Consider the following 72,089-nt stretch of genomic DNA (forward strand, 5'->3'; position numbering starts at 1 on the left):
GTCAGGCTTAACTTGAAGGCAATGTGTAAAGTATTTGTGCTACATTCCGAACAGGAAAAACTGTGAAAATACCACACAAAAGGGATCCCACTCCAGGATAAAAAACTAGAACTCAATGTAGTAAAAAATACAAGATCATCATGACAAAAATCCAATAAGTAGAACATGAGATATGATATTTAAAAAGAATTCTGGTTGCAGTGTGTTGCTCAGATGTGAAACAAAGAAGCCTCGCGCATTTGAGGCGGTGCACCGGTTCCGAGATGTGGTGAGGCTGCAGTGCGAGGTCCTGTTGCATCTTCGTTGAGGGTCCCATCGACGGGGCTTGCACTGCAAAGGCCGGTGTCATGGATGCATTGCATAGTTCATTATTTTTTTACGGATGCTGACTCAGCCAGCAGCATGTGCGGAGAGAGGGTGGGTTGGGCCATGGGAGGGCAGAAAGATGGATGGGGAGGGAGTGGAGTGTGCACTAAGTGCATGTGTGTATGGCTGGCTGCCTCAGGCTGGCCAAACACATATGCACACTTGTGTGACACAGCCAGGTTGGAGAAACTGCACAGGCTCCAGTCCACACTGTCTGAGTGGCAGACCAAGCCACTCAGACCAATCCTGGTACTACTTTCATGCTAGGTTTAGCATGAGAGCTGCACCAGGATTGCTGGGGGGCCTGTGCTGGTGTCCCATGGAATGCTGGGACACCAGAAGAGAAGAGGAGTGAGGCGGTGGCATCAGGAACACATACGTTTTTGAAACAACTTATATATTTCCCCAGTGGCAGTCACCCACAGCCTTCCTTGAGATTTGTGTTGGCGGCTGCTGCGGTTCCAATGAGTTATGAGGCTGCAATGCAGAGCTGTATCATCGTTGTCGAGGCTGCCATTGAAGAGGGATGTGAGGAGCTTGCGCATGGAAAGAGTCAAGTAGTGGCAGTTCCAAATGTGATGCTCCTGTCTCAATATGTGGGGAGCAGCAGCGATGTAAATCTGTTTCGTCGGTTCTAACCCACGCAGTAGCTGTGAAATGTTGGTTCTGCTCCATGCAGCAGCAGCAATGAGTCAGTTCTGCTCTTGCAGCAGAAGAACCGTCAGTTCCACCAGAGCAAACACCTTAGGTACATTTCCAAGGGTTGAGGACTGAGGTGGCACCACTTAGAGAGCAGACTCACAAATATCAGAGTCCAAGTGCAGAAGCAGGGTGGCTGGAAGTCCTTTATGTACCTGAGACTTCAGACCAGGAGGCAAGCCAACCACCCCTTGTAGTCACTCTGGGTTCTGAGCTGGAATGACGCAGGCCCAGTCCCTCTAGCTCTCAGACAAGAATGCAGCAGCTCAGCACAGCAAAGCAGGAGTCTAGCAGGGTAGCAGTCCAGCATAGTGGCAGTCTTTCAGCAGTGCAGCAGTCCTTCCTGGCAGAGTAGCCTCGTTTCCAGAGGTATACTGAAGTGGTGGTGTCTGGCGTCCAGTTCTTATAGCCAGTGAAACCTTTGATGTGGGAAGACATCAAAGTCTTCAAAGACATGCCACATATGTCCTGCCATACTGCCCTGGCTACAGCCTCACTACACGGGTGTATGCAACCCTTTGTGTTTGGACAGGACACAGCCTATTCAGGTGTAAGGTGTAAGTGTGACAGTGTCCAGCTCCTTACTCCCATCCTGTCTAGGATGGCCCATCAAGACCCACCAAGTCATACCTCAGCTCCCATTGTGTGTGGCTGTCTAGGCAGAATACACAAAGCCCAGCCGTCATCCACCCCAGATAAGTGATCACTAAATGGCTATGGCAAGAAACTTCCATCTTTCTAAAAGTGTCAGAATTGCAATGTAAAATCCAATTTCACCATAAGTTAGGATTTTTAATTGTGATTCCAGAGACACAAGTCTTGGGGGGTTATCTCTTCCTATTTGAAAATTGCACTTATAAGGTGTTGTAATGTAACTGCAATGTTATTCTATGGGAGGGATAAGCCTTGCAGTAGTGAAAAATGAATATAAGAGTTTTTCACTACTAGGACAAGTAAAACGTGAACATACATGTCCAACATTTTAAATACCCTGCAACCTGCCCTTGGGACTTCCAAGGGCCTACCTTAGGTGTGACCTACATGCATTTAAAAGGTTTGTTTGGGCATGGCAAAATGCTTATTTTGCCTGGTAGAAATGGAAGTTCAAAACTGCACACACAGGCTCTGCAGTGGCAGGCCTGAGACATCTATAGGGATATCTAAGTGGGTGGAACAATCAGTGCTTCAGGCCTTATAGTATCATTTAATCTACAAGCTCTGGGCACATGTAGTGTACACTACTAGGGATGTATAAATAGATTAAATATGCCAGTGGGGTATATGCCAATGTTACCACACTTTAGGGGTAGAGCACAAGCACTTGAACACTGGTTATCATGGGAAAGTGTGTATAATCCAAAAGCCATCAAAAATGAAGTCAGCAAAAATAAGAGGTCTAAAGGCAAAAGGTTAGGGAAAACCACGCCAAAGATTCCAGGTCTACAATTTGGCATTTTGGAGAATACGCCCCCTGGATGATATCTAATGTTATGTTTATTTCACCTGTGATTGATCCATTTCCTCTGTGGTGACCTACAGGGTGTGCTAAGTAAGTTAGAAAAATATGAAGTTGAAAAGTTGGGATATCTACGGTCTGAGAAATGGTAAATTTCCCAATGTGAGATGTGAACCATTAATCAGAGGCGGCCCAGTGAAAGAGGGCTGGTGTTTCAGGAGGCTGTACGTAATGGTCATACGGCTGGGGATTATATTAGCTGTGTGGGTGTTGTGTTCATTTCTTTGGTGTGAAGATGGCAGGCCTTTTATTTCACCAAGTGTCACCACAGTGGTGGAATTGATCCAGCTTGCCAGACGATAGAGGTGAGTTCTTATCAGAATGATTTGGCTTTGTTGAGGAGGGTGGTGGTGGTGGGGGTCTCTCAATATTGGCACTCCAGTGTCCAAAGGTTAGTCTTGTCCCTGAGAACAGGTTTTCATACAAATCAATAGAAATTAGAGAAATGTCTGCATCGTATGCACTAGTGACTACTATACAATACTTACATTAGTAGAATGTAGCTAGGAGCATCATCAGAGTGTTACTAGTGCTAATTTTGAGTACAAATCCCTTGTGTGAGCCAACGCGGGTGATTTGTAAGTTGATACCACTGAAGCAATATAGATTGTAGTGAATTCATTTTTATGGACAGTGAGCATGGGTTGTGTCAGTTTGTAGTGTGATTTATCTCTTGTATATGAACAGATATGTTGTAGGGGACCTCAGTGTGGTAGCGAATGAACAGTATTGGTTTTTGTATTTATTTAGCACACACCTAGCCAAAAGGGAGCGGGAGCTTTACATATGAAATAAAAATGGCACATTGCAGCTGTTTAACGTGAGAGGTGCATAACAGCAGAATTATAACAAAGGTGGAGATAGCCTGTAAAATAACTCAGGTCAAAGTAAACTGTGTATATCGTATCAAAGCAGGGATACAACTTCACTCAATGTAGAGTAAGGACTGAAAAGAGTGATCATTATGTTGTGATATAAAGTGTCATGATTTATTGAGAGGTTGGCTGCTTTCCTAGGGGATATGAGCCGTGTTGCAAATTGGATAAAGCGTATATAGACAGAAGTGAATTACAGACTTTGCTGCATAACTCTTTAGGTTGGTGTAGTGAGTTTTCTTTGGTTGTGATTCATACACATCTCTAGTACTCTACCGTTGATTAGTTACTGTTTTTAAATTGAAGGATAGGCATACAGAGACCAATATATCAGTCATGAGTAGAAACCATTTCAGCTGAAAGTGCCACTGCATAATTTTGAGTAGTGTACTTTGAGAGCTTTTAAAAAAAACTCTAAACCTGAATCTTATGAAGACATGTGAACATTAGTCTTTGATGAGTTGTCACCAAGTTAACCTTAAGTGAGATTTATTCTTCTCTTTGCTTTTTGCTGGTCTTTTTGCAATTACCATATGTCAACCTGTATCATTACCAGTCATCTCTACCCTCGTCCCATTCATTACAAATTGAGTCATATTTACCTAGTGCATAAACCTTGCCCACAATCTACAAAGCTGGTCTGAGTCTCTAGGAGGCCTGATATTTATTCTGTGTACACTTCCCAGCAAGGGGAGGAGTTTTCTCTACTTTTGTCTCATATGGAGGTTCAGGCTAAGTTTTTGTCTAATGGAGTTCTAACAGTGTCAGAGCCTCAGCTATGACTTCAGCTGGAGTGGTGGCAGCCAGACGTCATATCCATTTGTGGGGACAAAAAGATGAATTCATCTCAAAAGAACCATCTCATCAGAATGCCTTGTTCAGATTCCAAATTGTTTGGAAGGGAACTGAAGGAACAACTACGTAAAACTTTCAGAAATTAAAGCATAATCAGCCCTTTAAGTACAGACAGAGAGGCTTTGATAAATGGAGAAGGGGGGTTGATGAGAGTACAAACAAAAAGACAGATGTTTCTTTCAACAGATTTAAATTTCAGCCTACATCCTGAGGAAATCAAAATCAGCGTTGCTGACTATGCTTGATATCTTGACCTGGTTGGGGACCTCGTTCACTTCTTTCTGAATCATTGACTCTCCAAGATCATGGACAGATGGGTTCTACAAACTTTTTCTCAGGGATACTAGATTATGTGTTCCCTGATACCCCCTATTTCCTGGATTTTGCTTACTCCCTCCCCACTAGGTCCAGCAAAACTTCAAGTGTTCATGGACATTCTCCATTCTCCATTCTCCATTCTATCCCTCAGGAGAGTAATAGTCCATGTTCCTCCAAACCAGTTGAGATGGGGCTGGTACTCAACTGTTTTCTTGGTACAGAAGTTTTCAGGGCACTTCTGAATGTTTATAGATTTAAAAGACTTTTCAGTTATATTCCCACTGAACATTTCAAAATGAACCTGCTTCAGCATGTTATTCCTTTGGTAATGGAAGGAGATTTTTTTACCAAAATCGATTTACAGGAAGTTTATCTACACATCCCAAATGCTCTGTACAGTCAGAATTATCTCAGATTCTGAGTGAGCAGAATCATTTGCAATTTTGAGTCCTTCCTTTTGGGCTAAAGACTGTTCCCAGAGGATTAACAAAGGTCCTGACACCGGTAATTGCTCTTCTCCATGACAGTTGTAAAAAGGTCTACTCATCTTGACTACTTTCTAGTTCAAGCATGCTCCTTCTCTCCCTTTTCACTTCCTGACCCAATCTTCCTGACTGATGCCAGCAGTCAGGGTTGAGGAGTCGTACTGGGGGGGGGGGGGTTTGTGGTTTCAGGGTACCTGGTTATCTCAAGAGTTGACATGGACTTTTAAATGGAGATAGGTTATGGCAATTCAGGGGGCCTTGCATGTGTTTTCTCCCCAAATCAAGAGTTCTGCTTGACTGATTAGGTCAGACAACCTAGTGGCAAAGGCTTATATCAACAGGCAATTTGGAACACAATCTCGCAGCCTGAATCACATTGTTTGGACATAATGATTTGAGCAGAGTAAAATCTTCTCTCCCTCAAAGCAGTGCATATTCTGGGGTGCCTCTACATTCAAGCAGACAAACAGAGCCATATTTTTTCCGGCTCTCGGAGTAAGTTCTCAGTCCCTCTCTTTTCTAGGCTCTGTGTCACAGAAGGGGGACTCTTGTGATAGATCTGTTTGTGCATCGGGCGTATTCACAAGTCCAAATATTCTCCAGACACCCAAACAGTGGTGATAGATGACTTCCTTCACCCCTGGACAAAATCCCTTCTGTATGCCTTTTCCCGCTCCCTTTGATTTGGAAGCTTTTACTGAAAATTCAGAGGGAGTGGAGAGATGTCATCATGGTGGTTCCATTTTGCCTCAAAAGGACCTGGTTTGTTTTGCTCCATTCCTTGGCAATAGACATGGAGTGGGCCCTTCCCATGTCTGCTCTCCTTCTGCTATCTCTGGCTCTGACTCATGCTTCCCTGGTACATCTTCAGCTGTTGTCTTGGAGGTTGAGAAAGAAGATTATTTTAAAGCAGGGCATTTCTTTACCTGTCTCTCTGACTTTACAGGCCTCCATTGGAGATTCAACAAATAAATCATATTATTACCATATTGCCATTGGATTTCTTTTCATAGGAGGTGTTTTCTGAAATTGTTTTCTCCCTTACAGTGTTCTCCTGCAGAGATCCTATATTTTCTTCAAGAGGGTTTTTGTAAGAACTTGTTGGTTTTCCATGTTAAACTCTAATGGGAGGCGTGAAAAGCCTTTAGAGCCACTTGGGGAAGTATTTCCTTTGTGGAGGATTTGGTCTCTAGGTTTTTTAAGGGGTTTCTCATACTGAGTCCAAAAATGAAGAATGTTTTCCTCCTTGGGATCTTCCTCTAGTTTTGTCTTTTTTGAAAGTCCTCCTATGGAGCCAGTGGAGGAAAGTTCTTAGAAATGTCTCACCTATATGGCTTTTTCATGATTACAATTACACCCACGAGAAGGATGGGAGAGTTTGGTTCTCTCCAAAGCCGATACCCATATTTGAAGAGGTTTGAGGCTAGGGCAGTTTTGTCCTTAGGTCCAGATCTCCTCCGTAAAATTAATTTATTTTTCCATAGGAATCAGGATATTGTCCTTCCTTCTGTTTTAGATTCCCTTGCTGATGCTCCTTTTTAAAAACCCTTTAATGTCATAGGAGCCCTTACTATAGATCTGAGGTGAACTTCTCTTTTCAAAAACTCAGACTCCTTATTTGTTAATTTTGGTCATGCTCATAGGGGTTGTAAGTTCTATAAGTAGCTCCCGCCTGATGGATTAAATCGGTGATCTAACTTGGCTTATAAAAATAATGGCAAAGATTTTCCCAGGCAAGGTGTCAGCTCACTCAGCTTGAGGCATGGCCCCCTCCTGGGAAAAAAGGACTGGTTGGCTGAGGTTTTGACAAGGAATATTTGCTCTGCTGCAAAGTGGGCTACTCCTTCTACATTTATTTTTCATTACTGACCTAACGTAGCTCAAGGCAGGGAGCTCTTTTTTGGTTTGGGAGTTCTGCGTTTTGCCTCCCAGAGTTCTGTATAATGGTGGCAAGTTACTGAATTGAATACTTCTCTATGTCTTTAATAATCTGTTGTTTATGCACTAGGGTACTTGGTTCCTTGCAATAAAATCTGTGTGTACACTTCTGTTGCGTTTTTCTTCCTTTCTGCTTCTAGTGTTAAGAAGACCTAAGTTTGGGCATTTCCTAAATTTGTAAGGAATAGGACGAGGAAAGAGATCAGGGGGTAATGCTCAGAATACTTACCAGTAATCTTCATTACTCTGGTTCTCTCTTCCTCGCTCCAGCACTTACAACCCTCCCTCCTGCCCCTTTATCTCGGCATTCTTATCATTTCTTTTTGATAAATGAAGATAACCAGTAATTAATCGAGCATTAGCTTTTATAACAAACTGCCAATTAAACTTTCCTCATTATGCTAAAGACATGAAGAGGAGCTTAACAGAGACTTCAGCAGGTTCTTTCCCTCTCTCACTCTCCATGTATGTATAACCAGGCTAGATTAGAGATAATCCACAGTATGAGAGGGCTAGGGCTAGTCCTTGCAATATATGTGTGTAGGCAAGAGTAGCATCAGGATAATAATATGGAAAAATGCATTTGTATAAAATGACAATCCCATACCTCTGGGGTCTCTGGAGCACTTTGTTTCTTTGTCCCACTTGCCAAAATGTTTGAGCTTGTGTGAGATGTTCTTCTTCTTAACTCTTTCTTTTCTTCCTCAAAGTTTTTTTCCTCAATCACCTGCAAACAGCAGAGAGGCAGTGATGGAAAAACTGTTATATTGCTAAGAATTGTTTCTCATCTGGATGATGGTACGAAGCATGTTCATGGGGATTTGCACTGTGTAGGTGAGTTCCAGGCTTTGTACAGCTACAAAGTCCATTTCTAATCTATCACCGTTCAGACTTGACATTCATGTTGCCACAATAGGATGTATGTCTGTGTGTATGTATGTATGTGATATTTCGAAAGTGTAAAACTAGCTACAAGGAAGTGGAGAGATGTATGTGGTAAACGTCCAACATAAAGTCAATGAGGGATAGGAGATCTTGATTTGTGGATGGTTGATGGACTAGGATCTAGTGTTCTAGTGTTAAAGAGATGCATCTAAACTCTCTCCTAAACTGCAGCAGTATTGCAGAGGTCCCGATGTTCCTCCAAAGACTAAAAGAACAGACAGAGAAAGCCTTGTGCCTTTCTCAAAAATGTTAAACTTCTTAGTCTGCAGGTTAATGGTATCCTGGCTGTGGATGTTCTGAGAACAATCAGAGATCGTCGCTGGTTAATTCCTATTCAGAAAAAAAAGTCATTCAGAAGTGACACCCAGTGTGATTTAAGCAGAGGAGAAGGGGGTACACTTAGGTAGAGAGGTAATGCCTGCCAAACTAGTGCCTGTTTAGCAGTAAAATATGTGTTTAAACCTAACATTTTGGAAATGCTGGACAAGCTCCTCTATATATGATAAATTGGTGTAATGTTCATTTAATAAGGTCCAGGGTTGTGACAGCAGAACTGGTACATGCCAGGTTGAATAGGGCGGTGGGTGGCAGATGCCGGCATGTTACATAATAAAATGTGAAGGCCTACTTATAGTAATACAACTTCAAAAAACGCCACAGGCTTGGGAAAAGTCAAAAAGATGCTTTTCATGTGTGTGGGCTGCCATTGTAGCAGGGAGAAGAAAAACAGACCAGAAGCTAAATGAATCTTGTGTTTTATTCAAAATTGCTTTGCTTTGCTGGGGGATCTAATAATATTGGTCCCCCCGGCTCCAGCGGATTGCCAGATCACTGAGAGCAAGTTTTCCTGATCTCAAGAGAAAGTTTGAAATGTGTTCATCCAGAGTTCCGGTAACTGCTGTCTGACACATTAAGCTGGTGACATGTTGCTAGAGCACCAGTGTGTATTAGGGCTAGAAATGTGGTCAAATTAATGGAACCCTCAGTGCAATTAGTAACTGCCGAACTATATGCAGAGGCACCTACAAGGAGGTGACTATTGCTGTTCTTATGAACAGTAATCTACGATGCAGGGAGACGTTGTTCAGGTCCATTTAGCGACTGAGATCAGAGATGTGAAATGCCAAGACTTAGGCCCATATTTATACTTTTTTAGCGCCGCATTTGCGCCGCTTCTTGACGCAAAAACGGCGCAAATTTACAAAATACAATTGTATTTTGTAAGTTTACGCCGCTTTTGCGCCAAAAAAGTACGCAAATGCGGCGCTAGAAAAGTATAAATATACCGTATTTATACTTTTTTGCGCCGCATTTGCGTGTTTTTTTGACGCAAAAACGGCGCAAACTTGCAAATTGCCATTGTACTTTGTAGGTTTGCGCCGTTTTGCGTCAAAAAGCGGCGCAAATGCGGCGCTAAAAAAAGTATAAATACGGGCCTACTGTCTTTGCTGATGACCAATTGCAGGTTGTAATAACTGCCGATTGACAGAAGCGATTTCAAACCTGTTTTTGGTTACTCGAGTGGGTCTCCCCTGGAACAGATTTATAAAGGCGACTATTTACACTGTGCGATGACTACGTAATTCCTTGCCTGCTACAGAATGGCAGGATAGTTTTACAGACATTGTGTATGAATACCATTGCAGGATTATGATTTGTGTGCAGTGCAACAAATGCATCGTTTTTCACTTTTCAGAAGAATACTCAAACCACGCAGCCCATGGATACATGAGAACCTCAGTGTTTTTCCGAACTTTCATCTCACTATCCTTCAGAATGATTAATTTCTCTATGTACCTTTTGTTCTTTTTTCCATTTCCAGCCTAGCAGCAGTGGAACATTTTAATCGGCGCTCTGTAATTACTTTTCATTAACTTTATCATCTATGACAAAGCAACAGTGATGCAAATTGTCCATAACTGGAGGGCATGATGAGGACGTTAACAGACTGCAGAAGTGCCCTATCTTAACATCGCAGGGTTATAAGTATGTTTGTAATACCAGGCCAGGTGCGGCACAGTGTAACTTTACTCTCTAAGGTAACCCACAGCTTGGCTAGACCTTGCTTTCTGGGAAGATAATACATCAAGGCAACGCTGGGATAATGTTATTTGTTTGCTCACTTTATGATGTAATTATAGTTTGATTTAATGCTTTGTATTGATGCAAAGAGTTAGTACGAAATGAAAAAGAGGCATACCTCTGTGGGTTCAGGTGCACTGTTGTGCTCTGTCTCACGAGCTAAAGTGTTCAGGCTTGTATGCGATGTTGTTCTCCTTAAACTTACGTATTCTTCCTCCCCAAGTTGTCTTTCTTCAATTACCTGCAGACAGCAGAAAGGCATGATGAAGGAAGAGTTGTTATACTGCTGTCAAAAGGCTCTTTGTGAATGTAAACCTATGTTTGAACCTAGATACCCAATGGTGGTGTACTCTAGGTAAGTGTAAGTCTTCTTCTGCTTCTTCTTCTTCTTCTTGTTATTATGATTATGATGATGATGATGATTATTATTATTATTAGTTGCCATCACTCTGTTATCATTGAGAGAATAGAACAGAACATCTGCATTAAAGCTTTGCAATTGTGCAACAGTGTTGGGTAGCGTCTGCATTGTACTGTCACCCACAATGTCTATTCAATCAGCGTCCAAACTAGACAGCCTCACTGCCCCAATAGGACTTTGCCTGGCATGGTGCCACTTTCGGACTGGGCTCAGTGCAGTATGAATGATTGCTCTATGAGAGCTCGTGCCACATCAGAATCAAGTGTAAGCCAGTCAGATCTGAGGGATACAACCAGAGTGACTGAAACTCAGCAAGAACTGACTAAGCCCAGGTATTTGGGAATGCTTGAGTATACTGATCTTTATGTTTTAATGATGCTTTTGAAACCTTTCCTGCAAGCTCACCGTGATCACAAAGGACACTATATCATCATATGTCCACAGATGTCTGAAGTATGATGGAAACCTAAAGGGTTCCGAAGATTCCCATAAGGGACATATGTGGATTTCACATCTTACTGGCTAAATTGCTCAAAGTTATAGTTTACCTTAGGTAACATATGTTTACATTTGGGACTTGTAGCTTTATTTATCCCGTGAGGAAGATACGTTTAGAACTCAAAAAGAAAAGTCCTAATGTCAAAGTGCAACACAGAAAGCTGATGAGCAGGGTTGTTCTTCATGAGTGAAGATTTATTTGGCTGAATGACACCTCAAGCCCTTGTACTCCAGCAATGTCTAATACAAAGTTCTAAGCACGGATAAATGTGCCTCCCCTCGGTGATGCAAATATACCCAGCCGTTTGGGTCTCAAGCAAGGAAATCAGTTGTACATTAATTGAATGTGTAGTAACTCCTTCCCGATACAATAGATGTTATTAGTGAAACAGTGCATTCTTCTTATGGAGTCAGTTAGTTTTCATAATTTCGGCCTAGGTACTCACAATAATAACTAGAAGCAAGGAGGAATAGTAAAAGAGAGGTCACTTGTGGCACGCATACATGACAACAACCTCAATTTAGAATTGAGTCTCCTGCAAAAATGGCTGCTTTCTAGCTTTTTTCCCCTCCCTGCCCTGCGATCGACATCTGCCACCAACCATACAGAGAAAACCTATGGGCATCCCTTCACAGACAACAACTAAACAGCTATGCAAGCACTCCATGGAGAAGCTTATATAGGTATGCAAATGTTCTCTCTTAAGATAGCAAAACGAATTGGCGTTGCCACTGCTTGTGTATTAGGGGGCATATTTATACTCCGTTTGCGCCGAATTAGCGTCGTTTTTTTCGACGCAAATTCGGCGCAAAACTAACGCCATATTTATACTTTGGCGTTAGACGCGTCTAGCGCCAAAGTATGAGGAAAGAGCGTCATTTTTTTGCGTGAACGCCTTCCTTGCGTTAATGAGATGCAAGGTAGGCGTTCCCGTCTAAAAAAATGACTGCGCCGCAAAGGCGTCGTATTTATACTCCCGGGCAAAAATGACGCCCGGGAGTGGGCGGGGCAAAAAACCCCGCATTTGCGCCGGATTTTAGCGCCTGGGTCAGGGCAGGCGTTAAGGGACCTGTGGGCTCAAAATGAGCCCACAGCTGCCCTCCCATGCCCCCAGGGACCCCCCCTGCCACCCTTGCCCACCCCAGGAGGACACCCAAGGATGGAGGGACCCACCCCAGGGACATTCAGGTAAGTTCAGGTAAGTATAATTTTTTTTTTTTTTTTATATTTTTTTTGGGCATAGGGGGGCCTGATTTGTGCCCCCCTACATGCCTCAATGCCCAATGACCACTCCCAGGGGACATAAGTCCCCTGGGCATGGCCATTGGGCAAGGGGGCATGACTCCTGTCTTTACTAAGACAGGAGTCATGTAAATGGCGTCTGGGCGTCGTTAAAAATGGCGCAAATCGGGTGGAGGCGATTTTTTGCGTCAACCTGACTTGCACCATCTTTAAGACGCCCTAGCGCCATTTTTCCCAACGCCGGCGCTGCCTGGTGTACGTGGTTTTTTTCCACGCACACCAGGCAGCGCCGGTCTGCTTGCGCCGGCTAACGCCATTCAATAAATACGGCGCCCGCATGGCGCTTCAGAATGGCGTTAGCCGGCGCAAAACTTTTTGACGCTAAACTGCGTTAGCGCAGTTTAGCGTCAAAAAGTATAAATACGGGCCTCGATATCTAGCACCCTATTGTAATTCGTGGCTTCAGTCATTAAATTGATCTCTCGAATCTAGAGGCCAGATGTACTAAGAGATTCTAAGGTCCTAAACCTTGCAGTTCGCAATATCATATGGTTTCCAAGTGCAAAATCACTTTTTCTAATATAGTAAACCCAATTTATAATTTGGAAAACCTTTTACATATTACAAAAGGGGATTGTTCATACCGAAATACAATTTGGAAGGGACATGTAAGGAGCATTCCTTTCAAACTGGAAGTTGGTATGTCATATGTATTAATGGTTGGTTTCAATATTTCTAGTCTCAAACTGTTGATCAGTTACAGTTCCCATGTTAGGGTAGTAACAGATTTGAGAAGGGGAAGGACTCCCCTTTGGATCCCTTTCCATTTGTCAATTGAAGCAGTAGCCTCGGGTGGGGCGTAGTAAGGGGTGGAGCAGGCAATGTGTCAGAGGAACTCTTATGGAAGTTTTCCAAGGAGTACCAGTTCCATTAAAGAACTTAGGGCCATATGTACGAAAGCTTTTTCCCATAGACACAGAATGGGTAAAATACTTTCGTACATCTGGCCCTTAGTGCCTTATGTAGAGTTTGGTAGATGGGTTTCTCCGTCACTATGTCCCAATATGCCGTCGATTAATTACGATTACCATGGGCTATAATAGGATCGTTATTCAGCGGACGGGATATCCGTCACATTTGTGATGAGTAACTCCACCTGCCAAACTCAAAATCGGGCCCATAGGCTACTTTAACATAAAAAATTCCGGTTTTGGAGTGCTGTCACAGGTATTGTGGTTTGCTATCCCTAGCAGGTCACCATCTCAGTGATTGATGCAAATCGCAGATAGTAGCAAATTGTGTCCTGTCTAATGAATATTGATTAGGCAGCATGCTGATATCTGATTGGCTACCAACACTTCAACCAGGAATTGTTGGCAACCATTTTGCCACTCAGACTCAGCTGAGTCCCAAACAAAAAGTTAAAAATAAAGACAAGAGAGCAGGGTATGAATATCCTGACCCCTAGGCCTGGTGCTGGGGTCCCCCAGGGACCCACTGTGGCCCCAAAATATTTTTTTTTTATTGTTGCAGCAAAATCTTTAGTAAAAATAAAACTAAAACAAATGCTGTCTTGTGCGCTTGTTTGAAGTTTAGCGCCCACATGGGTCAGGTCCTGGGGCATATAAAAATGACCATTATGAGTGGGGGGGCACACGGCTCCCCTCCCTATGGCCAATCTGGGCTCCAGGGACCACCACTTCCCTGGGACAGGCCGAAAGATTTGGGTGGTTACCTCCTACACCCCTTATGAGCCCCAGGGACCACCACCTCCCTGAGGCTTTATTACAAAATAACATGGGGGTCCACACAGACCCCTTTCCTTTGGCCAATAGGACCCCATGGACCACCACCTCCCTGGGGCCATGTTAAACAATTAAAGAGGGAGCAAGGCTATGTAGCCCCCCTCCTGGCCCATATTTGGGCCTGGGGACATCCTGCCTCATGGCCATGTTGCAAAAAGATAGAGGGGGGCAGCCTCCCTCCCAGGCTGCTTTCAGCCTTGGGGACCACAATCTCCCCGGGGCTAGGCCCAAAAAACTAAGGAAGCGGGCTGCATGGCCTCTCTCCCGGAGCTATGATAGCCTTGGGGACCACCACCCACCATGGCTGGCTCCCTTTGCCTCCAGGTGCCCACCCTTGGGACACAGTAGTTTGCTGTCACTTGGTGGGAGCTATGAAAGATTCAGCAAAGGGAGAGCAAACTGTAAGACCGCTCCCAACTGGTAAGAGCAGGAAAACTGCTCCAGCCCACTTGGAGCGGACTTTACATCTGTTTTCCTGCCTGTTGCCAAGCGGGCAGGAAAACAGCTGAAACAATTGCTCCAGAATGCAGGGAGCAGCAATTAATTCTGATCCCTGCTTGCGGGAGCAATGGGAATGCAGGGGAAGCTGTAAATTGTGGACTTTTTTGGATAAATAAGCAGGTGAGAATCCAATCTGCCAACAATGCTAATACATCATTGCTCGATTTGAAGTGCAATCTCTTTTGTGGTGACTGTGAGGAGCAGGATCTCTCCTGCTGTCTGCTAGTGAAAGCAGTGTCTATCCTTCATACTTTTAATAATGACCAGTATGAAAATACGTAAAATGACCTTGAAGCTCTGTCTGTTTGGCCCCGTTCCATATAGTATAGTGGTATACATCAGTCCTCCTGCATTTTTCTAGCTTGATGGACAACTTACAAAAAGACCATACTAGTGTTTGTGATGCAAAGGAATATGAGGACATCTCCACCAAAGAAGCACTTACATCATGTAGTTAGCTCTCCTGGTGAGAACATAGTCCAGCCTTTAACTACTATGAGTATGCAAATGTGCAAAACGAAGCTCCCTCTGTTTGGCCTTGCCTTGTATAGATTGTTGGTATGCATCTGTCCTCCTGCCTTTCTCAAGCTTGATGGACAGCTTACCAAAAGGCCCTGTAAGCATTCGTGATGCAGAGGAATATGAGCACATCTCCATCAAACAAAGAATCACTAACTTCATGTAATTAAGAGGAAGTCCCTTTGTCTGGTGGAGATTCAACGCTTTGTACACTTGCTGCCTTCTCTATATGAGGATTCATGTCAGCACAGATTTCAGTATGAAGATCCTCGAGGAACAGTGACATTCACAAAATCACACCGGACATGGTCACTGAAGACATTACCTCGTGGTTATTTACGAGGTGGTAGAGTGGAATGTCTGCTATACATACAGGTAGCACCTACTAAATAGCCAGTAGAAAGTACACCATTTAGGTAGATATTTTGAGAAAAACTGTGGAATCTTCGTGGATAAATAAGCAGGTGAGGATCCATTCTGTTACTGATTTCAAAGAAATTAAACGCCAACAGGGAGCACTTACACATATAAATATGGCAGGTGACCCAGTTGAAGCTCTGCTTCTGTAAAGGACAAATCCTCCCAATTTATTGTACTTATTTAAGGCAAAGTAAAAGTGTTTTCTCTGCAATTCCAAGTTGAAAAACACCTGCTGCACTCAGCCTAAGGACATGCGTGTGGCGGGGTTGGATGCCTGCGGGTGATGTCTTCAAGCCAAGCTCTGGAACCAACCTCAGTCTTGTACGGCCGAAGGCCGTGCGCGGTACAAGTTTGGATAACTATGGAGGGTTGACTGCAGGCCCTCGCCATGCAATAGCATTTACCCCACACATTACATCAGTAATGACATCTTCTATGATATAATTTATAATATAACTCAAACATCAGCAATAAAAGTATTGATGAGAAACTGTGCATGGAGGGGGCGCAAGATATAGTTACCTTAGAGCACTAGTTATAGTGTCTTGAGATAAGCATAACTATAACTGTGGTTTTGTAAGTGTAAAATCTGAACCCAACTATATCGGCACTCTAACCTTAGGTTTTTTACTGAATTGCTAAGGATTTTTAAATTCTATTTCCTAACTGTTGCACCCCTTCAACCTTTGTTTTTTCAGTGAAAACACATATATACACACATATATATACACACAAACACACACATATATATATATATATATATATACATACATGTGTTTGTGTGTATTAATGTATATATATCTATCTCTCTCTCTCTCTCTCTATATATATATATATATATATATATATATATATATCAACAACATTCATGAAATACTTCACGAACGACCGCACTCCGGGATCTCTTATTTCACAAAATTCATTTATTCAGGCTCCGTTAACTGCCCGGGGCAGGTGATTGTTGAGCTGTAAACAAAGTTAACGGAGCCTGAATAAATGAATTTAGTGAAATAAGAGATCCCGGAGTGCGGTCGTTCGTGAAGTATTTCATGAATGTTGTTGATAAATTACGGAGTGTCCTGCCGTCACCAGCACCACCGCTGAATTAAGTGCAAAAATGCAAAACAGGGACAATCTTTGAAATATATATATATATATATATGTATATATATATATATATATATATATATATATATATATATACACATTCACTTAAAAAACAAAGGATACAGGAATGTTATAGTGAGGCTCACATTTTAAATGTAGAAAACCATAGAAATTCAGCTGTTACAATTAGAGTTATCTCAAGTAACTACAACTCGTGCCCTATAAAAATAACTCAAACGCCATCCTGTCATGAGTGCTGCAATTTGTGGGATAATGAGCAGTGCATGGCAAGGGCGTGCGTTATAGTTACCTTAGGGTACGAGTTATAATTTCTTGAGGTGACTCTAACTACAAAAGCTGCATTTCTATGGTTTTGTATGTTGAAAATGTGAGCCTAACTATAACGTTCTTGTAACCTTTGTTTTTTTTAATGTAAATTTCTATATTTTTTAAAAACTGTATTTCACAATAACATGTCTTTAACCTATGATTTTTCAGTGAATTTCTATGTATTTATTTTAAAGTAGAGTAATTTTAATCACTTTATGTTATTTCAAGCACAGCTACACACGGCCATGCATGGCGGGTGTTGGCTGCAGGCCCTGCAGCCATCCCCCTCTAGCAGCCAACCCCCTATAACCACCCTACCATGTGTTGCACATGGCCTTTGGCTACGTGCAGTGGAGTTGGGTCGTAGCAGCAGCTGACAAGAAAGAACCCACTTGTCAGAGTCACTACGTGAGATATTGCGCTCGAAAAAGGCAACGAGGCAAACACCTCTATCAAGGATTACAGATAACGTTTCAAGGTGGAAATGCAGAGAAAACACACTTGCTTTTCCATGGCCATGAGCAGGAAGTTAGGATAATTAGGCCCACATTTATACTTTTTTTGTGCCGCATTTGCATCACTTTTTGGCGCAAAAGCGGCACAAAGTTACAAAATACAATTATTTTTTGTAAGTTTGCGCCGCTTTTGTGTCAAAAAATGAATATGGGCCTTAGTACTTTACAGAAGTGGATCTTCAACGTGGGCACCTGCTTTGTTTGTATCTGTAAGTGCTTGCCGCTAAGGTTTAATATGTGCAAAATGAGCATAGTGCCAGAATAAATCCTGCCATGAATACTGCCATGTGTATTTATTAAAAGGGAGGCCATTGTTTTGTGCAAAATGTCTATTCAAGTGGAGTACTTTCTATTGGCTAATTTGTAAGTTCCACCTTATTGGGTAAATGTATAGTACATGTCTTACACTTCAGCTGTGTAAAGATCGCGTCAATAACTTTGCCAATGTGATTGTTCCTTAAGAGTCCTCATCATACAATTTCATGGTAGAACTTTAAATAGCAGCTCCCTTCTTGCAGGAGTAATGTTTTCATCTGTTTTCCTGTGCGTATATTTGTGTTCAGGGAAAAAGATGAAAATGATGCTTTTGGCAATCGGCAGCTGTTTGACAGCTCCCACTTGCAGAAAGCAGAGTTATGTTTGCTTTTGCTTGGTGGGAGCTGTCAGCTCCCACCAAGCAAAAGCAAACAGCTTCTTCTCGAGACTGGGCTCCTTGGGAGGTAGCAGAAGCTGTGCCTAGGGGGTGGATGGCCCCAGGGCCATCTATTGCTCCAAGAGGGGGGCCCTCACCCCCTTGTTTAATTTAGCCCCAAGGAGGTGGCGATCCTGGGGGCCAGGGGTCAGCAGCTGACCCCATGTATTAATATTTTGCAGCCTGGGGAGAAGGCAGTCCCGAAGGCTGTGGGTGGCTGCAATGCCACCCACTATAAATTGCCCAATGGAGGTGTCGTCCCCAGGGATGCTGCATGCCCTGCCATGTATCATACTGATTGCCCCAAGGAGGTGGCTGTCGTCAAGGGATGTACGGGGCCACGCAGGCCCCCCATATTTGTTTAAGTATGTTGCCCCAGGGAGGGAGCAGTCCTTAGGGGCAGGAGGGCCTTGGAGGCCCGCCGGCATACACTTTTTTCAATGCATAGAGAACTGGCAGTCTTTGGGGCTGTGAGGGGACCTCACAGGGCCCCGCATTAATTTATGAACATTTGCAATGGGGAGGTGGTGGTCCCTAAGGTGCAGGAGGAGCCACGTGGCCTCTTGCAAACATAAAAAGCTGTGCCCCTGTGGGGTGGCGGTCCTCAGGGCCTTCATACGCCCTAGGAGGGTGGCCCTGTGCACCCCCTTCCTATTTTTTTGTTGTGACTTCAGGATCTGGCCCAACTGGGAGCAAAATAAAAAGCACATGCCAGGGAAAAAAAATAACAGCAAAACTCATAAATAGTTGCGTTTTTGCTGCATTTACTTTTTTAAATGCATGTTAGCCGAGGGTGGGTGACTCGAGGGTCCTGCACCAAGGCTAGTGACGTAGGGTACAGGTACCCTACCTCCTTTTCATTTTTTTATGTTTATTTCTTAGATTTAGCTGAAGCCATCTCAAAATGGCTGGCAACAATTCCTGATTGCAGTGCTGACAGCCAATCAGATATCTGCGCAAGATAGTCAGTATTCGCAAATTTGTTGTGACCCTAGATATACAAATTTTGATTTCCTTTAATTTCTTCAAAACTACTGAATGGATTTACACCAAATAACAAAAAGCTCTCTTTCTGGACCAAGAGCTATCGTCCTGCCAAATTTGGTGTAATTCTGTCCAGCAGTTAATTAGTTTGGCCATGCGCAGCACTGGGGTTGGCTGTAGTTCCTGGCCTGTGGCCAGGCCTTGTGGCCAACCCCCGATAACAACCCAACTCCGTACCATGCTCAGCCTGGCCATGCGCAGTGGAAGTTGTTGCCAGGCCTGTGGCCAATCCCCTATAACCAACCGACCCCACCTCAAACATGGGCTTTGACCGTGTGTGGCAGGGGTAGGCTCTCAGCAGCAGTTGACAAGAAACAACCCACTTATCAGAGTCACATGAGATACTGTGCTCACAAAAAGTTTGCAGCTTCTCAGGGGTGGTCAAGTACAGTCGTAGGGTAATTCCTGATCTGACCACCCTAACACAGCTCCTGAAAGAACTTACAAAGTCAGCCACTCCTCAGAACTGGGGAAATACTCAGAGGTAAGCCTTCCAAGCCATCAAAATGGCACTGTCAGCTGACACCACATTCCTGTCCTTTGGTCTGAACAAAGAAACCAGCATCCCCGTGGAAGCCAGCCAGAAAGGACTTGGGGCAGTCCTAATGCAATGATCGGAAGATGGAGACTGGGCGCCAGTGGCCTTCGCTAGCCGTTCCCTCACCAATACCGAGCAGCGCTGCTCCCAAATTGAGAAAGAGGCAATTGCTATTCACTAGGGGTGCCGGTACTTTCATTTGTATGTGTATGGTAGGCCGTTTGTAGTAACCACAGATCACAAACCACTCATCTCGCTCTTTTGTGGGACTGCATCAAAGCCCACTCCTCTAATTGAGAAATGGATGCTGCAGCTCCAAGACTACAATTGTCGGATAGAGTATTGGCCAGGCCACACCAATCTGGTGAAGTATCTGTCCAGATACCCTGAGCTGCAACTTTCAGAGAAGAAGAAGATGCCAGAGAAACTGAAGAGTATGTCTGGTAAGTGGTGGATTGTTCCTGTCCTCTGTCATCATCACTAGAACAAAACAGACAAGCCATTGAAAGAGATGACTGCCTCCAGCAGGCTCTAGAGGCTTTTTGCAACAACCAATGGCACCAGTTTAAAGCCAAGTGGGCCCAGAAAACACCTAAAGTATAACGCATCATGGAAAGCCTTCATCTTGTACGAGAGGAGTTGGTCACTGACCCCGAAGTGTGTATAGTCTGTGGACACTACATAGTGATACCATTAAGTATTACTGCTCAAGTGGTGCAACTAGCACATGCCGTCCATCAAGGGATGGTAAAGATGAAAATTCGATTATGCACCAAAGTGTGGTTCCTGCTCAGGGGTGAGCAGGTGGAATCCCTTGTGAGGTTATGGCCAGGGTGTCAAGCAACCAGTTCCACACCACCTCCTGTACCTGCTAGTCCAGTCTTCGGAAGCCTGCCAGCTGGGGGCTACTCAATGGTGATTATCGATAACTACTCAAAATACTGAGAGTTAGAGATCTTCACATCTCAAGGTGCTCACTATGTGATACTTAAGTTAGAGAAAATCCTGGCCGCCCATGGACTACTACGTGAACGGATAATGGTCCACCATTCCACGGTCAAGAGGTAGCAGAGTACCTCAAATCCATGAACATTGTCCATCGCAAAACCACCCCTTGGTGGCCACAAGCCAATGAAGAGGCGGAACGATTTCTGTAGACTTTGAACAAGGTGATCAGAATTACCCACGCCACCAAACAACCCCATGATTGGGCAATTTATTAATTTCTCTGTGAATACCCCCAAATGCCTGACACCACAATGGAAAAGCCCCTGGACACCTGCTTAGGGGCCGGATCATGCAGGACTCTGTGGCGGGCGGAACAAAGTGGTTGCATTCTGCAGGAGGAACTGCCTGCAGCTCCCCCAGTTTCATAATATAATTGCATTACCCTGCGGTCATGTGTGCATGGTAATAAAGGTGAGTCCTGGACAAGCGTGAAGTTTAGTTTTGCCCACCTCCAGGTACCATGTAAAGAATCTCAAGTGTCCGTGCCATTATTGGGCCCAGGCCCATGAAGCCAGCTGTTGCATGCTGTCATCAAGGCCCAGAAAGCCAGATCCCCAAAGCACATCGCACACCCATAGACCCAGCCTAGGCTACAACACTACAGTTCTCTTAAACATATGATCTGGCAATGCAAGTTATCACAGCTGACATCCCTCAAACATTGAGGTGTAGTTTCACTGCATACGTTTTTACTACAGCTAACATTTCCTCTTAAAAATCAAATGGACATTTAACGGAATTGCTACTTAAGAACCAGCAGTTCAAAATCTGACTGGGTTTTTAGCCTCAACTGAAATTCTATTCATTCTTAACGCAGATTATAATATAGAAAATATATTTTGCTGGTATACTTTTCACAGTGTTCTAACCCAAAAGCAAAGAATGAAAACACTGTACCTCTATATTGCGAGAAGCTGTGTCAACCAACTTGCATTCATTTATGGACATTATCTCCATGCTTTCTTCCAAACGCTGCCATGCAAAACTATCTGAGAGTTTCACAGATCTTCTGGGAGCTGGCATGTATGGTTTCATTTGGAGGCTACTTCCTCTGACTCTTCTTACACTTTTGGTACCTTCCTCAAGGTTGCTTTCTTCAGCCAGCTACAGAAGAAGGAAAAAGAATGATGATGACATAAAGCCATTTATATATGTGGGATAAAGTACACACTACCATTGGCCATATCAAGTCAATGAGAAGTTCTAGGACCAAGAAGCCTTCCTTGAAAAGACCAATGTACTTCAAGATGATTCACAATATCTTTTTAAAGTATTGCGAGAGAGCCTTCCTCTTTCAGTTCCTTGGTTTCATGTGTGCACTAATAAAAAAGAGTCTCTCGTTGAAAATATGTGGCACCTGTGGTGTGAGAATAAAAACACCAACATGCAGCTTGTTTGTTGCAAATCATCTCTAGCAGTTTAACACAAGTCACTAAAAATACTAGGTTTCAGCTTTAGAATGTTTGTTAAACGCAGAAAGATTCCAGTCTTCTTGAAAAGCTGTCCAGCAGCACAGGAAATATACATATAGCATAAATAAATGTCTACTTATGTATGTGTGTCGTCCTAATTTGTGTACATAAGTGAGATTACAGAATGCTGTATGAGTGCAGCAGATGCAATGTTCTTCAGAATCCTGAATGAATTAGGGCAAGGTAGGCCTATGTGGAAGCTAAAAATGTGTCTCTACTCAAGAAGAAAGAATGAACTAAGCAAATTTGAGAAAGGCAGGTTCAGTACAATTGACAGGGACTGCTGTGATCTGATAAATGGGTCCAGCAGAAGAATTGATGGATTGAAGATCTGAAACTTTCCTGAGTTTGATGAGTTGGAACCTGGTCTCAGAGCACATGGGAGAACTCACTTGAAGTTGTTCATGTGAAAGTCCTGTGAGCTGTGTCAAGCCTAGCAATAGTGCCAGGGAACAAAGACCATCTTCTCTGGAGAACTATACAAGAGAAAGAGAGAGATAGCGTGCACAAACTGTTCCATGAGTATAGATTGGACTTTATGGAACTCAAGGGATGGATTGCCTGGCACTCAGTCACATTGCCAAACTGTGCCTCTTATGGATGACAGTACAAAACAGTAGGTAACTGGGTGAGAACTGGTGCTGTGTTTCAAGTAAAAAAATGGAAGTACACCAGCTTTATTTATTTGGCTGGAAGAGGGGGTTACAGATCGTGTATAACACAGGATAATATGTAAATTTGTAAAATAATTTAGAGGAGGGTTGGATAATGCTTAGGGTTGTGTGTGAGGATGGAAGAATGCACACAACCATTTTAGAATGTGTGTGTGGGAGACAGATACATTGCAAAGGTAGTGGCTTTGGGTGCCTGGACACCTGATGTAGAATGGGGCATTGGGCTGAAGTAGGGAAGATTCTTTGTTCTTGGTTCCGAGTGTTGGCTGGTGAGCTTTAAAACTAGGAGGTCAAAAATACCTGTATTGGGTAGGATGGAGCCTGTGAGTCCAGCTTCTTCTCAGTGGAATGTTGGGTTCTCCTTCCCAGAACTTAAGATAAATTAAAAAAGCCCAAAAATTACAGCAACATTTTTATATAAAGTGGCTAAAAATCAAGAGCCCCTAAATTAAATGTTCTAATACTTTTTGTGGTGTACAAGGCTGTGGTACTGGGGGCAATACCGCCAAAGAAAACTTTGAAAATAATGCTGATAAAACATTAGCAGTACCAGCAAAACTGCCTGGAGAGCTATATGTACTGAAGGTAGTTTCACAAGGTGTCTCATTTTTCAACATTTGTGCTGCATGTTCCTTTACTTAATGTTTCCATTATGCCTCTTCACTGTAGATGCTCAGTCCTATACTATGGCTGTGTTTCTACTTAGAAGGGGCAAGGTGGAACAATCAAAGGTGAGATACATTTCACAAGAGCAATCCGAAAGACACAAGAGCTTGACAAATCTTGCAGGCTCATAAAACAATGCTAATGTTCAATTACATAAATCTAACTAAATCAGAAAAGCTACACCTGATGCACATGGTTAAGCCTTCCACATGAGTATTTAAAAAGCTTTTTCCCAATAGAAAATTATGTACTGACACATAACGTAGGTCATGAAATAACAGCAACACCAGTAAGTGTACTTTGCTACCAAGCAACATAAATCCAGATTTCAGCACAAATGATCCCCCAAGTAATGAATTTAGGTGTTTTAAAAATTGAATAATTTTGTCTGAAACACCTTCTTCCCAAGTTCAGGAAATAGACATTTCATCATGACACATCCAATTTTCAGTATACATAAGCTTAATTTCACTCAACAGATGCTTGGCATTTCCACAAAAAGAACAGATTTTTCTTTCATTTTAGTAAATTCAGGTTTCCTCCCTAAAGAGCATCTTGTCATTACACCAAGCTCTCACATACACTGCCATGCATGGTCAGAATATTTCATGCTTTTGAATTATCTTTATCAAATACCAGGGATGCCCATACCACTACAGGGCTTTTCACCACCATAATGCATCACTGTACTGCGGCCACCTTTATCCAGTATATAGGGCTTGATTTAAAACTAGGAGGACGGGTTACTCTGACACAACGGTGACGGATATCCTGTTGCCACAATGTAAATGCCATATGATAGAATGGTATTTATATTTTGATGGATGGGATATCTGTTACGATTGTGATGGAGTAACCTGTTCGCCGAAGTCTAAGTCATGCCCATAGTCACAATTTTACAAAGGACACACAAAGAATGTCAAGGATGGACATCATTATGCCCTCTGTAGCCACCGTCATCAATAAAGGTCACAGTATATCAAAGATGGGTACCATAACTCCCCTGACAACCACCCCATCATACCCCATGTTCTCCACAAAAACAATTCTATAGAAATCTCAACCTTTACTTACTCACATCACTGAAACACACACACAGTTTTCCTATTTTAAGCTTTCCCCGTTACCATCTATATCTTAGTTTTTCTGGCTTCCATCCATTCAAATGTTTTCCTTGTGTCCTTTTCTGTGATATTTTAATGTAACTATTTGCCTTTAGTTTCATTTTCTTAAGTCCTTTGACCTCACATTTTCTCACAACCCAAAGACCCCAACAGAAAAATCCATTTCACAGTTCACAAGGTAGCTTACACTGATACTCACCCTCTCACAGCCCACTGCATCTCATTAATAGTGACTCAGCAGCTGCGAGTCAGCATTCACTACTACTTGAACTCCTGCCCCTTGGAGGGTGCAACATCTGGCAGCAGCGATCTGCCAATGTCTGACTGCTGAGCTGTGGCAGGTAACCTGTTGCCACTCATGTCCTTGAATGGTAGCGGAAACCTTTTCTGATATATTGTATGTCCATTTAAGGTAGCCAATTTCAATCCCTGTTTCATTTAAAATCTTGAAAGCTTCACACTTTTTAAAATAGGATTTCATTTTTAGCTCTCTGTTGCTCTGGATAAGGGTATGGGGGACAGCTGAAGCTAGTTTCTCAAGGAAGGTGATTTGAGATTGTTTTTCCTGGATAACACCCTAGCCATTCCCTGGTTGAGGTATATGAAATCAGCTTTTAGTATTCTTGGGATATCCAAGTTTTTATTCCAATCCAGATAGTATTAATGATAGCACCAAAAGTCTGGTTAGAGAACTTTTTTTAAAATGGCGAGATGAGAGTCATGTGAGGGAATTTTATAACTTACTGCTAGCCTCAAATTACCAACTCAAACACTTTGGGTGCCCAGGACGAGGTGGTCTCATCCTCGTCCTTGGTGCTAAGGTACCACTGACGTTACCACCTCGTCCTGGTATGGGCCCTCGAGGGAAGCGCTAGCGCACCCCCGTGGGCCTCACATCCTGCTCCCATGAGCAGGGCTGGAAGGGGAATCGCCTCCCCCTCCCAGCCACATCCCCCCCTGGAGGGGGCGAGAAAGGCATCAAAGTAAAGGAAAAGCCTTTCCTTTCCTTTGATGTCTCTCTCAGCATTTCTGCTGCCCGATTGTGAAGCGATCGGGCAGCAGAAATACCCACAAAACACCAGGGAGTTTTTTTTTGTAAAATTTATGTAATAATGGCAGTGACCCCTTGGGTAAGGTCTGCTCCCCAGGGGGGGGAAATTATTTTTAGGCCATTTCTGCCCCGGGGGCAGACAAGCCTATTCTAATTAGGCAAATCTGCCCCCAGGGGGTCAGAAACCTTTAGGCACCAGGGATCATTTTTTTTTTTTTTTTTTTTTTTTTTAGATTTGGGGAGCGACACCTTGGGCAAGAGTCACTCCCATTTATCCCCCCCCCCCCTTGGGTGCAGATCAGCCTATTTTTATTAGGTCAATCTGCCCACAAGGGGGGCAGAAACCACTAGACACCAGGGACTTTTATTTTTAGGCCGGTTTTACATCAGGGGAGTGACCCGGTGGGCAAGGGTTGCTCCCCTGGGGGGCAATTTTATTTTAGGCCATTTTTGCCCCCCTTGGGGGCAGATCGGCCTATTTTTATTAGTCCAAATCACGAGACACCAGGGATTTTTTTTTTTTTTGTCAATTTCATGCAAGGGGAGCGATCCCTTAGGCAAGGGTCGTTCCCCGGGGGGGCGATCCCTTAGGCAAGGGTCGTTCCCCGGGGGGGCAAATATATATGAGGTTTGCTGAGGATTCTGGGTAAGAAAACATTGGGGGAGCCACACAAGTCACACTTCCCTGGACTCCCTCAGGGTGTCTACATTCCAGAAATGTTTGGGTTTGGTAGGTTTCCCTATATGGCTACTGAGCCCAGGACCAAAAACGCAGGTGCCCCCCTGCAAAAACAGGTAGTTTTGTATTTGATCATGTTGATGCGTTCACATGGTCTTTTGGGGCGTTTCCTTTTGTGGGCACCATGCATAATGACACAAGTGAGGTACCGTTTTTATCGGGAGACTTGGAGGAATGCTGGGTTGAAAGGAATGTGTGGCTCCTCTTAGATTCCAGAACTTTCTATCGCCGAAATGTGAGGAAAAAGTGTTTTCTTTGCCTAATTTTGAGGTTTGCAAAGGATTCTGGGTAACAGAACCTAGTGAGAGCCCCACAAGACACCCCGTCTTGGATTCCCCTAGGGATCTAGTTTTAAAAAATGCAGAGGTTTGGCAGGTTTCCTCTAGGAAAGTCTTCCTTTTTGCCCAAGTCACTCTCAAACGTTTTGGACAGATACTGGTGGTTACTGACTCTTGGCTGTGCCCTGGGCACTGCTTACCAGTCCCAGGGCCAGTGCTCTGTGTAAAGTGGATATAATCAAATTAGGTTAATTATAATTGGCAAAATTAACCTACCTATAAGTCCCTGGTATTGGTAGGGCATGTAGGATTAGGGACCCCAGCATAGGCGCTACCCCCATGGGTGCACTGCTGGGGTGCCCAGTGTCATTTTAAAGGCAGGCCTGCCTTGCTGACTGCTTTTAAATTACATTTACATGCAAATTCGACTTTGGAATTAAAAGTAGTTCCAAAGTCTTAAACTACCTTATTTCTACATATAAGTCACCCCTAAGGTGTGCCCTATGTGCCCTTAGGGCTGGGTTCCATGTAACTATGAGCAGGGACCTTATACAAATAGTTTTATAAGCCCTGGTGAGATAAAACAGCCACATTTGTTTTTCCCTCATAGTAGTGAATGGCCTCCATAGACTAGAATGGGGATACTTTATTTTAATTTTAAAAGTCCCCTTAAGTAAAAGATACTGCAAGTTTGGTACCAAATTAATTGTCATAATACACCCCACAACAGTTGTTGGATTTAATATATTTTGTTCAGGTAAAGAGTTTTAAACTTTACATGAAAAGTTGCCATTGTCAGCTCTGCACAGTTTTTTCTGCTTTGTTCTGATTGGCCAGCCTCTGGCAGCCTGGCCAGGCTGCCTTGATGAGATGTGAAGTGGCCTGGCTCCACACAAAGAGATGTGCCTGGGGGAGGAGATCTCCCCTCAGCAGATGGGGAAACAGGAAGGGGGAGGGCTGCCAAACTGGTCTTCAAAGGCAGGGAAGGACATTTGGAGCAACCAAACAACACCCTCACATCCTGCAAACCCAGACAATTAGGTGCCCCCTTGATTAGATTAGGAGAGGACAGGAGAGGGGTTTGTTTAGGATTTTTAGCCACACCAGTGGGTGGGCTCAGCCAGATGTAACCTCCAGAAATAATTTTCAGACATGATGGATTTTTGAGGAATGTTGCTCCCTGGGATTGATTTTTGCCACACTTCCCAGCAATTGGTCATCACAGGCGGAAGGACCCTGCACCTGATTGGAGAACCAGGACCCCCCTGTTTTTCACCCAGGAGCAAGGATAAAACTGGCATGCCTGCATCCACACCTCAGATCCCTACAAGGAGAAGGACTGCCCTGCTGGACCCCTGGCCTGCACCTGGACACTGCACTCTTGAGGACTGCACCAGCTGCCCACTTGGGCTTCATCACAAGAAGGACTTTGCCTGGCTTCAACTGGTTCAAGAAGGGACTCCCTGTTTGCTACAGGTGAAAACTTGGTAACCAGAGTCCCCTGCACCAACTCCTGGAGAAACCAACCAGCTGTCCAGTGGCCAAAAAGGAGTTTGCGCCAGGTGCTTACTGGGAGTTTTAGTCCACACCGTCAAGGAGCATCTCAGAGCTTCTTGAACCTTGGGGAGAGCTGTGGACCTCAAAAGAACCTTAAAGGAACATCTGGAAGAAGATCCAGATATTTGGAGAAGTTTGGAGAATGTTTGGAATAAAGCTCCATAGAGGGACCGACGCGCCGCGGCAACACTAGCCGGCTTGCCTCAACCGCGACCCGGCCTGACTTGCAGGTTCGTCCCGGTGAAGAAAATCTAAAAAAAAATGACTACGTCTGAATGTAGGAAGTTGACTGGGACCTCCCAGGCAGTGTATCCGAAGAGGGCCCAGGGACGTCGGCTCAAGATTCAGGTTTCGCCCGTTCGAGGATTTTCAATTCAAAAAAATGACTACGGCCGAAGGTAAAAATCTCCACCGAGGGCTACCACGACGCATATCCGAGGAAGAGTTCTAGGAGGTCGGATTGGACTGGCAACTTGGTCCCGCTGAAGAAAATCTCCAGAAAAACGACTAAGTCCGAAGGTAAACTTTTGACCGAGGCCTCTCGCGAGCTGTAGCCGAGCAGGGCTCCATCGTGGTCAGCCTCAAGCTTTGCCTTTGCCCCGATCGAGATGCGACCAGATGAGCAGATTGGCACTATTCGTTTCTAGGCACTAAAAAGCATTAATTATTTAAAAATGCATATCTCTGGTCCCCTGTATCCGATTTTATTCGTTTTGGTGTCATTTTAAAGCTAATATTATTTCCTATTTTTATACATTGGTTTTTTATTTTTAAACTGTTTTCTGTATTTTATTTAATTATTGTTTGGTGATATTTGAATGTTTTACACTTTGTCTCCTAAGTTAAGTTAAGTTAAGCCTTGTGGCTTGTTGCCAAGCTACCAAGGGTTGAGCTCGGTTAAGTTTACTGAGACCTAGCTGGACCTAAGTGGAGGTTAGTGGCCTATTGTTAAGTGTAGGTAGTTACCTGCCCTTACCAATAACACATTTTCCAACATTTCCCTGGGTGCCAGCTGAGCTAGAGACCAAAATCCACAGCTAGGCACATTGCAAAAAATAGTTCTGTTTTCTGTGGTAAAATGTGTTGTGTCCACGTTGTGTTTTGGGGCATTTCCTGTCACCGGGACTAGGCCTACCCACACAAGTAAGGTATCATTTTTATCGGGAGTGGAACACTAGGTGGAAGGAAATTTGTGGCTCCTCTCAGATTCCAGAACTTTCTGTCACCAAAATGTAAGGAAAAAGTGCTTTTTTGGCCAAATGTTGAGGTTTGCAGAGGATTCTGGGTAACAGAGCCTGTTGAGAGCCCAACAAGTCACCCCATCCTGGATTCCCCTAGGCATCTAGTTTTCAAAAATGCACAGGTTTGGTAGGTTTCCCTAGGTGCCGGCTGAGCTAGAGGCCAAAATCCACAGCTAGGCACTTTGCAATGTGTCCTTGTTGAGTTAACTGTCATGGGCAGTAGGCATACCTAGCAATTTCTATCGGCCCCTTGTCTTTCTCTACATTTTTTCCTTCCAAATGTAAGATAGTCTGTAAAAAAGACACTATTTGAGAAATGCACTGTAATTCACATACTAGTGTGGGCACCCCGGAACTCAGAGATGTGCAAATAAACAGTGCTTCTCAGCACCTTATCTTGTGGCCACTTTTGGAAATTCAAAGGTTTCCCTGATACCTATTTTGCACTCTTTATATGTCATCAAAGGAATTGTTGTACACCAGGTATATAATAAAACCCATTGCAAGGTGCAACTCCTTTATTGGCTCTGGGTCCTAGGGTTCTTGATGAATGTTAGAAATGGGGTTTCTGGTTGGCTAGGGTATGCACCTCAGCCAGGCAGAACCCACCCACTCTAGTCAGGGCAAGGGAGTTACACGTCCAAGACAACCCCTGCTCACCCCCTTGGTAGCTTGGCATGAGCAGTCAGGCTTAACCCGGAGGCAATGTGTAAAGCGTTTGCACAACACACACACACATGTGACACAATATCCCCACCACAAAGGAAACACAACACCAGATTATATGAAAATATACTGTATTGTACACAACACAATTATCAGACCAAAAATCACATATCAGCACTATCCTGCTACCTTAGCAGTTGTCAGAACGTTACACATTAGTTACTCTGCAAATTAGCAGTAGTCACACATAACACACAGGTTGCTCAGTATTCTGCAACATAAGCAGTAGTCAGGAAACACGTTATCACATTAGAACACTTGTGATAAGAATATCATAAAACGCCCATAGTAGGAACATTAGAAAAAATATGGCAAGTTAGGGAAACATATTAGCAAGTCATGCCCATAAAAGGAACATTTGCATATGCCTATGAAACACCATCAAAAACAGGTAGGCAACATATAAATCAGACGAAGTCTCTAGTAGGAACTTATGTTCTATATATTGTTCCTTTAACGTACCTGGCTTGATGAAGGCACATCCAGTGCCTAGAAGATGAACAATGGGGCCCCCAGCACTCCTATGCGCAAAATGGGGGCCTCTGACATCCTTTTTAGGAGAAGAGGGCGGCACGCACCTCCTCTAGACCATTGATGGGCCCCTCCGGGGACCGTGATTACTGGGGGCCATCCAGGGAGTGCTTTTCAAAATGCTAAGGCCATACTTATAGCCCGGGTTGCGGCGGTGATTCCAGCATGAAACAGGTGCCTCGAAGTGCCTGAGGGCACAGAAGAGCGCTCTCTCAGCGCAAAGGGGATATCAAGGCAGCACTCCTTGTGCAGGGAAAAGTTACAGGGGTCAGGGGCCACGGCACCCTGCCCCTGGGAACAATGAAGCAGGAAGGAGCACAAGGCTGGTGGGTCCAGCGACTGGCCAGCACAAGGGGTGCAGACGATGGCAGTTCCTCCTAGTGACCATGCAGGTCACAGGTTAGCACAGCAGCAGCAGTCCAAGGCGGTTTCCTGGTGAGTCCATTCAGCAGCGTCTTGTGTCCAGGTTCAATTTCCAAGAGTGTTCAAATTGTGGGGACAATTCTGTACTTATAGTCAGTTCTTACAGTGTTTTATAATGGTAGGGAGAGGAGGTTCCAGCCAGTTACAACTGGTTCTGGGAGTGCCCCCTCTCTCCTTTCAGCACAGGCTCCAAACATCAGTGGGGGGTTAACGACCCTATTGTGTGAGGCCAGGGCACAGCCTTTACAAATGTAGGTGTGCCCCGCCTCTCCCTTCTCTCAGCCCAGGAAGACTATTCAGTATGCTGATGCACCTCTGTCACACCTCCACCCTCCCTGTGTACAGGCTGTCTGAAAAGTATGCACAAAGCCCCAACTGTCACTCTGCCCAGACGTGGATTGGAGTCAAGCTGCAAAACACCAGAGTCATAAGCACAGATAAATGCGCACTTTCTAGAAGTGGCATTTCTGTGATAGTAATAAAAAATACACCCACACCAGTAAGCAGCATTTATTATCACCATCACAACCATACCAAACATGCCTACGCTACCCCTCATAAATCAGACAATACCCCTTACACATAAGGCAGGGCATTTCTAATGCAATCCTATGAGAAGGCAGCAAACACAGCAGTGAGACACCAAGTTAGGCTGTTTGCCACTACTAGGACAGGCCATACAATATGGCACATGTCCTGCCTTTCTACATACATGGCACCCTGCCTATAGGGCTAGCTAGGGCGTACCTTAGGGGTGACTTACATGTAGTAAAAGGGGAGTTCTGGGCCTGGCAAGTAAATTTAGATGCCAGGTCCCTGTGGCAGAAAACTGCACACACAGGCCGTGCGCTAGCAGGCCTGAGACAGGTTTGAAAGTCTACTTCAGTGGGTGGCGCAAGCAGCGCTGCAGGCCCACTAGTAGTATTTAATTTACAGACCCTGGGTATAGAGATACCACTGTACAAGGGACTTATAGGTAAATTAAATATGCCAATTAGGTATAGGCCAATCATACCAACTTTAGATGGGAGAGCACCTGCACTTTAGCACTGGTCAGCAATGATAAAGTGCTCAGAGTCCTAGAGCCAACAGCGAGAGGTCAGAAAAACCAGGAGGAAGGAGGCAAAAAGACTGGGGATGACCCTGCGTAAGGCAAAAAGTCCAACAATGAACCTACAAGCCCAATATATCCCCACAACCAGATGAGTCCAGCAGACATAACAGTATATTACTTTTGAAAATCTAAATCTGACATTGCAGGAAAAAGTTACAGAGTAAAAGATGGAGACAAATTGCTTTTTTCACCTCAATTTCAATATTTATTTTTATTTCAGCTATTATCATTTTCTGTAGGAACACCTTGTAGGATCTACACAAATGACCCTTTGGTGAATTCAAAGTTTTGTCTACTTTTCAGAAATGTTTAGCTTTCAGGGCTCCAGCATTGGTTTCACATCCATTTCTATCACTAACTGGAAGAAGGCTAAAAGCACAAAGAATAATAAAAATGGGGTACGTCCCAGTAAAATGACAAAATTGCATTGTAAAATGTGGTTTTCTGGTTCAAGTCTGCCTGTTCCTGTAAGCTGGGAAGATGTTGATTTTAGCATTGCAAACACTTTGTTGATGCCATTTTCAGGGGGAAAACCGCAAGCCTTTATCTGCAGCCCTTTTTTCCCATTTAAAAAAAACTAAACTAAATTTTCGCTGTATTTTGGTTAATTTCTTAGTCTCCTCCAGGGGAACCCATAAACTCTGGGTACCTCTAGAATCCCTTGGATGTAGTGAAAAAGGACGCAAATTTGGCGTGGGTAGCTTATGTGGACAAAAAGTTATGAGGGTCTAAGCACAAACTGCCCCAAATAGCCAAAAAAGGCCCGGCACCTGAGGAGGAAAAGGCCTGGCAATGAAGGGGTTAAATCATGAATAGGTTTAGAGGTTTACCTGTCCTCTATTCAAAATACCAAACACAGATTTTATCATACTAGTTTGTGTTTTAACAGTATTCACTTTTTAGGGGCTTTTCTAGTGCAGGGCTCCTGGTTTTTTAATCTTCCAAACTGCCCTTGCGGTCATGTGTCAAAGCAAATCACAACTCACCTTATTTTGTTCAGCACTCTGTAATCCTTGCAAGGAAGCTCTTCTTGGTTCCAATAATGCATGCTGCAAATAAAAGGCAATGTAAGGCAGCTTGTGTTCACTTGCCAAAATTAGACACCGTACACTCTTGCCATTCATTTATTAATTTCATTCAAAGGCTCAGTAAATTGCTATCATCAGATTATTCATTATGAAGACATCGCCTTTTGTATTGGTGAGGAATTACTAGTTTATTTTTTCTTGTTTTGTATTTTTGTATATTTTTATGTAATGTTGTGTTTTATGGCTGGTTTACAGCCGAATAAAGTTCATAAACTGTTTTACTGCTTTTGCAATTTCATAAAAAAGTATTTTCAATGTGGTACTCTCAGAGCTTAATTTGAGTTGGAAGTTGTGGTTGACACTCACTTGGACACCTTTTTGGGGGCTTGCAGCTATTTTAACTCATCTGAATTTGAACCAGAACCACAGACAGAAAACGCACAAAGGGGAAAGAAGTAGGAAGAGAAAGGTGGACAAAATGTGATAGAGGGAGAAAGCAAAGGTGAAAAAGAACCCACAAGAGTGAGATAAAGGAGCAGGAAGTGCCTGGTGGTGGATTAAAGGAAGGAGCATGAGTTGAAATCATGAGTATACACCCTTGGTATTTGGCACACGGACATTCAATAGTGCCAGCCCTGGGCTTCTGAGTGAAACTTTAGGTCTGAACACTTAGAGTCTGATTTATACTTTTTTAGCGCCACATTTGCATACTTTTTGATGCAAAAGCAGCGCAAACTTACAAAATTCAATTATATTTTGTGTTTGCGCCGCTTTTGCGTCAAAGAATTATGCAAATGCAGTGCTAAAAAAGTATAAATCAGGCCCTTAGTCTTTTAGGAGCTAAGCACTGGATACACGTATTTAAAAAGCAAACCCCTTGTTCGTGTAGAAGTCTACAGCTTTGCAATCAGGACCATGCAATATTAACTAGCCTACGTTCTAATGGCTATATTATCCTTAATTGTCCACCACACAGCCTTTAACTCTTAAAGCAGAGGTCTTCAAACTGGGGAGCGGGCCCTCTAGGGGGCCTTAAGTGATCTTTGGGGGTGGAGTGGGGAGGCAGGCACTAGCCAAGAGATGCATCACGCTGATAATAGTACTTTGTATTTAGCAATAAAGACAGAGCAGCAGTAAGCCACTCTGTGTTGCAACATCACTAACATTTTTTGTTCGGCGGGCGTTGGTGTAAAAGGGGAGGGGACTTCAAATACTCTTTAACGCCCCCCTCCCAGCCCTTCATTTCAGATAAAGTACCACACTGTGGATACTTCTAAACTCTGGGAATCCCTGACAGCAGAGAACAGTATGCTGGCAATCATGTATTTGAATGCATTTTAAAAGATATAACTGAACATAACTGAAAATATGATCAGACATATTTAAATATTGCTCATTTCAAAGAATAATTTCAAAAAATATATTTTCATTCTAGGGGACCAGATGTTTTTTTCCTCTTTACAATGAGGAGGTGGGGGTGGGTTACAGCATCAAAAGTGCTGAAGATCACTGTGTTAAAGTTATTCTCAATTTCCACTCTTCCATCCAATAAAGATTGGGATCTTAGTAACAACTTCCTCCTTATGTATTTACAGACTGACTTTGAGACGTTGTCTCCTGAAAGACACCTCCCTTCATCTCCCTGTTTCTAACTTATCTGAATAATAATAGCTATGAAGACTACCATAAATGCTGCTTTTCTTTCTGTTCAAAAGTTTAATAGTTAGCCACATGGAGACGTTGTTGTGCCCATACAGTTTATTTTATGTGTTTGATGCACCAAATGTCAGAAACGTGAAGTGTTCCACGATTCAAGAAAAACAACTCTGCAAAAATCAGGCTTAAGATACTTTGTGCAAACACCGCATGGTTGTGATACACACTGTTCTTAGTGCAGGCCAAGTGAGCATTGTACAAAGCATGGACTTGAAAACCGTGTGACAAGACAAGTCCAATAAACACTAGAATACACATTTTAGGAGGCATATTACGAGATTGTCATGGCACTGAACAAACTTTTAAACCCACCTACCATTGTCCATATATGAACATGGCGTTCTTCAGGCCATGCTGTGCAAAGTGGACCATGGAGTATATTGTGGGTGGCATGCCGTGCAACGCACATACCAGGGTACAGAATGGACTGCCTTCATCAAATCACACTGCACAACGGTACACACACTGCATGGGCGCAGTGATTGTAACAATTGTGTGGAGCTCTGCAAGCATCATTGTTAATAATAATAATTAGTTTTCAGCATGCTATTCAGATTATTTCATTGCAATCATTATTAAGTTAGGCTTGAATTTTTGTGTAAATAGAAGTGTTTAATCATTTCTATGCTTATATGTAACCAGTTTCACAAGGTACAAATAAATATATGTGCGGATCGAAACGTAACCGGGGTTGCAGAAAGTTTCTTACTTTTAAAAAACCCGCTGGAACTTTGAAGCTGAGTATTGAGTATGCAGACCTGGACAGACCAGGCGTAAGTGTGAAGGGGGGTCCCTTCTGGCCTGATTGATGGATTTAAAAAAACAGACTGGAGCAGCTGTCATAGAGCTCCACAAGTCCAAGTGTTTGCTGCTCCACTGTCCTATCACGAGGCAGGATAGAACAATAATGACTCTTCCTTCCTCACCTCTGTTCTATTCTGTTCTATTCTGTCTTATTATTAGGGCTTTTGGTGACTGTGATGAAAATGTGTCGCTGGCCTTTAAGGTTCCTATAGTTATCTTGCCTGCACTGTGCAGGGCATGAGCAGCGTTTATGGGAGTGTGAATCGGTAAAGGGAGCCAAAAAGAAAAGTGTATTCTAATCCTGTAGCATCTTGCCTGTTTTCTGGCATGCATACTTTGCACTCTCAGAAGTACAGACCTTAGTAACAAAAGGAAATTTAATGCCTGCAGTCTGGGAATTTTGCATTTCGGCTGCACGAAGCTGCACGGAACAACTTCTGCTGTGTCTGCTGCTGGCCTTACTGGGTAAACACCCTAACACCCCCTAATGACCATCTTCCATCGCTGGTTCCTGTAAGGCATTTGCAATTGTCAACCTTTACCTGGAACCACTTGGTGTTCAACTCACAGATAAGGGCATCACAATTCAGGGATATGCTTATGATACACAACTCTACTTCAAAACCTCCTTTGTGTAAGACATTCAATGCCTCAAACACAGATTGCACATCATGCACACCAAGGTGTCCAGCGCCTACCTGACACTCAACTCAACCAAGACAAAGGGCCTGATTTAGAACTTAGTGGATTGGTTACTCCGTCACAACAGTGACCGATATCCTGTCTGCCAAAATCTAACTTGTATTCTCCATTATAGTCTATGGGATTCAGATTTCAGCAGATGATATATAGCTCGCTGTTGTGAAAGAGTAACCGTCCACTGATTTCTAAATCAGGCCCACAGTTCCTCTTATATGTTCAGGTCCACAGTTCCTCCTATATGCCAAGAACAAGTTACAAATCAGGTTCAGCTACATGAACCTTGATGGCTTCAAACCCTTAATTTTACCAAACGCCAAGTCACTTGGCTTCACCCTCAACACCAACCTTACTCTCATGGAACACACTGCTGAAAAACAAGGATATCCTGGTACCAGCTTCATTCTATAGAAAAACAAACCATTTCTTCCAGAAAGCAACTTCAGAACTGCTGGGGCATCTTACATGCCACAGCATGTCTCATCTAGGGTCTGAAGAAATATGATCACATCAAACTCAATCTGACGGAACTCGATTGGCTTCACTTGCCAGCTCACACCATCTTCAAAACCAGCTGCCCCATGTCAAAGCTATCACAACCTGCATCCTTGCTTATCTTGCAGACAAGATCATAATTTCTGGTGGATCCCGGCACAACCACAGCCAGGACACCATCACACTGCAGACTAAGAAATGTAAAAAAATAAAAGAGCCTCTGGAACAGTGTCCCCATAAGCATCAAGACTGGCCCAACACAGCTCCAATTTAGGAGAGTTGAAGGATCACCTCTTTAAAGAACACTACATCACAATGTACCAACAGTCCACGGCTCAGCTTCCTATCAGGGAATTTATGCTTGTCTTTGACTATGTACAGTACTATGGTGCCTTTTGGCTAGATTTACGCTCTAGAAATGCTATGTATATACATGCATGCATACTCTTTTAGCTATTCACATCTGATGAGAACGGGGAAATAAAATGGGGTGGCCATGGAGAACATAAAATTGTAGGCAGGCTACTATAAATAAAGGGGATGTTTCCAATGCCTGTTTCTGCATGACAAGTTCTTAGTGACATCATAGACCCTTCAAACCTCGATCTTGCTATTTATTTCAAGATGTAGGAAAATGTCCTATTTTGCTTGGTCACTTGCATTTTTTGCTAGACTTTATTTCTGGTTTTTGGACACTGCCCAGTGCAAGTGCTCTGACCTCTAACATATGTCAAATTGACTAAATTCCTGATTGGCACACTTAACTTACCTATAAGCTCTAGTATACGGTACAAAGTATGAGCTGGGCCTGTAAATTAAAAGTTGCAAGTGAAGTGCTCTGACCTCTAACATATGACTTTACAGTGAAAATGTCCTAAAAGCTACTTTCACTGTAGCAGGATTAGATGTTCCAAAGGAAATCATTGGGGTATATTATTAACATTACAACAGTTATCTGTCCGTAGGAAGGAGCTAAAAAGTTCATCCTTGGACTTTTTAAAATATTTATTACAAATCCAGTTTATTCATAAAGTTGCATTTGTAGCTAAAATTTCAAAAAAGGTATTATTAAAAAGTCATCTTTAAACTGATTAAAGCCTCCAGAAGCCCATATACCTGAGCTTCCAACTACACCCAGGAGCTGAATGGCTCCTTGGTGAGGTTTGTATTGGCTCCCAAAGCTGAGACAAACGTACTTAGATGTGGGGAGAGGTTAATTTTCCCTTAATAGGTTGGCTTTGGGCTGTGACTTGACACTTGCATATCCTCAAAGGGTTCCTAGGCTATCACTGGCAAATATAGCTCTCCCCTGAGTCTGCCTCCCCTTTGTCTTCCTAGTCAGCCAGGTTTTGAGTGACTGGTGATGAATGGTTGCTCACTTCCCTGGCAACACCTTTAGAGTGGGCACAGGATCTCTGCATAAGGGGAGAAGAAAGGTCCTGTCATCTTGACTTTAGATGGAGAGGGGCACTGTAGGATTGTTTGTAGTAAGCCACATGGGAACTGTTGCTGAAGTGGGTAGGGTTATCCCTAGGAACGTTTTCCCTATTGGTAAGGGAGGGTCCAGGAGTGACCTCCACCCACTGGCTAGTGCCAGACATGGATATGTCATCCCTTGGCACCGTATTCAAAACAAAACTGGTCCTCTGAAAGTGAGAAGAAGGTCTACACCAGCTGATGAGAACTGTTAGGAGTACTCTGACGGCTGGACATTTCTACTCTTGTACACAGGACAAAGAAGTGGATTACAGGGGTCAGTTAGCTGATCTGTTATTGAGCTACAGTGACACTAAAGCTGCAAGAAGCCCACTTTCCTAAAAAAAGTCCAGCTGACCAGTTTCAAATGGGCTTGCCCTGAACCCTGCTGGTGGCTTCTATTCAATTGACTCCTGACCCCTTAGTGCTGTTCCTGAGGTCTGCCTAAACCTAAAACCTGGGACTTAGAAACTTTTTCAAGACTTTTTGCCTGGAGAACAGAGAGAAGACTGGGCCAATCTTGCAAAGTCAAGCCGACAAAGGTGTGTTGCTGCTGGGCCAAAGATTCACATTGTTCCCACTTCAACCTTTTCTGTATCAGCAAATCTGTTTCAAGGGGACATTGTGGCGAAGGTAGCTGGCCCCATGCAGCCCTGTTCGGCTAATGCTTACAACCTGTCCCCACTAGAGGAATCTGAGCTCCGAAAGAGTGACTAAGTCACCTGGAAAAGGCATCAAACATATATAGATGGGGAGGGAATTTCTTTGGAGTGAATTTTGAATATCTTCCGTTTGGAGCTTTTTTCCCGCCTTCAACAGCTTTACTGACATTTTGTCTAATGGTTGCTTGCCTCGTAGAACGCATGTCGGCCTGCTGCTTTGCCCCATGAGGATTTTTGGCTTAAATTTCAGTGACAACGTCAGAAGATAAAACCTTCAACTGGAAAGAACCATCGTGGTCAGCCTTAAACCTTACTCTTATCCTGGTCAAGTGCAACCAGATGACCACAATTGGCACTTCAGGTTTTTTTGCATTATCTTTATTTATTGTTCATTAAAATATCTTCTACTGTTATGAACTGGACTGGGATTTTTATTGTTTTGTGCTTTCAATTTTTAACTACTTTTCTTTCTTTGAAATGCCTTACATATTTTCTTAAGTTAAGCCTGTCAGCTCTGTGCCACAGATAACAGGGAGTGAGCTCAGGTGGAAATTACTGAAACCTTTACTGGAACTAACAAGAATGGTGCCATTATTATTTGTAGTGGACTACCACCCACCCCAACTAATAATGCATGCTCTCACACCAATAAGAATTCCTTGTTGAAAAACATCCCTGCTACTGATAGTTACCCATCTACAGTTCTATACTGTTTATATGAATCCATTCAAATGGTTACAAGTGTTGTTTGTATATCCTGGTAAGGAAAGAATTTCATGCTAAACAGTCTTGACACAAATCCAAAATTTAAGGAAAACCAATCAATATGGACTTTTATACCAGAATAAACAAACAGGGGTTTGAGACTCAAAAGAAACATTTTGTAAACTTTGTGGCAAAAATGACATATGAATATAAGATGTAGAGATATAACTGTTGGGATAGAAATGCAACTTTCAGGGAAAATGGGCTTGTATCCCTACCCTCAATAACCCACTTACATGTGAAAGTAGTATCCGGAACTTTTTTTGGCCCAGCTAGCATGGTATTCTAGCTTGTGAAACCATAGGCGTCACATCTATAAACCCAAGCCTGTCCATGTTAACACCAAGGCCCACCTGTTCTGTGACCTGTAGGGCTGCACCTAGCATTTTGTCTGACATGATTACTGTCCATTTCCTGGGTTATTCGCATCAAGTGGTGATGGCAGCATACTGCTTTTTAAGGAGTAATACCCCTGATCAGACCTTTCTTTATCTTCTAAGGGGGAGTACAGGATTCTATTTACACTCATATAAGAATTCCTCTTCAGTGTAACACCTAGACACTAGAGATGACATTATGTGCATGTTCCAAGTGCAAGTGGGCCACATGATCACATTGAAATTATACACAATGTGAGTTTGCTGGGATAAGTGGGATTCTTTTTTGATGGCCCCTGGGTTAGCATGGCACAAGATGTAAGCTGAATATAGCTTCCCCAGACAGTGTAAGTGGACTGCATTCCCGATGCTAGAGGGTGAAAACCCAGACACTGACATGAGGAAGAATGGAGTGAAGACTGCCTTTAGAAATTCTATGAGGACTTTTAAGCAAGGGTTTTCTGATCAGATTTTCCTGAGTGATTTCACATGGTGGATGGTTGGAGGGAGTGGTGAGTTAGCAGATTCTGTGAATTTAGGTGGGGATCATCTAGGCAGGGCCTGCCTCTTTATCTCTTCTGATTATTGTTTCTGGAAGGCTGGTGACAGTCACATACAGAATCTTCATACGTCAGTGTGCCCGTGTTTTGGCTACTCCTACATGAAGACAACATCCTCTCTACATGCTGTGAGACCATCAGCTTCACAAAGGCTGTTTCGGGGGTTATTTCTAAATGCAGATTCCTCACCTTTTGAATATCTCCAGTGCTAAACAGGATCTGGATTTTTCAATCACAATTGCTTTTGCACGCCCCTATGTGGTGCCTTCTGACTTTGCAGTGGCCTTGTGCCACTCCAGACATTACAGGACAGTGCATGGACTGCTCCTGCACCAGTTCCATTGTTTCTGTGCCATTCAATGCATATGCAGAACTTCGCTCAGAACTTTGTCAGTTGAACCATCACCTAAGCTAAAGAAGAATTCAACAGTGTACTAACGGAAATATCTCTCACAAGATTGTAGGCTTCAAACCATGTTGTAACTACAGGATGCAAATGTCAGTCACAAATCCACATGACATTTGCCTATGGTGCCTAGGTTCCGGGCTAGACTCAAAGTCATGTGCAAAGGCTCCATGATGCACCAGAAGGCAGAAAGAGATTGGGAAGTGAAACTCTGCCTTGCAGAACACAAGAAACACCAAGTCCTAACATTGATCTAAGTCTTTGAGCATGTATAAATTCAAATTTCAATATAAGTACAAAAACGTCGAGTGGGATCACTCTCCTTCCCACCACTCCTATGCAAGGGAGATGTTCTACAGCTGACACTTCAAGGGCTTGGCATCTGCTCACTCTGCAGCAATTATGAGGCTGTTCCCAGCATGATCCAAGCTTTCTGAGCAGTCATTGACCCAACTATGGATGGAAGCTCTCAGAGGCATGTGGCTGCTTTTTAAAGTGATTCTGCCTCCATTTTCAAAGCAATGCTGGCTTCCTCTGGAGCACTACTTTTGGGCCGCATGGAGCTGTGGAGGACCCCAGTTGCACTTCCACTGCCAGGCTCTTCCCTGAACCTGCTGGGCCTTTTCCTGGCTCTCAGTCCCTACTGCAGTGGCATCCATTCAGAATCTCGCCCAGGTGCCAGTTTCAAACAAGGAGACAACATCAGGTCACACAAGGCCCATGTCACAGTATGTAATAACCAAAGTGTAACCTCCAACATTAGATTAGCCTCAGCCTTTTTCTCAATGTCAGTACCACAGGAGGCTGAAGGCCTTATATGGCTCAAATATGTATGCAATGCATAGGCTTCAGAACATACCACATGATGAAGAAAAAAGACAACTTTCTCCCCCTGCACACTTAATACTGGAATTTTTTCAGACTTGCCGAATGATAGTGCTCTAAACACTTTTCTTTTGACTGAATTTGAATCCTCACAGTATCAACCACAGATGAGAGTGCTTTGTCTGCAGAGCAGCAGAAGAACTTGTTTTACAAATCCAAATTACTGAGACGATCTTTCCACCTGGGGCTGCCACTTTGTGGACAAGGTTAATCAAAAGTAAACGCAAGTGCCTTCTCTTCTGAGCCGCAAGATTGCCAGTCAAAATACATTGACACATTTGGATAAAAAGTATTTTCTTCTGCCAGTGTTGTGCTTCAGTCCCTAAATGCTGAGTTTAACCTGAGCCAATTACACACATGCCCTCCGGGACAAACGCAGCGTAATCTCGCCAGCTGTCACTGATGAATTCAGGAATGCCCTTGCCCACACAATTCAGGACATACAATGTGCTATCAAATATGTATTGAGTGCCGGCCTCAACATGACACACTAATTATGCTATGCCATCGGAATAAGTGTTGTGACTACACAACATGCTTTGATATGCACCACAGGCTTCTTCAGTGACGTACAGGTATCTGTCATGGATATACCTTTTGATGGCCCCAGGCACTTCTGAGAAAACGTTACTTGGTTCTAGAATGTTTTAAAGACCGCCATGTTACAGCACAATCTCTAAGCATGCTTTCACTTACCCGCCAGTTTCGCCAAAAGAGCAGAAGATTCTAGGAGATACTTATGAAGCCAAGCTTACAGACCATGGCAGTCTTCATAACCCATGCAGTAGCCAACCCAGACTTTTCACTGCTTCAGAGGACATGGTGGTGATCGTCAACCTCCTTATTACTCACTGCAATGGCTTCCAAGTCACATCGATGTCCTGTTCTAGGAACATGTGCAGCTGGTAGGGGTCAGGCTTAGATTTTCCTACATAGCTGGAAACCCATAACTTCAGATTGGTGGGTGCTACACATTGTTCAAAGAGTTCATGCCATACCACTCATATTGTCCTCACCTTGTATTCAACCCATCCTTATCCTCCTGCAGGATGTCTTATTACACTTGGCCTTAGGGAGGGTTCCAGAAGCAGAGAGAAGCTTTGTACTACTGAAAGTCTGTCTACCATCCATCAAAGAGAGGCTAGCACAAACCTCACAGACAAAAAGACTGCCATGTAGTACTGCAATGCAAGATAGGAAATCCCATCTTGCCCAAGCTGGCCTTTCACAGTCTATAACAGTGCCACCTATGCAATAGCACAAGGTCTCTTAACTTTGTCAATGAATTGGCAACTGTAGAGTGATTGAAGATAATTTCGGTGATTGTAGACTACTTGACAAAATGGCCAATTTCATCCTATTCAGGGGGATTACCATCAGCAAGTACTCTTGCTACTACGCATGTCCTCGCTGTTAGGTTACGTGGCATGTCAGCAGCATTTACAAACCAGAGATTCTAAACCATATCACAATTCTGATGGTTCTTAGTGTCTAGATGAAAACTGATGCACATTTGCATGTCCACCACCCTCGGATGGGTGGTCAGTTGCAACGGGGGAACCAATGTTTAAAACAATATCTGAGGTGCAGTTTACTGAAGGGAGGTGAGGAGTGGGTAAATTATCTGTGGATGTCTGAATTTGCATACAACAATAAACCTCACTCATCACTAGCTTTTTCTTCCTTCAACAGTGCTACAAGTTACTGCCCTTCTATAAAAGGCTGGGAAATTCCACCTGTACCCATAAAAATACCTGCAGTGCAAGGATCTGAAAATGCGGCAACACTCTCTGCTGGAATATTTGCTTATCATGGACTGTTGCAGCATTAAGTGATATTTTGCTGGCCTTGTCATCACTTTACTCGGTATAGAGGCCAATCATACTATAAAAACAGAAACGCCAGGGCGCATATGTTAAGTACAATTTTGCTAAGTCTGTCATCACTGTAGGAAGTCATGAGAGCTAAGATCACTCCTTCATCGACCTATAGCAGGAAATTCAGTTGGGCATGGACAGTTGTTTGTTGAACAATTTGGTTATTAATATTTATAAGAGGGTTTTCTGTGTGCTGTAATTATCAGGTTCAGCTTGAGTTTGGCCTCCCAGATCAGCTGGCAGTCAGTGCTGGTGCTTATTTTAAACTGTGTCACATTCTACGGAGGGCTAGAGTAGGCAGCTTGGGGTCTTTTTTAGGGTCGAGCCTGCGTTGCATGCGCTTGCGCATGCATATCGCAGCGAGACGCTTTAGTGTTTAGAAAAGGGCTCGGAGCCCTGTCGACGTCACGTCAGTGTTTTTCATTGGTTCGTGGGCTTGCCTAATAAAATCTGCTTGCTTTCATTAGTCGAAGGCATGCATGCGTCATTCCTTTTCCGGTGGATAGCCCTCCTCGAGCGCAGCAACCAAGTACAGAAAACATGCGAGGCTCGCTGTTTTCTGTCCGGCTCGTGGACGATTTCGCTTGGCAGAAGTCGAGCGCTTTACATAGTTAATTGCACTTTTTCGGGTTACGTACATAAATGCACTTTTGCCGATAGGTGAAAAGTCGGGTTAGGAGTTTACAACACTATCAGCTCTAACATGGGCAAACGCGAGACCCGTTGCATTGCAAATGCTTGTTATGGCTTGAAATCAGTTCTACTGAGATAAAGCCTTCACAGTACTGTTTTTTCAAAGACTGACAGCGGCTACTGAAAGTAGAAGACCTTTGGATTGATAACCCATCTCAGTCACTGTTTAAAATCGGTATTAAAAAAGTACTTAGAACTTATCAGCCAGCCTCCCCAGCTGGCTATTTTTAAAGTACTTACAGTATTTATTTGAAAGAGAAATGTATGGCCCTCAGGTTGGGAGACTAGGATTTTTTGGTGACAGCCAGCCGCTGGAGTAATCTGCAAGGGATGTGGCAGCTGGGAAGAATCTCTCGTACATGTGGTATGTCTGTGCCCAGCATTATTGAAGGAGTAGCGCAGATTTTTATTGCGGGGCAAGTGAAATGAATTGGGGGTTCGCTCATGTCGGCAGGCTACAATTGCGTCTTTGGATCTAGATAGTATGATGTTGAATGTCTTGCTGACTAAATTTATTAATGTTGCGCTAAAAAGGTTCACTAGGTGCACTGCTAGTAGTGACTAATGGGTTCTGTGAACATTTTTGCTCTTGCTCCATTGGTTTCCATATGGTATTGCGTACTGATATTTGCACTATTTGATATGAGTGTCTTATTGGAGACGAAATATAGTATGCACTTTAAGGACTCAGGTACCTGATTTCAGAATCTAACCTGTGCAATTATCTTTTACTTATTGAATTTTTACAGTTTATATTTTATTATTACGTTTAGGCCTTTTTTATGCTATTATTGAAATTTAAGTTATTTCTGCAATTGCATAGCTTGTTGGCGTTTGTGAATATTCTGCTGCCTTCTTGTGCAAGTAATTATTGCAGTCGAGTTTTTATTGTGATCATATTCTCTGCTATTAGTGTCGTGCTCTTAGTTGTAAAAGGGGAGTCGGTCTTTAAAGTTATGCACACACCGTGAATTGGGCGTTTACAGTTTATTGCAGCTGTGGGATAATGGGTTTTAATTGTAATGGATTTTAATATGTGTACAATAAACGTATTTATACAGTGAAAAATGTAGCTATCATTTATGTTGCTCATATTTTACTTAGGCTGTACACAGCAAGCAGACATCACCTTCTTTACCTTTATTTTTCCATTAAATCACATTTGTTTTCGTGTTTCAGAATCCCCTGTACTCCAAGGAAGGTTAGAAAACTGAGGAACAAGGAAAACTGAACACTGTAGTAGTTAAAAACCAGACTAGTCAGGGACGGGGCGCTTGCTGAGTTAGAGGGCTGACTAAAGACTTCAAGAAGTCCTGTAAGTATAGTTTAGGAAAGGCTTGACCTACAAAGAGAACCTTCACCCACATAGTGCACACGTGCCTGAGTTGTGTGCAGGAATACAGCGAACGGCCTATAGCCTCTGACCTCTAATGTGGACCGTCCAGATGACACCACGCCCTTCTATGACGTAACGGGCAGCATGAAATTGATAACACTTGTTCAAAGCAACAAAAATATATAAAAATACCGTTCGGGTGCAGGGTTCGCTCAACTCATTCGCTGAGTCATCTGGTAGGGCCACAGAGTGGTTGTAGTATGATGCTGAAAGGTTTTTTTGGATGTAATACGTGCGAAATCCGTTAAATGGCTGGGATGTGCTCTCGTGTTCATCCGGCACGCTGCGATCCTCATTCAGCTGCAGATTAGAAAGAAGTAAAACAATGAGATATGGCTAAATGCACAGGTTGTTTTTGTATAATTCCCCCACCCCCGGTAAATAAGAAACATAATTTAAGTAGCCTAGGAGATCAGATTTTTTTTTTTTTTTTAAATACGTATCGGAAAGCATATTTCACACAGAATCCAGTGTTACGTCACACGTTTCCAGTATAAACACATGCAAATTGTAATCAGTTTATGCACTGCACCTCACTGCTACTCTACCTTCACCTTAAATATTTAGACAGGTTAGTAGGTGTCAGCAGGAGAAGAGTTGCCCCTTTGCTCTTTGCCTTCAGGGGGCCAGCCGAAAAACTGGCGTCACTAGTGATCTAAAAAGGCCAGGCAAACGTCTTCAAGCAATGAATCATCCAGAGTTTCAAGCGCGGCCATTACACAGGGGAGGAGACACTGAAGAGCCGTAGAGCTATTTTGCCCACAACCTCACCCTCAGGATGCAGGCTGCCACTGTTGGATCTCCCATGTCGTTTGTCTTGCTAAATGTGTAGTTCTATTGCTGAAGTGTTGAACCACTCCTAAAGTCTGCTCCTTCTTATATCAGGAGAAGCTGGTGTACTCATCAAGAGTGCCTGGCCTTCCCTTAACTATTTCCTTTTACCACAAGGCTACTTTTGCTAACTTGATTTCATATGGAAGACAGCACCATATTTAAGAGCATACCAGATCAACTCCTCAAAGAACTAACCACGTACACTATCCTTCGAGATAAAACAAGAAATGGATACCCTTTTAGTGGTTGAATTACACAATTCGGAACCAGGAACATTGTAATCAATCCTGCCTTATTCTCTTGATCAGTTTGTAGGAGACTTGCTATACACTTGACACACATCAGTTCAGGTTGTGCAATGTAAAAAATACTTTCTTGTACCTGGTTTCATAGACTAGACATGCAACCCAACTTGCCTCTCATGTTTCGCTAATGGCATCTAAGCAGGGCAGAAGGGGCTGTTTCTAAGTTCTTCTTTGAAAAGTCACTTCCAATAATTGCCATTCAATGCACTGATATAATCTATTGTACTTAAGTGACATGCTCTCACAAGTCTTAGCCTGTGTTTACATGATGTTTGTTACATGATTTACATGGCAACAATTGTAAAGGCTCAGCTCGTGCACCGACTCTAAGACAAGGGCGTAGCTTAGTCAGTGACATTCAGGGGGTGTAGATCAATTTTTTCAGCTAAAAAACAGCGAGCTACAGGGTGAAGGGGTGAGATGACCTAAGTTTTGGATGGACTGTTTCCATGAGGAATAGAGTCAGGACTGAATTGCCTTAGGTGAGCCTCTGCTAGAGTGGCACAGTGGGTGAAACATGATGTGTTGAAATGCTAACCAGAGCGATTGGCACTGGTTAGACTACTTGCAAGCATTCATCCCTTTACCTTTTAGGTGTTGCTTTCCAGTAGTATGCCTGGAAACACGAGACCGATGCAGCTTCCCAAGGCTACCAATGCCAATGTGAATTCCAAAATTTGATCTCATTCCAGGAGTACTTCAGTGGGTGCAGATTTACTACTCTTTTTTGACAACCTGGTCGCTATATATTATTAAGATTTGGTCCAGAAAAGTTAAACCTCTCATGAAATTGAGGACAAGAAAAAAGACGGGCACAGGCATACCAGACCCAACCCAGACACAAGTAGCAAACTAAGAAAGCATTTGAGAGGTGTCACACCCCGAACATCCCCCCTGAAGCTTTGCCCTGCCCATCCCACACTGGCCTGGTAATTCTCGTTGGAAACCCATGACAATGGCCACATACAATACAACAGCTTGGAGTTCCTGCCATGATATCACTTAGGTTAAATGTATTTTCCCTGCACAAACTCTTCTTTGTCCCTGCTACATGGAGCCTTGATGACATAGTAACCGAATTGGGGCATGTAGGCAAGGCTCCATGTTTCTGATCCTCTCCTTATTCCAAGCTATTTCATCAAGTGGCTCACAACCCCATATACTAAGCCCAAGTCGCAAACAGTGGAAGGTGTGCAGGCAAACTTAAAGGGTTAGCCAGGGGTCTGGCTTGGCTCAAAGAGTCTGTACACAAATTGAACCATGAAAACGTTTAGCATATATATTGTGCATGTTGGAAAATGGGTTACTGATAGGGCAGGTAGGTACCTACACCTAGCAACAAGCCACAAACCTCCACAAAAGTACAGTTAGGTCTCAGTAAATTAATCCCAGCTCTACCCTTGGTAGCTTAGCATCGAGCGTCAAGGCTTAACTTAGGAGACAAAGTGTAAAGCATTCAAATATCACAAAACAGTAATTAAATAAAACACAGGAAACAGTTTAAAAATCCAAAACCAATTTATAAAAATAGCTTATATTTTTATCTTTAAAATGACACAAAAACGATTAAAATCGGTTCAGGGGAACCGGAGATATGAATTTTTAAAGTATTAATATTTTCTAGCGCTCAGAAACGAAAAGCGCCAATCGGGTCATCTGGTTGCACCAGGACCGGGGCAAAGTCAAACTTTCAGGCCGACCGCGATGGAGCCCTGCTCGGCTACAAGTCGCGGGAGGCCTCGGTCAAAAAGTTACCTTCTGACTTAGTCTCTTTTTCGATGTTTTTCTTCCCCGGGACGAACCTGCCAGTTGGATCCGACCTCCTGGAGCCCTTGTCCGGATACGCGAAGTCGGTTTCCTCGGTGGTGATTTTTACCTTCGGACTTAGTCGTTTTTTCGAGATGAAAATCCTTCGACCGGGGTAAACCTGGATCTTGATCCGACGTCCGTGGAGCCCTTCTCGGATACGATGGCTGGAAGGTCCCGGTCAACTTTTTACGTTCGGACTTAGTCTTTTTTTCGGATGTTTTTCTTGACCGGGACGAACCACGAAGTCAGGCCGGGTCGCGGTTGAGGCAAGCCGGCTAGAATTTCCGCGTCGAGTCGGTCACTTTATGGAGCTTTTTTCTAAAATTTCTCCAATCTTTTCCAAACTTCTGGGGCTTCACCCAGATGTTCTTTTAAGGTTCTTTTGGGGTCCACAGCTCACCCCAAGGGTCCAGAAGTTCTGTGATGGTCCTTGGGAAGTGCGGACTTCAACTCCCAGAGTGCACCTGGCGCAAACTCCTTTTTGGCCACTGGGCAGTGGTCAGCTGGTCACTTTTTCAGGAGTTGGTGCAGGGGACTCTGGTTAGCAATTTTTCACCTGTAGCAAACAGGGAGTCCCTCCTTGAACCAGTGGAAGCCAGGCAAAGTCCTTCTTGTGGTGAAGCCCAAGTGTGCAGCTGGTGCAGTCTTTCTGAGTGCAGGGTCCAGGTGCAGGCCAGGGGTCCAGCAGGGCAGTCCTTCTTCTCCTTGTAGTTCTTTCTTCTTGAAATTTGGTGGGGATCTGAGGCGTGGGTGCAGGTCTGCCAGTTTTATCCTTGCTCCTGGGTGAAAAGCAGGGGGGCCCTGGTCCTCCAATCAGGGACAGGGTCGTCCCCCTGTGATGACCACTTCCTGGGAAGTGTGGCAAAAATCCATCCCAGAAGGCAACAGTCTCTAAAAATCCAAAATGGATGAATCTGATTTTTAGAGGAGAGATCTGGCTGAGCCCACCCACTGGTGTGGCTAAAAATCATAAACACACCCCTCTCCTGCCCTCTCCTAATCTAATCAAGGGGGCACCTAGCTGTCTGGGGTTGCAGGATGTGGGGGTGTTGCTGGGTGCTCCAGATGTCCTTCTCTGCCTTTGAAGACCAGTTTGGCAGCCCTCCCCCTTCCTGCTTCCCCATCTGCTGAGGGGAGATTCTCTCCCCCAAGCACATTCCTTTGTGTGAAGTCAGGCCACTTCACACCTCATTAAAGTAGCCTGGCAGAAGCTGCTGCAGGCTGGCCAATCAGAGCACAGGAGCAAAAACAATGCAGAGCTGAAATTGGCAACTTTTTAGGTAAAGTCTAAACTTTTTACCTGCACCAGTTATATTAAATCCAACAACTGGAAGTTGTGGGATTTATTATAACAATCAATTTGATACCAAATTCTTGGTATGTAACATTTAAGGAGACTTTAAAATTTAAAATAAAGTCTGCCCATTCTAGCCTATGAAGGCCATTTACTTCAATGAGGGAAAAACGAATTTGGCTGTTTTTACCTCACCAGGGCTTATAAATCTATTTTTATAAAGTCCCTGCTTATAGTTACATGGCACCCAGCCCTAGGGGCACATAGGGCACACCTTAGGGGTGACTTATATGTAAAAATAAGGTAGTTTAAGACTTTGGAAGTACCTTTAATTCCAAAGTCGAATTTGCATATAACTTTAATTTAAAAGCAGCCAGCAAGGCAGGCTTGCTTTTAAAATGACACTGGGCACCTCAGCAATGCACCTAGGTGTGCACCACCTATGCTGTGGTCCCTAAACCTACATGCCCTACCATATACTAGGGAATTATAGGTAGGTTAACTTAGCCAATTATAATTAGCCTAATTTGCATATCCATTTTACACAGAGCACAGGCCCTGGGACTGGTTAGCAGTACCCAGGGCACCATCAGAGTCAGGAAAACACCAGCATAAAGTGGAAAATGGGGGCAAAAAGTTAGGGGGCCTCTGCAATCAGCCCCAGTTTCTCACACAACCCCCCCCCAGCCCACACGCCCAGGAGACTCAGCCCAACCCTGGGAGAGTCTTCCTGGCTTGTTAGGCGAGGAAGACAGTGAAGAAAACTGGCTGTCTCTTTGCAGGGCCTCCTCTGCCTTACATCCTCCTGTCAGGGTCTCTCCCTCTGGGTAGTGAACCCACCCCAACAATGAAAGGACCCATTTCAAATTGAAACTTCCCTCTAGGGGGGTCTTCCTCCTCTCTCTCTGCCAACTTGGGTAGTGAGGTGCCCACCTCCCCTACTCCTAACTTTGCTAGGGCAACACCTAGCTTACCCAAAGAGGTCACCCAACACTTGAGCAACCCCACCATGACCAATAGGGTCAGGGGGCCTACTTTGCTATTGGCCCTGGGATCTGCCTCCCAGGCCAAGTACAGTGCTGCCAGGAAGGCTAGCACCCAGCAGAGGCTACTGACAGCTGTCAGTACCCAGAACCACACCCTAAGCTCTCCACTGACAGGTGGCTGAGCTGCTTTAGGGGCAATTGTGAGGTCCTGGCACCCCTCTTGCTGTCTAGAGTGGGGGGCTACCACTTCCTGTGGCAGACACCCTCCTTCCACTCTCCCTTCTGTCAGTGCAGGGGCAACACCTTGCATCTGTACAGCTGCCTGACTACTCAGGACTTCCTTGGGGTCAGGTGAGGCCTCACCAGTGCCAACTCTGGGCTCCCCCCCTACTGGGGCAGAGGGCCCTTGGCTCCCTGGAACTCTCTTTAAGAGTGGCCTACCCTTCCTTTTCTTCTTTCCTTTTCTTGGGGACCCCTGTCTCCTAACTGTAGGGACTGACTCCGCAGGACTTTGGGTTGGGGGGGCGCCCTGGGCGACCACCCCATCTGTGACCAGACTCACCTCTGGGAGGTCATTGCCCAGGATACAATCTAGGGGAAGGTCAGCACTGACTACCACCCTAATCCAGTCAAGGATACCCTCCCTCTCTAGGGGCACTATGGCTACAGGTTTGGAGGTGACCTCCCCTGTGGCTATCCTGACTTTCTTTGTCTTTCCTGGGACATACATGTCTGGGGTCACTAACCGGTCACTCACTACAGTGTGACTGGCACAGGTGTCTCTCAGGCCAGTGGTAGGGATCCCATTCACTTGAATGTGGTGGAAGTGCCTACTCCCACCCTCAGGGATCACCAGCTTACCATCTGGTCCTGTCTCCCAGCACAATGCTAGGAGGACTTCATCATCTGAGGAATCCTCCTCTATGGCTACACTGGACAGCCCAGTGCTAACCACTTTCTTTGGACAGGCTGCATCTCCTCTGAAGTGACCTGTCTGCTGACAGTCAAAGCAAGCCCTACTGTCCAAGAGCTTTTTTAACCCTGGGTCTCCCTGTCTCTGCATGTCAGAGTGGGAGTGGGATTTACTCTCCTCCTTCTTAGGGTTCTGGGGTACAGAGGGAGTCTCTGTGGTGGGCTTACCACCTCCCTCCTTAGGTTTTTGGGGACCTGTCCCCCCCTTCTTGGAGTCTCCCCCCTGGGACTTGACAACCACCCTGGTTCTCAACCACTCATCAGCTGCCTCCCCTAGCTCTCTAGGGTTGGTCAGCTTAGAGTCCACTAGATGCTGGCGTAACCTTTCTTGGATACAATTGGTCAAGATGTGCTCTCTCATGATCAGATTGTATAACCCCTCATAAGTATTTACTTTGTTGCCAATAATCCAGCCCTCTAGTGCCTTTAGTGAGGTGTCCACAAAGTCAACCCAAGACTGGGTACTGACCTTCTGGGTGTCCCTGAACTTCATTCTATATTGCTCTGGGGTCAGACCAAACTTCTTGACTAAGCACCTCTTCATACTAGGGTATGAATCTGCCTCCTCCCCCCTTAAGGTCAGAAGCCTATCCCTCCCTGAGTTGGGGACCAACTCCCACAAAAGGGAACCCCAGTATTGAGGCTTAACCCTTCTCATTTGGAGTGCCCTCTCAAAGGCCCCTAGCCACTTATCTATGTCATCCCCCTCTATATAAGCAGGAACTACCCCCTTGGGTAATCTGGGGCAAACTCCCCCACCCATGGACACCTCAGCTTCTTTATCGCTGCTTCCATCTCTTTTTTCTTTGTATGCCCACTTTTTCTTTTCTAGGGCCAGCTTCTCTGCTTCCAAAGCTATGTAGGCTAGCTGGGCTTCCAGCTCTCTTTCCCTGATGGATGGGTTCTCTCCTCCTGAAAGGACCCTCTTCCTACCACTAGCTTTGGGTCTGCCCCTAGTGACTGTATCCAGTGAGGACCGTTCCTCCTCTTCCTCACTTGGGGTCTGATGCCTTTCCTCCCCTGAGTGGTTAGAGTTAGCATCATCTTCTTTTGGTTCCTCCTCTGGAGCTTCCTCTGTCTCTACCTCTTGGGCCTCAGCCCATGCTGTCAGGGATTTAATCAGGATTTCCTTCCTGAGATTAGTGGTTGCAGGCAACCCCCTCTCAATACACAACCCCCTAAGCTGGACTACTGTCAGTGTGGGTAGGCTAGCCAGATCAAGCTCCATGGTTCCCTAGTTTTGTGTCAACAAAAGCTTTTTGCAAAAATTGGAAACAAGAATTTAGAAAAATTACAAAAATTCAATAATTGAAATTAATCCAAATTAATTTAAAAAAAATTAAAATTAAAAATTAAAAACAATTTTTGCACTAGGACAATTTAAAGGATTTTTAATTTGTTTTATCTAAAACTGTAACGTGATATTGAACACAAGTACAGGATCCCGTCGCTGCTTCCAATTATGTTGGAAAATGGGTTACTGATAGGGCAGGTAGGTACCTACACCTAGCAACAAGCCACAAACCTCCACAAAAGTACAGTTAGGTCTCAGTAAATTAATCCCAGCTCTACCCTTGGTAGCTTAGCATCGAGCGTCAAGGCTTAACTTAGGAGACAAAGTGTAAAGCATTCAAATATCACAAAACAGTAATTAAATAAAACACAGGAAACAGTTTAAAAATCCAAAACCAATTTATAAAAATAGCTTATATTTTTATCTTTAAAATGACACAAAAACGATTAAAATCGGTTCAGGGGAACCGGAGATATGAATTTTTAAAGTATTATTATTTTCTAGCGCTCAGAAACGAAAAGCGCCAATCGGGTCATCTGGTTGCACCAGGACCGGGGCAAAGTCAAACTTTCAGGCCGACCGCGATGGAGCCCTGCTCGGCTACAAGTCGCGGGAGGCCTCAGTCAAAAAGTTACCTTCTGACTTAGTCTCTTTTTCGATGTTTTTCTTCCCCGGGACGAACCTGCCAGTTGGATCCGACCTCCTGGAGCCCTTGTCCGGATACGCGAAGTCGGTTTCCTCGGTGGTGATTTTTACCTTCGGACTTAGTCGTTTTTTCGAGATGAAAATCCTTCGACCGGGGTAAACCTGGATCTTGATCCGACGTCCGTGGAGCCCTTCTCGGATACGATGGCTGGAAGGTCCCGGTCAACTTTTTACGTTCGGACTTAGTCTTTTTTTCGGATGTTTTTCTTGACCGGGACGAACCACGAAGTCAGGCCGGGTCGCGGTTGAGGCAAGCCGGCTAGAATTTCCGCGTCGAGTCGGTCACTTTATGGAGCTTTTTTCTAAAATTTCTCCAATCTTTTCCAAACTTCTGGGGCTTCACCCAGATGTTCTTTTAAGGTTCTTTTGGGGTCCACAGCTCACCCCAAGGGTCCAGAAGTTCTGTGATGGTCCTTGGGAAGTGCGGACTTCAACTCCCAGAGTGCACCTGGCGCAAACTCCTTTTTGGCCACTGGGCAGTGGTCAGCTGGTCACTTTTTCAGGAGTTGGTGCAGGGGACTCTGGTTAGCAATTTTTCACCTGTAGCAAACAGGGAGTCCCTCCTTGAACCAGTGGAAGCCAGGCAAAGTCCTTCTTGTGGTGAAGCCCAAGTGTGCAGCTGGTGCAGTCTTTCTGAGTGCAGGGTCCAGGTGCAGGCCAGGGGTCCAGCAGGGCAGTCCTTCTTCTCCTTGTAGTTCTTTCTTCTTGAAATTTGGTGGGGATCTGAGGCGTGGGTGCAGGTCTGCCAGTTTTATCCTTGCTCCTGGGTGAAAAGCAGGGGGGCCCTGGTCCTCCAATCAGGGACAGGGTCGTCCCCCTGTGATGACCACTTCCTGGGAAGTGTGGCAAAAATCCATCCCAGAAGGCAACAGTCTCTAAAAATCCAAAATGGATGAATCTGATTTTTAGAGGAGAGATCTGGCTGAGCCCACCCACTGGTGTGGCTAAAAATCATAAACACACCCCTCTCCTGCCCTCTCCTAATCTAATCAAGGGGGCACCTAGCTGTCTGGGGTTGCAGGATGTGGGGGTGTTGCTGGGTGCTCCAGATGTCCTTCTCTGCCTTTGAAGACCAGTTTGGCAGCCCTCCCCCTTCCTGCTTCCCCATCTGCTGAGGGGAGATTCTCTCCCCCAAGCACATTCCTTTGTGTGAAGTCAGGCCACTTCACACCTCATTAAAGTAGCCTGGCAGAAGCTGCTGCAGGCTGGCCAATCAGAGCACAGGAGCAAAAACAATGCAGAGCTGAAATTGGCAACTTTTTAGGTAAAGTCTAAACTTTTTACCTGCACTAGTATATTAAATCCAACAACTGGAAGTTGTGGGATTTATTATAACAATCAATTTGATACCAAATTCTTGGTATGTAACATTTAAGGAGACTTTAAAATTTAAAATAAAGTCTGCCCATTCTAGCCTATGAAGGCCATTTACTTCAATGAGGGAAAAACGAATTTGGCTGTTTTTACCTCACGAGGGCTTATAAATCTATTTTTATAAAGTCCCTGCTTATAGTTACATGGCACCCAGCCCTAGGGGCACATAGGGCACACCTTAGGGGTGACTTATATGTAAAAATAAGGTAGTTTAAGACTTTGGAAGTACCTTTAATTCCAAAGTCGAATTTGCATATAACTTTAATTTAAAAGCAGCCAGCAAGGCAGGCTTGCTTTTAAAATGACACTGGGCACCTCAGCAATGCACCTAGGTGTGCACCACCTATGCTGTGGTCCCTAAACCTACATGCCCTACCATATACTAGGGACTTATAGGTAGGTTAACTTAGCCAATTATAATTAGCCTAATTTGCATATCCATTTTACACAGAGCACAGGCCCTGGGACTGGTTAGCAGTACCCAGGGCACCATCAGAGTCAGGAAAACACCAGCATAAAGTGGAAAATGGGGGCAAAAAGTTAGGGGGCCTCTGCAATCAGCCCCAGTTTCTCACAGTGCAACAAACATGATGAAAAATATGGTACACTGTCTTCAAAGTAAAAAAGAGAATATTTATTTAATACACAGACGTGTTTCACCCTAGAACATCAGATTAGATAATTGCATAGAAAGACATTTATTAGAAGTGATAGTTTTTAAAAACAATATCATTAGAGAACCAAGAGGCAAGTCAGTACTCAAGTAAAACCTTAAATGTGACCTATATTTTCATTACAGATGGAACAATATTACAGCCAACTGAATCATGTTTAAGAGGTGCTTATACAGCACACATCCTCAATTCAAGTATTTAAAAGTGTACTGATACATCATATTAAAGAAAAAAGAGCTCTGACAAAAGAAATAGCCTAGGATCCTACAGTTTGGACAGACATGGAAGCAGGTAGTGATTCTAGGGTATCTGGTTTCACATTTTGAAATGTATCTACCATATGTGTATATCTGTATCTCATTCTTTTTGTCTCTCTCTGTCTCTCCCACCGTCTCTCTCTCTCTCTCATTTACATCAAAGGTCACTGTTTTGTCTTACATTCTTGGAACATGATCAGAAAAACCGACACAAAGATTAGAAGGCCCCACTTCAAGGCATCCAAACCCAACTACCAAGCCAAGAATGCATTAATCCGGGGGGTTGTCACACCCCAAACACACCCCATAAAACTGTTCTTCTGTTATTAGAGCCAAACTATAGAACTGGCTCATCAATCCTTAATAATTTGCTGTCTTGTCCACCTCTAAGAACAATAAAAATAACTTTACATCAGTCCCCATCCTGGGGACTCCACTGCCAAAATACCACTTTTCCCAGGGCCATAAAGTGATAATAATGGCACTGTGAACCTTAGAAGAATCAAAGCCAAAATTAGTTGTGTCAAAAATTCTGGTAATGTGTGTATGATGATTCCTCTTGCATCTTTTCATGCAAAGTACTACCCAATTAATATGGATGCACTTTGTTCAATGGTCGTAGCATGAGCACAACTCAATCAGGTTATTGATTTCAGGTAAACAAATACATCTTTAAGGTTTTTGTGTACTTTACAGACAACATTAGCAAGTGTCAAACTTTCTTTAGAAGAAAACATTCAATGTAATTATTTTCAAAGAAAGCCTTAATGAATTTTATCAATAGCTAACGGCATTAATTTTGTAAGGCGCATTATAACAGTAAATTAATTCATGTTTTTTATCTTAGCTTTACATGTTACACATTCTGGCAGTTATCAGGAAGAATATGAAAGACAAATGATTGGTTGGAAGGTTCCAGTGATATAAAGAAATAGAATGAGCATGTCCAACCTCTGGTTTTACTCTCGTCTTAGACTACCTGCCACAAGGACTATCCAAGACTGTTTTCTCAACAGACACTGAAAAATATGTAATCCAAACTCAGAGGTTCCAAGTTTCCCTTGTCCTTAAGTAAGAAGCTCAACCAGTCCATCATTTTACTTTGTAGTTGGGAGACTGTAGTGCTGCTCATCCCATTATAAATCCAGGGCTACAAGTCCCAGAATGAAAAGTTAAAACCTGGATAGGATTAATTACTCAAGTATGGATCTAGGAAGCTATAGCCGTATCTACCCGATCTGGTGTGGAGAGCCAGCTTTGCCCTTCCAACAGCCAGTGTGGTTGAACATTGAGAGGGTTCCTTTACAAGAGGAAACTGCTGATCACTGGGGAATTCCCAATTAACTAGTGAAGTACATGGAAGACTTAGGTGTTTGATGCACTCTGTATAAGGAGACCTGGCTGAGTGTCTCATCCTGTTTGAAAGAATTCCATTTAACTGAAGTACTGTGAGGCCATTGTGGACCTGTTTCCCATCATGTGAATATTTCTTCAACATTTATGGGGTGCATTGGATTTAATGAAACCAGCCCTAAACAAAGACCCATCTTGAAATATTGATTTGCCTCATAATACCAATTTATTTGACTAAGTGTGATGTTTTGTCTACTGTAGGATAAAAGAACGCTATTGTGATATCTAGAAGTCCAATAAACCTTGCAGCAGTGTCAACAGACCATACAACTTTGTTGTGCTGGAAGCATTTCAATTTCTGCAAACTATGTTTAGTGTGCAATAGAAGAAATGTTTTCTGTATGTCAGGTCATCAACTTCAATTCAACTTATTTCCCTGACCTGCTTGATCAATAAATTCTAGAAAATCCAACTGGCATCTCTGTAAAAATCTTGACTGGGCCAAGTATCAGTAACAGATCCAACGATGTGCATTGACATTTCGTCCTGGCTGGTCGCCCTCACTAACTCAGAGGTTTCACACCACATACCCAGAGTAAAATAAGAGCATGTATAGATTGTATACACAGTCATGCAGACCGGCTCAAATTCTGTCTTCAGCTTTGTCCCTGGACTGATTTTTGCTCTAGGGAAGTTTTTAAGTGAAAATGTAAATACTTTGAATAGGAAAAAGTTTAATCCTAGGACAGGTGCCCAAGCTGGGCTCACATGTTGGCTGTATCTTGATCATACCTAAATGAAGATACTTATTTAGAGAAGGGTGATAACGAAACATTTGCCAAAAAATGGTACATTAACCACTCAATCTGCAGTTTAACTGCAACCTTGGAAATAGTGGAATTCCCATTATGAGAGACTGCACTACTATCTCTGCTGGTTCCATTGGCATGTGATTTTGGCCCTGCTAGAAACAGTGGTGAGTCAATCACCGTGTCTACAGAAGTTGATCCACCCCACCATCCTGCGGTCAACATTTTAACACAGTGAAAAAGTACCATGGAAAGGCAGCCACCATCCTTTTGAGGGTGGTTTTAGTGTCTCTAACACTCTTTATTCTCCAGCCTAATATGGAGACTGGTATATGGGCACTTGAAATTTTGACACTGTGGGTGTATGCTCCATTGTCTCACAGCTGGCTTTGTAAATTCTGCTACTATTGTTGATATTATTACTTGCCTTTTGTATGGCACACAATCTGCCATTGTTATCCCACATGGCGACTTCAAATAGAAGTCCACTCCTCCAAGAAATTTGTCTGTTTAAATTCAGTAAATCTCCAACTGCAGTATCATTTGGTTATTTTTACACATATCACTGTAAATGAACATCAGTGCAATGTCACTGTTTGCTGCAGCATACTACAAATAGTGTGTTGACTCTATATGAAATTAGTTCTGTTGTAGTGCCTTACTTTCATTAAGCCATTCTTTGAACCAAGAGGCAATTGAGGGTCCCTCAACATCTTTTACTTTGCCTCCCCTTTCATGTGATTAACAAATGCTTAGATTGTTGCATCTGGTTGGCTCTCTTCCCAATTCCCTCCCTGTGAAAATCCCCTGTCCCATATACTAGTACTAGTAGAGTTTTCTCCTTTTTATTTTTGTTTACTTACCATGTATTTGTTTTGTTTCTGGTGGATCAGACAGACAGAAAATAGACTTCAGTGCTACACAACCTGTGTTTCTATGACCCAGGTATCTCCTTTTGTTTTTTTTTAGTTAACTATAGGAATTTGCTTCAGAGGCAAGATGCTGACTGGGAGAAAGGTTGGTTCCTTCTCATTTTTTATCTGAATGTTGAATCTGTAGCGAGTGCAGATTGCTCTGGTGTACAACATTTCAGTCTTTCCTGCAGGTATTTTGGGGCTGTGTCTTCAAAGCACAGCGGATCTTCTTGTGATTTTGCCTTTTACTGGGCTGAGCTGTAACAGGTTTTATTTTTACTTAAAAGAATCTATGTCGCTGCACTGTTTCACACCTTCTGGATTGTTGATATGGTAGGCTGGGATAGGAGGTGTTTCTTTGGAGTACGATTTTGGGAGGGGGGTTTTACTTCAGCATCCACTTGAGAGGTCAGGTTGAGATCCTCATCCCATATTGTTGTTTTAACTCAGTACTGGTCTTGTAAAAACAAATTTCTAATGCCACCAAATCCTGTTTTCACGAGATCCACATCTTACGACACATTATGCCATTGCTATGCTTCTCTCACAAGATCATGGTTGCAAATGCTTTTTGTTCAAGTCACTCCTTGATTATGGCAATTTTGCCTATCCAGGACTTCCACAAAATCTTTATTCTGCCTTCAGAAAATCCAAAATTTACAATTGAGAAGCGTTTTTATTCTTCAATTCTGTTTCCAACCACATCTGATAAAAAACAAAACATATTAGTTTTTAGATTATCCGGTGTGATGTAAACAAATTTCCATGGTATAACTCCTGGATTCCTCTTAGATAACCTTAAGAAGTAAGTTCCTTTCAGAAATACCATATTGTGTAACGAGGCCAACATCACAAGTAAGCAGAAAAAATTTCATAAGAAGACGCTTAATTATGTACCACAAATGATTTTATTTCAAATACGTCTTCTTAGAATTCAATAGTACTGTCCCTTTTGCACTCAGTAGTATTATTAGCACGTCATACCTTAATAAGTAAACTTACAAGGGAGACGTGAATAGGTTGATTAACATTTTGACTCGCTGCAAGGTTTTCCCACCATATATCCTGTACATGCACATATCAATAACAAATAACAATCAATAACATTGGTAATCAATAGAAGCCAGTAATAGTCACACACCATGACCGTGCCGTCATGAATAACCACAGGTACAAGTTAGAATGTTTAGTTCCCTATATTAACAATGCTAATGTTACGGAACTTAATCTCAAAATCAGATAATAAACATACAGGAATAATAAAGCTGTCCAAAGCAGCTTAAGAATCGCAATCTAATCAAAGCTTGAGCTACTACACATTCTAAAGTTACAGTACAAATTAATAGCAAGAATAACTGTGCAAATGATATTACATACATTTAGATTCAGCAAAGAAAAGAAATGAACTGTTATTACATGTGGCGAACTTCATCAGTGAGAACCCTAACACCGGATTAGAATAGCATGTTTGGGATTCATGCAAAACAATTTCGTCAACATGAACTTAGAAAACATCTAACTATGGATCCATCAAAATAGCAGTTGGTACCGAGAAACTAAGGCAAAAAGACATGGTAATCGGTATCAGGGACAGTATACCTCTCCTCAATTGGATCGGCAAGCTAAGACAGTCTTCGTCATCAGGACATCAGTCTGGTCAGCATGTCATCAGGATTCAGCATCAAAGTTCAGAAAGAGCAAAGTCTTTTCAGCGGTAAAGTTAAGCATGTCTCTCCTCAAGACGGTCAAGAAAATAAAAGCCTTATGGCAAGATAGAAAATGAGCAAATTGTGTCCTCTTCTCAGTGCAGTCTTACTAAGTTAGATTTCCTAAAACTACTTCCCACACCCTAATTGGTCAGGGGATCGCATGTTCACACTTTGTCCATTAAAACCCTTAATCTAAAGTTCTTCTACTACATGGTTCTCAAGTCAATGATTGGTTCCTCTCCTTCTGTTCTCCTCATTCGGCTCTTCAGGTATCAATATTGTTGCAGCTTAAACTCCAGTCAGTGAATTCAGAGAAAGCGAGTCTCACAAATTACATTAAACATTGTTTCATTAGCAAGTACAGCATCTTCTAGCAAGAAGTTGTCATGAGAAAGACGTTTAGCTACGAGCATTAGATCAGCACAGTGGAAAATCGCATTTTAATTCTCTAAGCATACATTTTATAAGTTGATTGAGAAATGCAGCTTGACACGGGGCCGTGCAACTAGACCAAGACCTTGCCAAGTTAAGGCCTACACTTAATAAAGCTAATACATAATGCATAACCTTTAATATGAAATATTACTACATTAATCAAACATAAGCTCAACTTTTCATATTAATAAGTACACTTCGTAAACATTGACGGCCACTCAGATGTGCACACCTTCAAATGCACACATCATTTTTCTTTAAGTTAATACATTTTCTATGCAAATTCAATACTCAAAATACATGAATATTCATTAATAAACTCAGTAATACTTCTGCGTTAATAATCCGTCCTCCGATGACTAAATGTGTCAACAAAATAAAACTTCCCATCATCTCCACCCCTTCCTATCTTCATTCCCTTTTTGAATTTCCCTTAAACAATTTTTCTTTTTTCATTTCTTCCCTCCTTTGATAATTTTTCATTTTCTTCATTTTAATCATCCTACACAATTTACATATTCCCCATGCTCCAATTATACAAATCACAATAATCAATATCCCTTGTATTATTTTCAATATTTGCCCTTTCCCAATGTTGCTGAAACAATTTCCCACTGAAGCAAACCCTTTTCCAACTTTATCTCAAACACCTGGCTCTTTCAACTCTTTCAAATCAGCCAGCACTGTCATTAGTCAGATTAGTAAGTAAGCTTCTAATTTCTTTACTATTGTCAGGAATGAACGAACAGCAATGCTTCAAATTAAGCATTTTGCAAACTCTGCCATCCTTTTCTAAAAGAATGTCTAACGCAAGACGGATCTGAAGAGTCATTGCTCTTTCAGCAGCTAATTCAGTATCTATCAGGATCAATGCTCCTGAAAAATTTGTCAGCATGTTATCCAAAATAGTAGACAACGTTCGAATCTTTAACGAATTCAGAACAACTCCTACTGAAGGTATCATTGCTCCAAACTTATCCCCCACTATACCAGAAGGAGACTGTCTCCTTTGTTTAATGTGATGTAGCTCAGTCAGTTTTGGTGATCTCTTTAAGTCATCAAGTTGGAAAATCTTTGGGAAAACTATTCCCAAATAACATGTGCCATACCATCCTCTTGGAAGACGGTAATAAGCATTAGATCCACAAATGTGATATATGCCAGGAATTGCTAGATCCAGTCCATTCAACATAAATGTCCATTTACTCTGAAACAAAAACACATGTCTACATTCACTTGTTCCCACAACCAAAGTGTCAGTGCTAGATTTAGGCCTATGTACACAAAACGTCCCTACATGTTGCACATCTAAAGCTAATTTCCCTTGTGTTTTTATTGCACTATAAGCACAATCATTCTTGTAAGTCCTTTTCTCTAAGCCCTTTTCTAACTTCTCTTTTAATGCCTTTCTCCTGTCATCTGTGTGATCTAAGAAGCTATTTTCTAAAGGTGTAAGCAAGCCTGTCAGGCTGTTACGGTGCGCATCAGCTGTGCGAAAAGTTAATGTAGGCTCAAAGATTCTAAAGCGATCAGAAACCCAAAACGCGGGATCAGTTTCCAAAGCAGTAATTTCGCTACTGTGCGGCTGTCATTTCTTTATGTAGGGTACGCTTCAATCCAATGACTAAAGATGCAGACAATCACCAACACATATCTCAAACCTCCACACACTCAATAAAATCCATGTGCATCCTGCTGAATGGACCTCCTGCTCTTCCAATGTGGCTCAAATTAACCACTTTTCCCACGTTCATTTGCTGACAAATGACGCAATGATGGCAAACTGCTTCAGCAACTTGTCTAAACCTGGGATTGAACCAATTACGTTTAAACAGTTGAATCAAGGCACAGACTGTTTGACAAAACCAATTGACCCTCTTCTAAAACCCACAATTCATCCTGTCGCTGTACACATTTCATTCTGCTCCATGATTGCTTTTCCTCCCTCTCAACATTATTCTGCAATCTTTTTAATTCTTCCAAAGTATCTATCACTTGCAATGCAAAACTTGGACATGTTTCACCTTCTTCAGGTAACAATTCCCACTTATCTTTGAATGACATACAGTTCAATGCGCAAAACCTTGCGACTTGATCCGCATATCCATTTCCCATTGATACAATTTCTTATCAGTGCGATTTCAGATGTACACTGCATTTCACCACAACAATCTTTTCAGGCATTTGGATAGCTTGCAACAGTTCTTTAATTATCTCATCATTTCTCACTGGTGAACCAGAAGAGATCATGAAACCTCTCTGTGACCACAACCGGCCAAAGCTGTGGACTATTCCAAATCCATACTGGCTATCGGTATAGATGGTAACTTTAAGCTGAGCAGAAACATTGCACACTCTAGTAAGGGCTACCAGTTCCGCTACCTGTGCATAATATACTTCTGAAAGCCAGGACGCTTCCAGTATACCAGTAATTGTGCACACAGCATATCCTTCTCTCAGTACTCCTGTATTGTCTCTTAGACAGGAACCATCAACAAAGATAATTTGGTCATTTTCTTCCAATTGGGTATCTCTAATATCAGGTCTCGGTTTTGTGCACAGATCAGTTACTTTAAGACAATCATGCTCAATGTCTTCTAACTTTTCAATTTCAACATATTCATTCGGAAGCAAGGTTGCCAGGTTCAACACTGTACATCTTTTCAATTACACATTTGGTGACCCTAGAAAACTTGTCTCATTACGTGTCAATCTTTCACTTGTCAGGTACTGGATTTTTGTTTTCGTAAGTAGGATCTCAATGGAGTGAGGGACCATGATAGTTAGAGGGTGTCCCATCACAATTCCTTCACCCTTTGAGGCTCTGTCCAACTGCTGCAACTGCACGGAAACAGCCTGGTAAAGCTGTTGCAATTGGGTCCAAAGTAGCTGAAAAGTATGCTACTGGGCGGTTTACATCTCCATGGACCTGTGTCAAGACATACAAAGAACAGGCATCATGCTCATGACAAAACTACGTGAAGGACTTTGTGTAGTCAGGCATACCTAAAGCCGGAGCCTTGCACAGACTCTCTCTCAATTCAGCAAATACTTTCATGCAAGCCTGGTCTAACACTAGGGGATTGGTGACCTCCTTATGGGTTAGCCTCTGCAATGGTTTGGAAATGACTGAAAAATTGGGAATCCATTGGCAACAATAGCCTACCATTCCCAGAAACATCCTGATATTTCTCTGTGTGGCTGGGGGACTCATCTGCAATATAACTATGATTCTTTCTCTGGATATTTTTCTCGTTCCTTTCTCAATCTGGTGACCCAAGTATTTCACTTCTTTCTGACAGTACTACAATTTAAGTGGCGACACTTTATGACCATTCTTTCCCAAATGGCTCAGCAAGGCAATTGTGTTATACTTGACTCGCTCCTAGTTTTGGACGCAATCGGTAGGTCATCAATATATTGTACCAATGTCGATTGGAAAGGCAGTTCCAATGACTCCAAATTATTTTTCAAAATCTGATTGAATATGGAAGGTGACTCTGAAAACCCTTGAGGAATTCGACACCAACAGTAAACTCGGTCTGAAAATTTGAAACAAAAGAGAAATTGGCTGTCCTCATGAAGAGGCACAGAAAAGAAGGCTTGTGACAAGTCTATGACAGTGAACCATTCAGCATCACATGGATTCTGAATCATTCACATGGCTGGATTTGGTACTATGGGGCAACATTTGATCACAATGTCATTAATTTTTCTCAAATCCTGGACAATTCGAACTTTCACACAGGGCTTTTTCAAGCCCATTATCGGTGAAATTACATGGGCTGCTCAACACTTCTTTCAAAACCCCTTGGTTTACAAATTCTACAATTATTTGACCAACCTTATAAGAATATCCTGCGGCCTGTGGTACTGGGGATCTGAAGAAAAATTGTGTCTGGTTTACAGGAACTTTGACTGTCTCAACTCCCTTTATCAAACCTATTTCTTCCCTGCTAGATCCCACACTTTCTCTTTAACCGTTCCCTGTAAATCAGGATGAAGCTCTTCACTATGAATACTGGAAAGAAATTTATCAGAGAGTACTCCTCATTTATAGCCTCACAGTCGGTCTCTGGAGCCAGATCATCCTCATCATCACTATTCATCTGTATCTCGATTCCATCGTTTGAGCAAGTAATCGAGCACCTGGTTTTACACAGCAAATCTCTTCCCAATAGGGATACTGGCCTTGAATCACAGACTACGAATTTGTGCAATCCTTTGAAGTTGCCAATTTTAACCTGTACTGGTTCTGTAACCAGATTGGTCAAATACTGATTCGTTACTCCTACAATCTGGACTGTCTTTCCTGAAAGGGGCACATTCAGAACTTCTGCAGAACTTACTGTAGAGTGTGTAGCTCCTGTGTCTGTGATGCTATTAATTGTGTTTGACCAATGACTTTGTGTTTCACCACTGCGTATATTAGTTGCTCAATGTTCACCAGTAGCACATTATATGTTTTGTTCAGTTTAGCCGCCTATTGGCTTTGACATTGCATTAGCCATTACATTCTGTATTCTGCCTATTGGCTTTGACATGCTGTATTCAGTTTAGCTGCCTATTGACTTTGACATGCTGTATTCAGCTTAGCTGCCTATTGGCTTTGACATGATATTAGACATTACATTCTGTATTCAGCTTAGCTGCCTATTGGCTTTGACATGATATTAGACCTTACATTTTGTATTCAGCTCAGCTGCCTATTGGCTTTGACGTGACATTAGACATTACATTTGATATTTCGGTTAGCTGCCTATTGCCTTTAACGTGGAGTTAGACATTGCAGTTGAGAATCCAAGCTGTATTTTTCCAAGCTATGTTTTTCCACAAGATGAACCAAGCTGTTTTCTTCACACCAGACTAGACCTGATAAGAGAGTACATTTGGTGTTTTCCTTTCTGCTCAGGCTTGGAAAGAGGAGAAGTCTAGGAGACCTGGCCAGTCTCCAAAGGCTTGCGTAGTTTTCCCGAGTCTGAGAGGAGGGGGCACGCTTTTGTAAGGATGACTCAGGGCTTCAGAGATTTAGATTCAAATCTGCTTGACTTCAGGCTGGAACTAGGCACCAGTTGCCAGTCTCCCGTGTGGGTAGATAATCTCTTTCTCGCAGTTGACCGGAGTCATCAACTTGCAGACCCCAGAAAGATGAAGCTGAAGATAGGTCTCACACGGTGATGAATTTTATTTTTATGCTTTGCATTGAATATCTTATCTATCTGCTGTGTACATTGCAACTGAGAAGTACTGTGATATATTTTGTTTTCATTGCTGCAACTACTTTTACTCATTTGAACGTGTGCTTGAAGTCTATTAATTCGTTTCTCAAGAACTTGTGGGTGGGGAAGAATTAACAACAATAAAGGTCTTCTTTTAACTCAGAAGTGCATTCCAGAGAGGTTCTGTAAGCTCTGATACGAGATAAGTAGAAAGGCAGAACATTTTGGTACCAGAAGTGGGGTCGAATTATAGATTTCTACGTGCACAATTTAAAAGTGTAATGTTTTTTTGTTGTTTGGAGAATTACAGAAGCACGGCAGACCATGTTTGAAAATGCACGTGTAGTTAAACTGCCTGATGGTGCTGTGAGAAACATGTTTTCTTGTTGTGATGAAGCATATTTAGAAAATGTGCCTTTTGGAAGCAATGATGATCCTTTTGTTTTTGACAGAAGGGTTTGGATACTTTTATCTGCTTACAGAAAAATGCAGGAGAGATGTAGGCAGTTGGAACATGAAAATAAGAATTTACGTGAGCAAATTCGCCAGAACACATTAATGCAAGATAATGCTGAAATGTATAAAAATGCTGTTTTAGAAGAATCTGTCTTATCCCATTCCAGTAATGAGGGGGTTAATACTGCTGTGAGACAGTATGAGCCTCCGTGTGAGCCAGGTTTTTTGGCAGTCAAAGTGCATTCCTTAACTGATAACACAGCTCAGAATGTGATTTACGAGTTACCGTTGCAAAATGAAGTAAAACAAAAGATTTTTGAGTTTCTTACTGTTTGCATTAAGCAAGAGACACCGAGTTTCATTAGCTTGTTTGATTTTTGGAAACAGAATAGCATTCATCTGAGTGAAATCCTAACACTTTGTTATATGGTCACTAGGAAAAATTATAAGCATCTGTGCGCTTGTGATTTGGCAAATGAAATAATTCAGACTTTAGGTTTTTGCGCAGTGCAAGAGGGAAACACTGATTTACATGTAAATCAGGAACAGGGGAAGAAAAGAGTGCCCCTTAGCTAGGATCATACACTGGATCTGGTACCTGCAAGACAGGGCTACAGTACCACAGGTAAAAGAGTCACCAGTGAAATTGAGTGCACCATTTGAATTCGTGTCCACTGAGGATAAAAAGCATGTTTGTTTTACTAATGATTCATTGACTGAAATGTTGTTTTCTGGCACAGGAGAAGGAACAGTGTTGTACAATGTGTGTCAGATTTTAAAGCAAGAGCTGCGTGATATGTGTCGTTTTTACACTGATTCTTGGTTCATTGCCAATGGTTTAGCCGTTTGGTTTTCCACATGGCTTGCACCTAACTGGTTCAATTCCCTTGCAGATGTTAAAGAGAAAAATTCAGAGAGAGAAGTGTTCACCCAGAATTCTGACTTAGTGGGGATGGCTAAGTGGGTGCACCAGAAATGTGAACAGCTGGGAGAAAAAGCCACTTACAGGTGGGCAGAGAGGAGTGAGATGCACATTCCCCTAGATTTGATAAAAACTGTTCCGCACGCACAAGAGAAATCTGTACCACAAGCAGTCACAGAGCAGTTGGGGAGAGAAAAGTTACCAGGACAGATATGGCAAATTGATCAAGTTTTAGGGGGAGTGATTGCTGCAGATTACCAAGGAGAAATCAAAATTATGCTGATAACTAGAAAATAATCTGATTCATTCATACAAATTGGAGACAGAATGGCCCAACATGTCAAAAGTGCAGTGAATGGAGGTTTGGTAAAGAAGGAGTCTGCCCCAGCCCTTCTGACAGTGCAAGAAAAGGGAAGCTGTGGTGCAGCAGATAAAAACCTCAGTGCTGAGGTGTGGGTTGAAGCCCCAAGTGACCCTCCAGAACCTGCAGAAATTATAACAAAGGGCCCCAAAAACGTCCTGCTGATTATAAAACAGGGAAAAGAGGAAGGGTACATTTCAAATGACAAATGTTATTTGCAAGAAAAGTCATACTTTTTTCTTTTGCAGATCCTACCACGTTTCGCCACTGTCCCTGAGTGTGCTGTGTGGTCCCCCTTCGGGTGTGTGCGTGTGGGGTCGGGGAAGGGACCGAACCCCCAACCTGAACCTGACTGAGTAAAGTACAAGCACCATGGATCCATTTTGCGCAAATGCCGCCTTCACTTCAAGTTCAACTTGTTTGATTACATTCTTCCACTGGAACTAAGCAACCTTAACAGTTAACTGTCTGTGTTTTTTCGTGTGGAACTCTGACTTTTGCTTACATTCCAGCAAACCTTTTAGGTGGACCGTGCACCTCTACATGAGTAGAACTCATGCTACATCAAATTGCTATTTTAGAGACACTATTCAATCAGAGTATAAAAGTTTCAGTCTTTTCTGTGTAGATGTATCTGAGGTGAAAGGTTATGAGATCTATATGTTAATCCACTTCCATTGCTTTACAGTGATTGCTTTGATCATTCAAATCTGATTTGCTGATAATGTTTTTTTTTTGTGCTGATGTTTTTTTTGTTTTTGTTTGAAACAAGAGATATGTGAAACAAAAATTAATTGGTCATAGGGTGGAATGTGATGCTATTAATTGTGTTTGACCAATGACTTTGTGTTTCACCACTGCGTATATTAGTTGCTCAATGTTCACCAGTAGCACATTATATGTTTTGTTCAGTTTAGCCACCTATTGGCTTTGACATTGCATTAGCCATTACATTCTGTATTCTGCCTATTGGCTTTGACATGCTGTATTCAGTTTAGCTGCCTATTGGCTTTGACATGCTGTATTCAGCTTAGCTGCCTATTGCCTTTAACGTGGAGTTAGACATTGCAGTTGAGAATCCAAGCTGTAATTTTCCAAGCTATGTTTTTCCACAAGATGAACCAAGCTGTTTTCTTCACACCAGACTAGACCTGATAAGAGAGAGTACATTTGGTGTTTTCCTTTCTGCTCAGGCTTGGGAAGAGGAGAAGTCTAGGAGATCTGGCCAGTCTCCAAAGGCTTGCGTAGTTTTCCCGAGTCTGAGAGGAGGGGGCACGCTTTTGTAGGGATGACTCAGGGCTTCAGAGATTTAGATTCAAATCTGCTTGACTTCAGGCTGGAACTAGGCGCCAGTTGCCAGTCTCCCGTGTGGGTAGATAATCTCTTTCTCGCAGTTGACCGGAGTCATCAACTTGCAGACCCCAGAAAGATGAAGCTGAAGATAGGTCTCACACGGTGATGAATTTTATTTTTATGCTTTGCATTGAATATCTTATCTATCTGCTGTGTACATTGCAACTGAGAAGTACTGTGATATATTTTGTTTTCATTGCTGCAACTACTTTTACTCATTTGAACGTGTGCTTGAAGTCTATTAATTCGTTTCTCAAGAACTTGTGGGTGGGGAAGAATTAACAACAATAAAGGTCTTCTTTGAACTCAGAAGTGCATTCCAGAGAGGTTCTGTAAGCTCTGATACGAGATAAGTAGAAAGGCAGAACATTTTGGTACCAGAAGTGGGGTCGAATTATAGATTTCTACGTGCACAATTTAAAAGTGTAATGTTTTTTTGTTGTTTGGAGAATTACAGAAGCACGGCAGACCATGTTTGAAAATGCACGTGTAGTTAAACTGCCTGATGGTGCTGTGAGAAACATGTTTTCTTGTTGTGATGAAGCATATTTAGAAAATGTGCCTTTTGGAAGCAATGATGATCCTTTTGTTTTTGACAGAAGGGTTTGGATACTTTTATCTGCTTACAGAAAAATGCAGGAGAGATGTAGGCAGTTGGAACATGAAAATAAGAATTTACGTGAGCAAATTAGCCAGAACACATTAATGCAAGATAATGCTGAAATGTATAAAAATGCTGTTTTAGAAGAATCTGTCTTATCCCATTCCAGTAATGAGGGGGTTAATACTGCTGTGAGACTACCAAGCCAAGAATGCATTAATCCGGGGGGTTGTCACACCCCAAACACACCCCATAAAACTGTTCTTCTGTTATTAGAGCCAAACTATAGAACTGGCTCATCAATCCTTAATAATTTGCTGTCTTGTCCACCTCTAAGAACAATAAAAATAACTTTACATCAGTCCCCATCCTGGGGACTCCACTGCCAAAATACCACTTTTCCCAGGGCCATAAAGTGATAATAATGGCACTGTGAACCTTAGAAGAATTAAAGCCAAAATTAGTTGTGTCAAAAATTCTGGTAATGTGTGTATGATGATTCCTCTTGCATCTTTTCATGCAAAGTACTACCCAATTAATATGGATGCACTTTGTTCAATGGTCGTAGCGTGAGCACAACTCAATCAGGTTATTGATTTCAGGTAAACAAATACATCTTTAAGGTTTTTGTGTACTTTACAGACAACATTAGCAAGTGTCAAACTTTCTTTAGAAGAAAACATTCGATGTAATTATTTTCAAAGAAAGCCTTAATGAATTTTATCAATAGCTAACGGCATTAATTTTGTAAGGCGCATTATAACAGTAAATTAATTCATGTTTTTTATCTTAGCTTTACATGTTACACATTCTGGCAGTTATCAGGAAGAATATGAAAGACAAATGATTGGTTGGAAGGTTCCAGTGATATAAAGAAATAGAATGAGCATGTCCAACCTCTGGTTTTACTCTCGTCTTATACTACCTGCCACAAGGACTATCCAAGACTGTTTTCTCAACAGACACTGAAAAATATGTAATCCAAACTCAGAGGTTCCAAGTTTCCCTTGTCCTTAAGTAAGAAGCTCAACCAGTACATCATTTTACTTTGTAGTTGGGAGACTGTAGTGCTGCTCATCCCATTATAAATCCAGGGCTACAAGTCCCAGAATGAAAAGTTAAATCCTGGATAGGATTAATTACTCAAGTATGGATCTAGGAAGCTATAGCCGTATCTACCCGGCTAACTAGCTGGAGAGCCAGCTTTGCCCTTCCAACAGCCAGTGTGGTTGAACATTGAGAGGGTTCCTTTACAAGAGGAAACTGCTGATCACTGGGGAATTCCCAATTAACTAGTGA

This window comes from Pleurodeles waltl, chromosome 6 (assembly GCF_031143425.1).
Source record: "Pleurodeles waltl isolate 20211129_DDA chromosome 6, aPleWal1.hap1.20221129, whole genome shotgun sequence".
In the NCBI taxonomy this organism is placed as follows: domain Eukaryota; kingdom Metazoa; phylum Chordata; class Amphibia; order Caudata; family Salamandridae; genus Pleurodeles; species Pleurodeles waltl.